This window comes from Dermacentor variabilis, chromosome 9 (assembly GCF_050947875.1).
Source record: "Dermacentor variabilis isolate Ectoservices chromosome 9, ASM5094787v1, whole genome shotgun sequence".
Classification (NCBI taxonomy): Eukaryota; Metazoa; Arthropoda; class Arachnida; order Ixodida; family Ixodidae; genus Dermacentor; species Dermacentor variabilis.
The window spans coordinates 139,632,963-139,705,051 of NC_134576.1; positions in this window are offsets into that span (position 1 = coordinate 139,632,963).

Consider the following 72,089-nt stretch of genomic DNA (forward strand, 5'->3'; position numbering starts at 1 on the left):
GAAATTCGAAACGTGTTCCACAAGCGAACATTAATGCTATGTGCTCAGTGAGGGCGTAATCAGAGGACTAACTACTTAGCTATCCCCAATGTAAGTGTGCTATCTTTACCGTAATTACGGTAATTATGTCTTCAATCCGTGCAGCGGTGGCGTAGAGGTAGAGCATCCGCTTCGCGTGCAAGAGCACCGTGGTTAGAATCCCGCGTTGATAAAATTGCATAAAACCGCCTAGAGTGCGGTTTTATGCAATCATTCTCCCAGCGCTTGCAACGTGCCGACAAGTGCCCAGATACCGATGGTGCCTCGACAAGCAGCTCGCGCTCCATTCTTCGAACGAAGCGCTGTGAGAACGATTGCATGCCGCTCTTTGATAAGACTCAAATGATTACCTCTAGCACAGATCAGAGAGAGCGTGAAATACTCGAGGCCTTTTTTATTCATAAGCAAAAACGAAAAACAGCAAACGGAATAAAACTCTTGCACAATAAGGTGCCAGTGCGCATGCGCATGCGCTTGAGCGTGTAGCACGTATCTTATTGCACATATATTTGTGTCCTCCTGAGAATAAAGCCATTGACGTCTAGTGTTTGGTGCGTCTTTTTCATGTTCCTGTCTGTGTCCTTTTTTACGTGCTAGTGCGATGTCCCCTTATACGAACAACCACCAAGCAGCCCAGCTTTCTGCCTTAAATGCATTACTTTCTAGTACATTGGGCCCTGTTCTCCCCCTGCTTTATTATTTAAACCTTCCTGCTACTTTGATCAATCTCATCGCTGTGACAACGTGCCATGCAAAGACCCCCAGTTTTTCACTGAATAATGGCCTCATCACCCCCCCCCCCCCCCCGAAATCCAAGGGCTGTTCTCACTGTGCGTCCCCTCTCACGGCACGCTAAGAGGATCAACAGGATCTCGCGTTCGGAGCTTTGGAGGCAAGTTCGCCACCTGCAGTTGAGCCTGCGTGTTCTTGCGGTGACTTCGTCCGCGACACCGGAATGCTGCGATGCTTTGTTTCGAACCTGAACCCGGCAAGTTTTGTGGATCACTGATTTCCTTTGGCATGCTTTTTTACCGAAGCTGTGTGCCTGGAAGAAATCAGTTGAAAAGAGGAACAACGGACGCGGGGAAGTTAAGTGCCTTGGTGGGTGTGTTCTGCCCCAAAATATTGAGCATGTATTGAGTCGGGGACCTAATTTCTGCACTGAGCCAAGAAAGACGGCACCTGCACTTGTTGCGATGGTCAAAAAGATTGCCAGCTCTGCAGATGAAGAGGAGAAAAGTCGGTGTTCGCCGGAAGGCGTGGATTGTCTCTTAAGGGATAATTTCTGTTCTGGGAAGTCCAAGCTCAGTGTAAAAGCCAGTGTTGACTATTTAATTTCCAATGATCTTACTTTACTCGTGTCGGACGAGGAGGGCGGGTTTATAGTGATGCCAAAGCAACTGTTCCAAAAGATGGCACGGGAGGTTATATGGAAGAATTTCGTGCAAACGCATTCAACCGCGGCACAGTTCAAAATGCACGCAATATTCCTTAGTAAAAAGTTAAATCTGGCTATTCTTCAGAAAAGGATAGAAGGGGCAGATAGAAATGGCTTGACTGTATTCTTCTCGGCCAAAGCCCACAAACCGGAGGTTCCCCTACGTTCGATAGTCACTGAAGCAGGTTCTTGGCAGGGTATTCTTTCCAAATTCTCCCAAAAAAGTTTGAACCGCCTTCTAATTGATGACCCGTTCAGAGTGTGTTATTCAAAGGTTATTATTGATTGTTTCTCTCACGAAGGAAGGCAATTGAAAGCTGACTTTGCTTTTTCGATTGACATTGCAGACCTGTGTTATTCCATTCCTCAAAGGGATATTTTAGTGTCAGTGAAGGACAGTATTGAATTGTCGGAAATTGTGGGCTTCCAAAACGATGCGGGTATCTCTATGAAAAAAAAAATTACGCTTTTAATGTTTTATCTTTCTGCTACTTTTGTAAATTCTGAGCGCGGTAGATTCATCCAGCGCAAGGGAGTGTGCATAGGTTCATGCATCGCCCCCATGCTGAGGGAATTGTTTTAGCTAGTTTGGACAGACGTATTCAAGCGTGCCTTGAAGACAACCAAATTTTAAAAATTTTTAGGTACGTAGATGTAGATGACTTTCTGATTGTAGCGCACATTCGTCAAGGTGTTTAAATGAAGCTATAGTCCGAAGGACGATAGCTGTTTTTAATTCATGCACTCAACGTCTGACCTTCACCCATGAGCTTAACAACGAGTGTAGCTTACAGTTCTTGGGCGTTCGTTTTTTCTTCGGCGACTCGCGCGTTTGTTATATGTACCAGCCATGGTCGAAAAAAGTATACTTAATTTTGATTCGGCCCACTCGAAATTATTAAAGAGAGGGATCGCCAAGACATGCTTACGGACTGCCCTGGACAAGGCCTGATCACACAAGGTTCATGAAAGTGTATATTTACAGGCAGTTCGCCTCACAAAGGCAGGGTCCCCTAGGGAACTTGTGGCGTCTCTGGCTGAAAGCCTGACAAAAGTGGTTAAAGCTGGTGATCAGTCGTTGACGATTGAGCGACAAGCTCATGAGCGGGCCACATGCGTGGCACTGCCCTATATTCATCAGCTGACACACCGCCTTAAAAAGGTGGCGGAGAAAGGCAATGTCCGAGTCGTGCTCACGGAACCGGATAAACTCGGGAAACTGCAAAGTTGCCAGTGGCGCCACTTGCAGGAAACCACCCTGCCCTATTAAACATGAACTGTCTTATGTGGAGTGCAGGACAAATGTGGTGTATACAGAATTCCGCTGTCATGCGGAAGTTGCTACATCGGCCAAACTGGCCGGGGTATCAACGTTCGGCTAATGGAGCACCAGCTGCGTGTCGAGGAACCATCGGGATCTGGGCACTTGTCGGCACGTTGCAAGCGCTGTGAGAATGAATGCATGCCACTCTTTGATAAGACTCAAGTGATTACTTCTAGCACAGATCAGAGAGAACGTGAAATACTCGAGGCCTTCCATATTCATCGGCAAAAATACGCTTGCGTTAGCAAACCTAACGTATCTTTGACGGCAAAAGAAATAAAATTCTTGTACAATAAGGTGCCATTGCGCATGCGCTTTAGGGATTAATCATGTAGCACGTGTCTTTTTGCATATATATTTGTGCCCTCCTGAAAATAAAGCCAGTTGATGTCTGTCGTTTGGTGTGTCTTTTTCATGTTCCTGTCCGTGTCCTTTTTTTACGCGCTAGTGCAATGTCCCCTTATACACACGACTAACTACGGGCTAGCAAGATCACGATAACATGCAAAAGACATTTTTATATAGCGTCAATAATAAATTATCGATGCACTTTACGGTCTCAGTCACAATATCTACGTATGCGTCTCAAATATAAAGCAACCTGTCTGAGCTTAAAGGAATCTCACATTCCTGCGTCTCGCTTTGTATCACAGCACACTCCCATCGAGTTCTCCTGTGGCTCTTATATTTTAGCGTTAATCTCGACTGTATGACCGGCGTATATACACAAATAAAGTGAGAACACACTTCTCGCGTCGCGACATGCTCCACCAGCTATGCAAGCATTATAAGAGTTGCAATACCACTCTCACATACCAATTTGTGTCACTCTTAAGTGAACTGAAGCACGAAAACTCCCGAATAACCATTGCTCACTGGCAAAAGCGCCTCCCGACCTCTTCATAAGGTTAATGGTAGAGGAGGGATGTGACTTGGGGAGATAAAGAGTAAAGGAGGTGATGTCTTCATAGTAGAGTTTTAAACAAACAACCCCCAGAGGAAACTCCGGCGCGATGTCGTTAAGCTTCTATTGGAGGGATGGCTTGAAATACTTTTGTGACGGTATTTATTGCGCTCAGTCGTTCTAAATCTTCAGTCACTCAGTTTTTAGGATACAGCAAGACAATTAGTTTTTGTGCAAGTGTGTAATTATTCAAATCGTCGCACTTGTAACGCAATATTTTGTTTAAAATTATCCATTTTGCAAAAGACACAAAGTTATTTGCAACCATGGAGAAAGACAAAATTTAGGCAAATTCATGAATTGCCCTTCATTCTCACGCTGGCTGAACTGCCATGCTTACAGCTACCGGCGTGCACACTATATAGTGCCAGGATACCTGCTAGCAATTTTTACGGAACACTCTATGGTCTTTATATTCTTCGCTGAATAGTTTAAAGCGTTAAAAGCGCCTTTATATCGCAAGATATCTGTCCACTGAGCACACGCAAGCAGCGACTCAGAACAACAGAAACGACGTTATATTTTTCTGTTCGCCGGCGATTTTGCGTTTGCTTCTCCGACCGTTCCCTACATCTTTTCATTATTCTGGTGCCATCCCTCCCTAGTGTCATCTTATTTTTCCTGACAGCAAGCAACGCCTTCGTTGTGCAACTTAGCGCATTGTGCACTTGATGTGATGATGAAGAACTTGAGTGGCAGATTTTCCTGAAATAAATCAGCTGAGAGTTCATGCTTGTGTACTGTGTTCTTTTATTAGCACCCGTCTTGTTGCGCAGTTATATGAATCAGTACTTCTGCTACTTAGCACCATGCACAAAAAGCGCAGAACGATAAATTATTGGTCGACGTTTGGAATAGTAATCACCGTCTTTTTCCTATGTGTGGCGATTTCAATAAACATTTGTTTAATTGTTTTGAACGACCATCACACCTTCTCGTGCGAAGTCTAAATCTCGCAGCATGCAGATCGGAAGCATAAGCATGCCGAAAGATGGACACGCTATTTAGCGTGTAGATTTCTTCGCCCGGGTCTCGACATAAACATCAAAATAGGCGCTGAGCTCGTTTGTTTTAAAGTAACTTACGCAGTTGGGGGCATGAGATGGCTTCCTACTCAGTTAAAATTCGGCAACATTCGGCACATCGCACGACGTTACGGTGACATAGCGCGTATCTATGAAGCCGCAGCTGCTGTTCCAATAAAACCAATAGTGAGAATGCGTGCGTATATAAAGCCACAGATGATGTTTCAATAAAGCGGAATTTGAATGCACACCGCACCTTCTGGTGTGTTCTGTGTCTATGCGTTTTGTCGTTTCTGTGCCATATAATTCCAGCTTGAATTTTTTTACCGCTACGGAGGAAACCACAGTCTGTGCGTTGCAAGACGGGGACAAGTCGCAAGTTTCGTGTCGCCAAACCCCAACAAGAGGGTTTTCACGTGGAAGACAAAGTTCTGCCAAGTCTTCCGGTTCTGCTACGCGGAGTCAACAGCGTATCTTTATTTACTTGATTCGGGAAAGTGCTTCTGTTGCGAACAGCTATGGGTTCCAGTTCTGTTTTCCTGGTTTGACGGAGCGCTCCCTTGATCCAGCCCGCGTGTTCCCGTTGACTCGTGGAGAATATTTGTGCAGTCAGTATACAAGCGTGCACGTCACGCACTTGTGGCATAGAGCTGCCTTCATTATCGTTTGATGTTGTTGTTGTCGTTTCCTTCCCATACTCAGCCCGTACTACTCGGTGCCGAGCTTACATTTAATTTAATGTCATTTCATTTATTGTTTCCGGATACATTAGAGGTAAGGGCAAGGTACGAATAAAGGCTAGAAAGACTGCTTGCCAATGGCACTAACACCCATAAACCATTCAGCAGCCTGAAGATACTACAGGCTGTTCCACAGAACTTGAGCCAAGCATTAAAATATGCAAATGCGACGAAGCTAGGCAGAACGAAGGCAATGTTGTTCGCTGTCGCTTGAAAATACTGATATTTATTTTCATTTCGCCTGATTAGACCATTAGTCTTACTTAATCAACTTCTCAAATATTATAATTCGATGAAGAGTGTCAATGAGAAAATTGTAGAGCAACATGAAAAACTCCCGATACAGATTTCTGTTGCTCGATACGTGCTACTTAAAAGTGTTCTTCCGAACGTGAAAGATACCCGCGAATACATGTATAAAGTGCCTCGAGCGGCCTGTACCGCGGAAATCTTGCGTATATTTGCGGGCTTCTTTCACGCTGGGAAAAACTCTCTTATATAGCATGTATTGAGCAACTGAAAGCTGTATAGGAAGTTTTTCATGTTGCTGTACAATTTTCTCATTGACACTTTCCATCGAATTATAATATTTGAGAAGTTGGTTAATTAAGACTAATTATAATATTTGAGAAGTTGATTAATTGAGACTAATTATCTATTCAGGCAAAATTAAAATAAATATCTGAGTATCTCCAAGCCAAGGCAAACAACATTACCTTGGTTCTGTCCAGCTACGTGGTATTTGAATATTTTTAATGTTTGGCTAAAGTTACTTGGTACACCTTGCATATGAAGGATTAATCAAAAGTTTAACCAAAATCCTGCAGAAGAGATAAGTGCTGTTTGCTTTCTCGCTGAAGTATAGTGGAAGAAGGCACACGTGAATCCAAACTGTACATAAAGCTGCAAATGACTCAGCCACTTCCATCAGGGTCGTCACCACCCCAACTCGGTAGATCTATACCGCCGCGAGAACGATTGTATACAAACACTGTTTAAAGGACGAATCAAAAATTTTACGAGCGCGGACTTTTTTCGTTCCAATTAAAGAAAAAAATATCAGGAAGCCAAGAACTCGCAAAGAAGCAAGAAAAGAAGAAAATGAGCACAATGAATTATTTTAGTGCAATTGCCACCACCTAAGTCACGACACTTCCAGCCAAAGGACAGCGTAAACGCAAGTGCAAGCCACAGACATTAAAGAAGCGGGCTTCCAGCGTCAATGCAAAAAGCGCTGCACTCTTGCGCTACGATCGAGCGCTATAATTAGTTTATTGTCGTCTCGTCTCGCCGCGCTTCCTACAGCTTCTTCTATTCGACCGGCACTCTCGGCCTCAGTGTTTGACATTATTTCTGCCCTCTAATGACCTCTAAGAGCGGCCAAAAGGCCTCCGGTCAACAACGCAAGCAAAGTGGTCATGGCTATAGAAGTCTCATATATTTTTTTTTTACCTTATGTCCCGAATATTGATAGGAATGAGCAAAGGAGTTGTTATAGTCTTTTGTCTGCACTACAATACATTCACTGTACCTATGTTGTTTTATGTTGACCTTCCTCTTCCCGCTAATAGCTTTGATGAAGTTCTTGGTGACACCACAATAAAAGCACAACGATCACTTGCCCTGTTACCTTGGGTACTCCGCCAAATGACCGTTGCGATTGATCATTACGACTTAAGAACTTGCACCCAGGTCAGATATCGGCGTGAATTTAATGATGCATTCGATTGATTTCTAAAACGCTACGGCATGGTTTGAACCGATGCGAGAGCCCCTCAAGATTCGAGCCTGGGAAAACGTGCACCAGGTGAACGTTCACTTGCACCCAGAGAAATCTGAGAAGCCACCTGAATAGAAATACATCGGATCTCGGTCTCGCTCGCAGCTCGAAGCGGAGCGCGCCCCCAAGCGCTCTCAATGAACCAGTCGCGGGCACGTACCGGGGGCGAAGGCTTTCTAATCTAGCGGCATACCCCCTCTCCCTACCCGCACCACCACTCCTCACTAACATTCCTAAAACGCCGCCAAATAAAGCTCGAGACTTCACAGCTATGCGGCGGTCTATATTTTGCTGGCTTTTTCACTCCTTTTGGATGGCGGTTGTTAACGGCATCTCCATGGGGTGTGAAGGCCAGTTTTCTTATCGATGAGTGCCCGCGCGATTAACTCGAGATGCGTTCAGTTTAATATTTGGGGTTTTACGTGCCAAAACCACTTTCTGATTATGAGGCACGCCGTAGTGGAGGACTCCGGAAATTTTGACCACCTGGGGTTCTTTAACGTGCACCTAAATCTAAGCACACGGGTGTTTTCGCATTTCGCCCCCATCGAAATGCGGCCGCCGTATGCGTTCAGTTGTCACCATCTATTGCAATGGTCACGCGCATCGCTGTTGCTTTGTTAGTTCCACCTTTGTTTTGACTGATCCAGGGACCAGGAAAGGAATTCAATTCGCAGTCAGCTGCTCTGTATGCTCGTGGAACGAGTAGCGGCCGGAGAAAACGCCAGTCGCGTTTAACTTTTCCTTTTGCTTCATTACTTGCTCGAGTGACGCCTCGCCGCGACGCTAGCATATCCTCGGAACCATGTACATATGATATGGGTTAGATAAGGCGGGAAATAAAATCATGCTAAGCAGGGTCCATGATCAAGCCCTGCAATAACTGTTAAACACATAAGGAATATGAATGTTACCCATTATCTCGGATGGTTTTTTTCCTAATTGTAAAGCACTTTTCATGCAGGAAACAGGAGTCGCAAGAAGCCCGGAAATTAAGCGATCTATTAAAGGAGTGAGCCGCAGGAACATCCAAACAGGAAGGAAAAACAAAAATTAACAAAATTTAACCGTTTCTTGTGAAACTTTTTATGGATCAACATGTTTTTATTTAAAAAGAAAGTAGACGAAACGCTGGCAAAAGTGGAGAAGGATTCCGTGTGCTTTGAATGACACTTCTACCATTATCAGTCTAACCACCTGGTGTAGCCAGTTCTCTGCTATGCTTATGCGGGTGTTCTTTTAACCTTCCATGGTGGGTGCTATACGTCTATAACCGCAGCGTCCTGCGCTCTACACGGTTTTACGGGACTGGCAGCCACGCATCGTTAAGCAACTTCTTAAATAACAATACTAGTCGGTTTTGGCGCTTTACTTGGTAGAGCAGTAAACGAGGGATACAAAAGATCTGCGATTGTTCCGCAAATATATATTTCTCTGTATTTCTTCCAGAGCTAATTAAAAATAACGCTACTAGAACTTTTTTAACTACTTTATTTCTGCATTTAACAGGCGAAGCCTTGCGGCAGAAAAGGGGTGCGCTATGACGGAGGGGGATGGGGAGAGGTGCTCGCTTCTTGGCAATGTTCTACCTGCTCTTTTTTCCGGCGCGAGTTGACTTCATATGGTTCCTTCTTTGTCAAGTAAAGGAGAGGTCTATCTCACAGGCGTATACCTGTGAGATACACCTTATCCATTTCCCTTTTGCGGATTTGCGCGTTCTTATGGCGAACGGTGGGCATTATTCACATTTACACTAGTAAAGGTAGCCTCCCCCCCTCATTTGCACAGAAAACTTAGCTTGGGTTTTCTTGATCAGAATTTATCTTTCCTAAAACTTGGTACAACATTCGTAAAATTGTACAAGGAGCCGGAATTCGTAGACATGAAAAATTCGGGAGAGTTGGGAGATATGAACGGAACATCACCGATACTGATCGAGACAGAATTACATGAAAAAAGTAAGACATTAGCTTTTGTTGTGGCAAGCGAAAGTACGAAAAACAAATGGGCGGCAAAAAAAAAAAAAAAGAAGGTGAGCCAGAAGCAGACATTCTGATCTCTAACAAATTCATTTGAAAAACTACTCGAACAGCAGTGCTAACTCTGCTGTGTGGGTAATCGGAGGAACTTGCAAACTCTATGCCAACTGAATCTGGCTGCGCATTGACATTGGGGATGAATAGGAAGGAAAAAAATGAGGTAGAAGGTAAAATGTAGCCCTCTAAGAATACGGGCAAATATTCTAATTGAATTTCGTCACTAATGCTCTATTGACAAGTCGTCAGGTCTATTTCTTGGATAAGATAGCAATAGTTTTCACCAGCTGGGGGAAAAGGGGAGGGCTGTGTTAGTAGGGGGTTGACCTCGAAAGACAAATTAAGATTAAAAAAAACAAGCTGCAAGATGTTTCGGCGTAGGCTGGTGGACACGGCATTTATAAAAACAACTTGTACTGTGTAAAATACACGCGTATAGGCCACTTTCATATGTAAGGACGTGTCGGATGTAGCAGGGGGAACGTGCGCCTTCACACCAAAATGAAAGGCCAGCGTACACAAGTGTGACACGCTGACCCATCAGCACAACTCTCGAAGCCAGGAAAAAAAACGACCGAAAAGATTTATTGTTTGGTCCCGTCCAGCTGCCTGACATGCGGGAAAGGTACGGTCTCCAGAGATAGACCGAGTAAGCAATCTTCTCTGTAGACGGAGAATATATATAATTCTCCCTTGTTTACGCCCTTTTTCACTGTGACCTACCCTATCTGCTCCCTTCTGTGTGCAGTCCTATGTTGCCGCGCTCTTCTCTACTTTCGCCCCTCCCTTCTCCCGCTGCTAGGTCTCGGTCATCGTCTCTATTTTCAGGTCACGATGCGCGCGGTTGTTGATGTTACCTTCGACATGGCACGTGCAGCTCAGAGCTCCTCTTCTTTCTATGATAAGTTTACTTCAAAATGCTTATACATAGCCTATCATCGGTGCTAACGTCAACTTTCCACAAACTCTTCACGAAAACCTACCTGAGGAAACAATGAGAACTACGCTTACAGATTAGCCCTTGCCACCATGACACTCTCGGGTGTTTTGGCACTAGATAACGGATGAGCGAAATGCAGCACAGACGCGTTAGTGTGAGCAAATCTGCGACGCACGCATCAGTGCGCTATCCATCGTGCACCTACGCGTGTTCCAACGGTATCTGCGCAAGAACGCGCTTCGCCAAGAGCCTGTGCCGCATAAAAGCTACACGTAAGGACGTAAGTGGGCTTTACCACATGACCAGAAAAGTAACCTGGCTACATCGTATTGCGCTACAATGACGTCATATGCATGGTCTAGTTGCGTATTTACTCGACTTGGATGCGGTGAAAGTTTACTGTATGCGCGGTGATTAGGGCTCTTCACCAGCTATAGAAAAATAAATTGTAATTCTTTTCTCATTATTAAACTTTCACTCTGCATGCTTTCGCTATAATTTTGCCCAAGGAAACTTTTGTTATTTTTCTACCAGCCATTAAAAATCGGCGCATGCTTTACTTTTGACAAATTAATGCTGACGTCGTTTTCTTCGCCAAACGTGCAGATTCATTTACTTTTATCTCAGGTTTTTATCCATATTCGAGACAGCATTAGTTTCAAACACACCGAAAAAATATAGGCTGACAGATAAAAAGACAACTACCGAAAGAAAGAATGCAATTATAGTCGCAGTCTTTTAACATCCGGTACATGTTTTCTTCTTTTTGTTTTTATTGTATTTTTTTTTTTGCTGACGCAAGACGGCAAATGTCAAACAATGAACGGTATGGTATAAAAGCCGCCTAACGCACCTTTATATTTCCCGCACCGAGGTGTGCTTTAAAATATTATTGTAAAAAATGTGAGCCGACAAAGCTCTCCCACAATAAATCACGATGTTTAACCTTCCATATTTGCGACACAACAGCTATAAAAAAAGATGCAGGGACCAAAAGGCCATCCGTGAAATTGGTTATGTTTTTGTCGCAGTTAGACCTCTAAAAAAGCTACACAGAAACTCCTTTGGAAGTTGTCTAAGTATGCGTCAGCATGGTGCCACTTACTCATCTCCATGCAGCCCGCTGTCAATATCAATGTTATCAAATTTGATCTGAGCAGTATAAACGATCGCGATCGCAGTATAAACAAAGCGATCGCATAGATGAGATGAATACATATATATAGAAAAGCATCAGTCGTAGCTCTCGAAGTATAATATAATATAATATAGAATAGCTCTCGAAGATAGCTATTCCGGCGGCTAGCTTCCCACGCTATGCGTGCCGTCCTCGCACCTGTTAAAGCTTTTCCTAGACGCTAGAACTATACTATTCCTACGCAACCTTGAGCGATCGGAAAGCGCGTTTTCCACGCCTGGCCGGCGGAGAGGGGAGGCTTCGTTCCGGCCGCGAAGCTCTCCACATCCCCGTAAGGAGCCTGGTGGTGGTCTCGCGCTGACGATGCCCTCTCGGTGAGCGCATATTTCCCCCCTCATCTTTTAAGAGATTCAATACATACAAGCATTTGTCTCGCAAGACAGATTTATTTCAAAGGAATTTTCCACGTCTCAATTATTTCTCTCGTCATATTCGAGTGCTCATTGCCGTGTTATAGTTTGTTAACGAAGCTTCCCCTCAAGTCTAAATATTGTAAGGCAGTTTGTCGTGTGCGTATCATGGCCACGCATGCTTATATCGCCTTTCCGTTTCTCTACCACGGTTGCGCTTTAAAACCACGGCGCTGCAAGTTCGCTTTCTTTTCCTTCCCTCTTCTCCGCCCTTAAACTGGCTCTCTTAACTACTACACGCAGAGGCAAGAAACAGTGCGCGCTTTAGATCCTATAGATGAGATGAATATTTACAATTACTATTAGGGTTATAATTATATTCGAGTGCTGATTGCCGTGTTATAGTTTGTTAACGAAACTACCCCTCAATTCTAAATATCGTAAGGCAGTTTCTCGTGTGCGTATCATGGCCACGCATGCTTATATCGCCTTCCCGTTTCTCTACCACGGCTGCGCTTTAAAACCACGGCGCTGCAAGTTTGCTTTCCTTTCCTTCCCTCTTCTGCGCCCTTAAACTGGCTCTCTTAACTACTACACGCAGAGACAAAGAAACAGCACGCGCATGCGATCGCATAGATGAGATGAATACATATATATAGAAAAGCATCAGTCATAGCTCTCGAAGTATAATATAATATAATATAGAATAGCTCTCGAAGATAGCTATTCCGGCGGCTAGCTTCCCACGCTATGCGTGCCGTCCTCGCACCTGTTAAAGCTTTTCCTAGACGCTAGAACTATACTATTCCTACGCAACCTTGAGCGATCGGAAAGCGCGTTTTCCACGCCTGGCCGGCGGAGAGGGGAGGCTTCGTTCCGGCCGCGAAGCTCTCCACATCCCCGTAAGGAGCCTGGTGGTGGTCTCGCGCTGACGATGCCCTCTCGGTGAGCGCATATTTCCCCCCTCATCTTTTAAGAGATTCAATACATACAAGCATTTGTCTCGCAAACCAGATTTATTTCAAAGGAATTTTCCACGTCTCAATTATTTCTCTCGTCATATTCGAGTGCTCATTGCCGTGTTATAGTTTGTTAACGAAGCTTCCCCTCAAGTCTAAATATTGTAAGGCAGTTTGTCGTGTGCGTATCATGGCCACGCATGCTTATATCGCCTTTCCGTTTCTCTACCACGGTTGCGCTTTAAAACCACGGCGCTGCAAGTTCGCTTTCTTTTCCTTCCCTCTTCTCCGCCCTTAAACTGGCTCTCTTAACTACTACACGCAGAGGCAAGAAACAGCGCGCGCTTTAGATCCTATAGATGAGATGAATATTTACAATTACTATTAGGGTTATAATTATATTCGAGTGCTGATTGCCGTGTTATAGTTTGTTAACGAAGCTTCCCCTCAAGTCTAAATACTTTAAGGCAGTTTTCCTAGTCTCTAAAGCCGCTCGAGTTCACGCTGCTCCTCTGGCGGCCATTTTTCCAAGAAATTATGCCTTCCAACCACTCAGACTGTCGACTGTCAATCGACTGTCGCGGACAACACCAGCCCCTTTCCACATAAGTATGAGGCTCGGAGCAGGAGCTATAGCGCTTGAAAGTAACCGCTTGCTTGACGAACCAACCGACTGAGCTACCTTTCCGGGCAACATTCAAGGATCACGAGTTCAAATCACAAGTTATGTTCCTTTTTTTTCCCCTTTCTTTTTTTTCTTTTTTTAAATGTCTTTTCCTTCATTTTATCACTGTACGGAAACCCTCCTAAAAGAAAAAATTATATATCCTCAATTATGTGTGGCCACACATGTGCAGGTCATAAATACCAGGTTCTCTAGCCGAGTGCCATCCATGCGGTATAACCGAGCTCAGATTGGCCCACCTTGACTGATCAAATTGGGCACCACTGTAGGTTAAATGAGGCGTACAACTCCTGCGGGACCCGCCGTGGTTGCTCAGTGGTCATGGTGTTAGACTGCTGAGCACGAGGTCGCGGGATCGGACCCCGGCCACGGCGGCCGCATTTCGATGGGGGCGAAATGCGAAAACACCCGTGTACTTAGAATTCGGTGCACGTTAAAGAACCCCAGGTGGTCGAAATTTTCGGAGTCCTCCACTAAGGCGTGCATAATCAGAAAGTGGTTTTGTCACGCAAATCCCCCATTCTCCAATTTTTAATTTAACTGCTGCGGGGACGGTAGAGTATCCGTCTCCAGTGCAAAAGGACCGTGATTCAAATCCCGGTGCAGCGCAATTCTCCATCGGAAAATACAAAATAAAAAACGTGTGTTGAGAAAATTGCACGAAGAGGCCTGGAGTGCGGCCTGATCCCGGTGACCAGAACCGGTAACGCACTCTCTCACCAGAGCAGGATTGGCCACCCTGGTGCAGTACTGGGCCACAACCTCCTATATGAATACAACATTCAAACCCCGGCCCTCAGTCCCCAGCAGCCGCGAAGCAACTGACCACGGCGGCGATCAGATCTGTGACGCTGCAGAGGGTGCTAAGAATACCTGGCTCCGGACAGGCCGCCATTGGAATCTGAACCTGGCAACGTTTAACGTTAGAACGCTATCTAGCGAGGCGAGTCCAGCAGTGTTATTGGAGGAATTAGAGGGTAGTAAATGGGATATAATAGGGCTCAGTGAGGTTAGGAGGACAAAAGAAGCATATACAGTGCTAAAAAGCGGGCATGTACTGTGTTACCGGGGCTTAGCAGAGAGACGAGAACTAGGAGTCGGATTCCTGATTAATAAGGAAATAGCTGGTAACATACGGGAATTCTATAGCATTAACGAGAGGGTGGCAGGTCTTGTTGTGAAGCTTAATAAGAGGTACATATTGAAGGTGGTACAAGTCTATGCCCCTACATGCAGTCATGATGACCAGGAAGTCGAAAGCTTTTATGAAGACGTGGAATCGGCGATGGGTAAAGTCAAAACAAAATACACTATACTGATGGGCGACTTCAATGCCAGGGTAGGCAAGAAGCAGGCTGGAGACAAGTCAGTGGGGGAATATGGCATAGGTTCTAGGAATAGCAGAGGAGAATTATTAGTAGAGTTTGCAGAACAGAATAATATGCGGATAATGAACACCTTTTTCCGCAAGCGGGTTAGTCGAAAGTGGACGTGGAGGAGCCCGAATGGTGAGACTAGAAATGAAATCGACTTCATACTCTGCGCGAACCCTGGCATCATACAAGATGTAGACGTGCTCGGCAAGGTACGCTGCAGTGACCATAGAATGGTAAGAACTCGAATTAGCCTAGACTTGAGGAGGGAACGGAAGAAACTGGTACACAAGAAGCCAATCAATGAGTTAGCGGTAAGAGGGAAACTAGAGGAATTCCGGATCAAGCTACAGAACAGGTACTCGGCTTTAACTCAGGAAGAGGACCTTAGTGTTGCAGCAATGCACGACAATCTCATGGGCATCATTAAGGAGTGCGCAATAGAAGTCGGTGGTAACGCCGTTATACAGGAAACCAGTATGCTATCGCAGGAGACGAAAGATCTGATCAAGAAACGCCAATGTATGAAAGCCTCTAACCCTACAGCTAGAATAGAACTGGCAGAACTTTCTAAGTTAATCAACAAGCGTAAGACAGCGGACATCAGAAACTATAATATGGATAGAATTGAACAGGCTCTCAGGAACGGAGGAAGCCTAAAAACAGTGAAGAAGAAACTAGGAATAGGCAAGAATCAGACGTGTGCGTTAAGAGACAAAGCCGGCAATATCGTTACCAATATGGATGAGATAGTTCAAGTGGCTGAGGAGTTCTATAGAGATTTATACAGTACCAGTGGTACCCACGACGATAGTGGAAGAGAGAATAGCCTACAGGAATTCTAAATCCCACAGGTAACGCCAGAAGAAGTAAAGAAAGCCTTAGGAGCTATGCAAAGGGGGAAGGCAGCTGGGGAGGATCAGGTAACAGCAGATTTGTTGAAGGATGGCGGTCAGATTGTTCTAGAGAAACTGGCCACCCTGTATACGCAATGCCTCATAACCTCGAGCGTACCGGAATCTTGGAAGAACGCTAACATAATCCTAATCCATAAGAAAGGGGACGCCAAAGACTTGAAAAATTATAGACCGATCAGCTTACTGTCCGTTGCCTACAAAGTATTTACTAAGGTAATCGCAAATAGAATCAGGAACACCTTAGACTTCTGTCAACCAAAGGACCAGGCAGGATTCCGTAAAGACTACTCAACAATAGACCATATTCACACTGTCAATCAAGTGATAGAGAATTGTGCAGAATATAACCAACCCTTATATATAGCTTTCATTGATTACGAGAAAGCGTTTGATTCAGTCGAAACCTCAGCAGTCATGGAGGCATTACGGAATCAGGGTGTAGATGAGCCATATGTAAAAATACTGGAAGATATCTATAGCGGCTCCACAGCCACCGTAGTCCTCCACAAAGAAAGTAACAAAATCCCTATAAAGAAAGGCGTCAGACAGGGTGATACGATATCTCCAATGCTATTCACAGCATGTTTACAGGAGGTATTCAGAGGCCTGGAGTGGGAAGAATTGGGGATAAAAGTTGATGGAGAATACCTTAGCAACTTGCGATTCGCTGATGATATTGCCTTGCTTAGTAACTCAGGAGACCAATTGCAATGCATGCTCACTGACCTGGAGAGGCAAAGCAGAAGGGTGGGTCTGAAAATTAATTTGCAGAAAACTAAAGTATTTTTTAACAGTCTCGGAAGAGAACAGCAGTTTACGATAGGTAGCGAAGCACTGGAAGTGGTAAGGGAATACATCTACTTAGGGCAGGTAGTGACCACGGATCCGGATCATGAGACTGAAATAACCAGAAGAATAAGAATGGGCTGGGGTGCGTTTGGCAGGCACTCTCAAATCATGAACAGCAGGTTGCCACTATCCCTCAAAAGGAAAGTGTATAACAGCTGTGTGTTACCAGTACTCACATATGGGGCAGAAACCTGGAGGCTTACGAAAAGGGTTCTGCTGAAATTGAGGACGACGCAACGAGCTATGGAAAGAAGAATGATGGGTGTAACGTCAAGGGATAAGAAAAGAGCAGATTGGGTGAGGCAACAAACGCGGGTAAACGACATCTTAGTTGAAATCAAGAAAAAGAAATGGGCATGGGCAGGACATGTAATGAGGAGGGAAGATAACCGATGGTCATTAAGGGTTACGGACTGGATTCCAAGGGAAGGGAAGCGTAGCAGGGGGCGGCAGAAAGTTAGGTGGGCGGATGAAATTAAGATGTTTGCAGGGACAACATGGCCACAATTAGTCCATGACCGGGGTAGTTGGAGAAGTATGGGAGAGGCCTTTGCCCTGCAGTGGGCGTAACTAGGCTGATGATGATGATGATGATGATGAGTATAAACGACAGTTCTGCGGCGACATGAACGGCTGTGAACGGCGGCGCAAGTTGAATTGATGACGCAAGCAAACTACTGCAGGCGGCGGCGCCTGGTGGCCTCAGCACGTTCCGAAGGTCGTAAGCCGTTATCGCCCTTTAGCGCTTTATCCATGGGCGTCGAGCCATTGTCAACCTTTATCAACTATATTCCAGCAGCGGCTGCGTATGGAGCGGGCGCGCGAGCCCTATCTTGAAAGCGATCTCCGATGTGGAAAGACTGTACCGAGTGCTGATAGCTTTGTGTGCACTGTGTTCCCGCCGCTTAGATTGCGTTGAAGAGAGTGGCAGCATGAAGGTAGATTCGCTCGCTGCTCCGGACCCTATCTTGAAAGCGGTCGTCTTACGTGATTGACAGACGAACGGACGGATAGACGGGTTTTCTCGTTGGGTATATATGCATGAAAATGCTTACGCATTTAAAACACTAAACACGATTCATCTGGTTGATGCCTGCTGACATAACCTGCTAGCGTGAACTTGGTTCCTGGGTTGTTTTATATGTGTATTTGCCCATTCCATCATTTGTAAGCTGAGCAAGAACATTTCTGTGCAATGATTTTCTTTATGCCGTAACTGCAGGCGCTAAGCAATCATGGACTTCCTCAGCGCAAGTATGGAAATGTCTGGGATAAGAAAATAGTGAAAACAGAGCGACTGAGAGCTTTGCGGTCTCGCCCATTTCAGTGGGCCGAATGCACAAACACAATATGACACTCCTGTTGAAAAAAATTCAGGGCCTTTCCACTTTGAACAGGTATGACCAGCGAAGCTGCACTGTGTGGTAACCATATTGATCGAACAAAGACACATAACATAACTTCGGTCTTGTTATCGTCTTTTATTTCTCTCACTGTATCCCCATGGTGACCATTGCTTTGTTGTCAATGAGATATACTGCAATTTGTTGCACTTGCGCACTAGCCACGTTCTTGCCAAATGTCAGATCGATACGTGACCGGTGTCACGTGGTCGGCACATTAACTTCAGTGTAACACTTCACTCCAAACTTTTCAAAAATTAAGGTGATTAACTACTTTTCAGCGGGTCTGATTAGCTCTACGTTGAAATCTACAATGACGACGGATGTGGTGCCATCGAAAGGAACCCAACTAAACAAGTCCGCCAGGAGCGTTTCGATGTCGCTCTTGGACGTAGCGGGAGGGATTAATGGTCGATACCATAGAGCCATCTTCCGTCCTGTCGGCACGAACGTCGGCACAATCGGAGACGGTGGCTTCGTTCATGACGGGCACTGTGTAAGGTGCGAGGCCTGCGTAGTCATTCTTCACGTAAATCGCGAGGCCGCCGCCTCGGGATTCCACACTCTCCGATTCTGTTCTCGCTGCCGCTCCTTGAGGTCACTTTCTTCTTCAGAGAGATTGATACGAGTCTTGCCCATAGCATGGCCAGAACGCAACTGCTGATAATGTCGCTATGTGATGTTGACGTCACAGTAAAGAGCCGGACACATAACGTCAAACAATAAATGCCCCTGTAGCGCTTATTGTCCGACATTATCGGCGCGCGGGCGAGCATCAGTCAACGCCGGGCGCCTCGGAGACGGACAGATATCCTATGAGGAGAATTCTCGTCTTCATGGTCGGGTGTTTTGGTAACTATGTAAGGGTCGTGTGTGGTTTGGCAGATGGAATGTTCTGTGTTGCAGCGTCCATGGCAGTTGGTTTATTTATATTACTACGGAAGGATAAAAGAAGGGAAAGTAAAAAAAGATGTCAAGACGCTAGCTGCTGCTTCTTGTTGCTGGTCAGCCATCTTAACCCCATTGACTCTGCTTGTACATATATTTTAAATACAGTCTGTCTATACTCCCGACATCCTCGTAACATATTTGTAGCAGGTGCTGCGTACGACGGCTGGAAAACGAGCTCCGTAGTGGACGTCACATCACCGTCCTCACCATTAATGACGGTGAGCACGCGGGATCAATGTTGTTGCCGCCTCCAACGTCACCGTCGCCAGCTACGTCGCTGTCCCCTTCGGTTGTCGTTGTACAACCCAAGGATCCCGTAACTTCCTGTGGGACTGATGGCGCCGATGATGAAGACTGTGTGGCTGTGTACGAACACGTGAGTGGAATCAACAGATGGGACCCTGCGCTTATGCTAGCTAACCCGTTGTTCTACCTAAGAGGCATGGCATAAATGTGGTACTAAAACCACGAAGAGTAGCTAACCAGCTGAGACCAATGCAAAGAGAAGTTAGGAGAGTTGTTTGGCAGACCAGCCGGTGTAAAATTGCCGCAAAGCAGGAACCGGCCTCCCGTGCCCAATCCCCCACGGAGTCCTATGTCTCGTACATTCAGGACGTGCTGGCGCTTTGTCATAAAGCCGATCACGACTTGACGGAAGCTGAGAAGGTGGGGCACGTGCTCAACGGAATTGCCGACGACGCCTTTATTCCGCTCATGTGCAAACGCTGCTCTACAGTTGATGCTATTATCAAAAAGTGCCAACAATTCGAGCAGGCCAAAAGCCGGTGCGTCCTGCAACCATTCGCCAGACTTCCCAATACTGCCGTAACGTCGACGTCTGAAGATCGATCAGCCCACGCAGCAGCATGCGTCGTCATCAGAGGACGTGGTGCAAGTCGTTCGACGTGAACTGGGCGCGATGGCGCGCGCAGCTTTCTGTGCGCCTAGCCCTAATGCTACTCATTTTTCAGTTCTCCTCGTTCAAGCCATCATTCGCCCGGAACTTGGAAACCTAGGTATACATTCTGTCTGTGCTGTCGCCAACCCTACAGCCAACGAACGCCCTTCTACTATGTTCGAGCCACCCCGACACTTCAGTCCGCGTTATCGCAACCTGACTGAGGGTAGAACTGCGGACGACTGTTTCACCTGTCGCCGCATTGGTCATGTCATCCGACACTTTCGGAACTCGCGGGCCTAAACACTTCACACGCCGACCAACCTGAGCCGTTTTGATGGAAATACCTGCAATGTTTCGGCCACCGCCAAGGCTAACAGCGCCGACCACTCTGGTAGGAACACATGGCACAGTCGCTCGCCATCGCCGCTCGGACGCAAGTCTCGTTCACTGCAAACACGTCGCCCATCTTCCCGTTCACCGCAGCCACGTCACCTTTCGTCCCCCGTGGCTATCGGCCGCACTCTTTCGGAAAACTAAGAAATGCAGCCCTCGGAGGTGGTGCTGCATTGCCTACTTCTGCAGCAACACTAGGCTAACGCTATCTGATGAGTGCTAGCCTACGTAAACGTCTAAAGATGGTCCTTACCCCAGCAGTTGCACAAGTGCTTCATGTGGCCGACGGCGCCGTGCTCATTGTTCTTGGAATGTGTACTGTGCGTTTAAGTATAGCCGGTCGCTCTACTTCTGTTCTCTTCGCTGTGATTGACAACTGCCCCCAAAGACCAATCCTTGGATTGGACTTTTTATCCAATCATTATGCTCTCATAGACTGCGCAACCGGCGTTCTTCAGTTGGAACTGCCTCAAATCGCCGACACTCCGAGCACCGCCCCACCGCACTTGTGCCCGCTTCAACATGTGCATCTGTAACCCGAGGCAGTCACTTGCGTCGCTTTAACCGCACAGCCACAGGTTACTAATAACGACGTCGTTTTTCCACTTCTGAATTTCAGCCTGTGCCCTCAAGGGCTACCAGCCGTCATGTTTTCGGCCAGCGTTTCTAGTACTTCCGAATTTCTCATTGAGAGTCTGCATTCCGAGTGTGGCTTCTCAGCACCAATTGCAGCTCACAGCTCTGGTTCCTTAACCGATCGCTTCGCGAAGATGATTGCGCCTGACCTCACCTCTGTACAGGCCACGGACATACGTCTCCGGCTCTAATCGTACAGGGACATCTTTTATTTCGGCGACAGACCTTTAGGCCAAGCATCTGTTGTTCACCACCTTATAAACACTGGAGACGCAAATCCTATTCATCGGCGTCCCTATCCTGTATCGCATGCTTAATGCAGAGTAATCCAATCAGAAGTGGACAAAATGCTCCACAACGGGGTCATCGAACCATCAGCCAGCCCTTGCGCTTCGCCTGTCGGCCTTGTAAAAAGAAATGGTACCTGGCGTTTTTGCGTCGATTATCGCCATTTAAACAAGATCACGCGAAAAGAGGTCTACCCACCACGCATCAATGACGCCTTGGACAGCTTGCACGGAGCTAAATACTTCTCGTCCATTGATCTTCGACCCAGCTACTGGCAGATCTTAATTGATAAAATGAACCGAGAAAAGACGGCCTTCATCATGCCGGATGGTTTATATCAGTTTAATGCCATTCCCTTTGGCCTAACCAATGCTTCTGCGACATTTGAACATGCAATGGACTCTTCTGCGAGGCTACACATGGACCACCTGTCTTTGTTATCTTGACAACGTTTTTGTTTTTGCTCCCAGGTTCCGCAGCCCCCTTACCCTACTCGCTGCAATTCTTGCGGTCTTCCGAAAAGCCGGCCTCCAACTGAACTGCACGAAATCTCAATTCGGGCGCCGTCAGATTACGGTGTTGGGACACCTCGTTGACGCATCCGGTGTACCACCAGATCCGGAAAAAATTCGCGCTGTTCGCAGTTTCCCTGCGCCACGTTCTGCTTCTGACAAGCGCTGCTTCGTCGGCCTGTGTTCTTACTTTCGCCATTTCGTCAAAAACTTCGCCAACGTTGCTCGACCTTTGACAGATCTTGTAACGAAGAACATGCCATTCTCATGGGGCCCGCAGCAGGCTTCCGCGTTCGCCGCTCTCATCCGGTTTCAGACCACCCCTCCCATACTTGACCACTTTGATCCATCTTCACCGACCGAAGTCCACACTGACGCAAGCGGCCACGGCATCGGCGCAGTTGTCCCCAACAGCAGAATGGTACCGAGTGCGCCATACCTTACGCCAGCCACCAGCTGTCACCTCCCGAGAGAAATTACTCCATCACGTAGCGGCAGCGCTTGGCTTTAGTTTGGGCTGTCGCCAACTTCCGCCCATATTTGTACGGCCGCACGTTTTGGGTTGTTACAGACCACCACGCCCTCTGTTGGCTATCTTCCCTCCGGGACCCGACAGCACGGCTTGGTCGCTGGCTTTACGGCTCCAGGAATTTTCATTTCTTGTCAGCTACAAGGCTGAACATCTGCACAAGGACGCTGACTGCTTCTCTCGTCAGCCCCTGGATCCTCCTGGTCATGTTGCATGATCCGATGACATGCATGATGACTTTTACTGACATGACCAATATCCTCGCTGAACAACAACGCGACGAATCCTTACAGCTCATCATCGCCGGAGTGCAATGCGGCAGCACCGACGGCATGTGCCGCATGTTCGTGCTGCACGATGGCATCCTCTACCCCCTCAATATCAACCCTGACGGCACAGAATTGCTACTTATCCTTCGTCGTCATCAGCGATGCGCAGTCCTCGAACACCTTCACGATCCACCGACGGGGGGACACTTTGGAGTTTTGCGTACATACGACCACGTACGACGCCTGTTATTTTGTCAGGGTTTCTACCGCTCTTTGCGTCGTTATGTCGCAACTTGCAAATTGTGTCAGCGCCGGAATAAACCTCCCCTGCCGCCTGTCGGACGACTCCATCCAATTGAAGTACCCTTTGAACCTTTCTTTCGCGTAGGCCTTGACCGGCTTGGCCCTTTTCGGACGACAACTGGAGGAAATAAATGAATCGCTCTCGTTGCTGATTACGCGACACGCTACGCGATAACAAAGGCGTTGCCGACTAGTTGCGCAACTGATGTCACCGATTTTCTCCTCCACAAGGTCATTCTCCACAACGGTGCACCTCGACAGTTACTTACAGACCGCGGCCGCTCGTTCTTGTCTCGAGTTGTCAACGACCTCCTCCGCTCTTCTGCCACTGAGCACAAGCTGTCCACCACCTACCACCCACAAACGAACGGTCTTATGGAATGTCCCAACCGAACACTCATAGAGATGCTCTCGATGTACGTCTCCAACGATACCCGCGACTGGGACAGCACGCTGGCCTACGTGACATTCGCGTATAACTCGTCCCGACATGACACCACCGGATATTCACCCTTTTATCTTTTGTATGGTCGCGACCACACACTGCCATTTGACACCATCCTACCTTGTGTGCCACGTGTTGCAACTGAGTACGTTCATGGAGTCATCGATCGCGCTCACATGGTGCGTCAAGTCACCCGATCTCGTTTATTAGCTTCGCAGCATATGGAAAAAGAGCGTTACGACCAGTGCCATCGCGATGTAAAGTTCGCCACAGGTGCTTGGGTGCTCCTTTGGTCACCATGTCGTCGGGTCGGCCTCTTCGAGAAGCTTCTCTCTCGCTACACAGGGCCTTATGAAGTCCTATGTTAAGTTAAGGACGTCAATTACGATATCTCGCCGTTACACATTAATCCATCACCAAGTCCGACGCATGTTGACATCGCGTACGTTTCACGGCTGAAGCCATACTATGCACGCACTTCTTCGGTTAACATGCGCCGAGACGGGGCTTCAGCACCCGGGGGTCCTGTTGCGTAAGGATAAAAGAAGAGAAAGGAAGAAGAAGATTGCGAGACACTGGCTGCTGCATGTTGCTGGTCAACCATCTTAACCACATTCACTCTGTTGAATATATATTGTAAATACAGTCTGTCTACACTCCCAAGAGACCCGTAACAATATAACAATTTCTAACTGTGTAGGATAAGCCTGATACTGCTTTAACTGTCCTCTCCGGTGAATTGGAAGCATATATATATATATATATATATATATATATATAGTGGGGGGTTTGCGCCGGTCTGGTGAATTGGTGAATTGCTTGGGCGAGCCTGTTGGCGGTTCTGCTGAACAAAGGCGTTTGTGTTACGAGAAATCGGAAGGACATCCATCCGCAAAATCACCTCCCATGGTAGGTGGAAGATCGCCGATTTCGTACACAAGTGAGCTTGAATGCCCCCGCCCCAAATAAAATAAGATAGCGAGTCGGTGATGCTGCACTTGGCAATGCAGCCATTTGCATATGCCACATTCATCGTTCTCACGTGCACATTACGATGATCCTCATCAGCAGCCTATTTTATGTCCACTGTAGGGCGAAGGCCACTCCCTGCGATCTCCAATTACCCCTGTCCTGAGGTAACAGATTCCAACTAGTGCCTGCGAATTTCTTTATTTCATCACAACACCTATTCTTCTGCCGTCCTCTACTGTGCTCCCCTTCTCTTGGCACCCATTCTGTAACCTTCACGGTCCACCGGTTACCTAACTACGCATTACATGACCTTCCCAGCTCCATTTCTTTCTCTTAATGTCAATTAGAATATTTGCTATCCCCATTTGCTCTGTGATCCACACCGCTCTCTTCCCGTCTCTGAATGTTACGCCTAACATTCTTCGCTCCATCACTCTTTGCGCGGGCCTTAACTTGTTTTCGAGCTTCTTTGTAAGTCTCGAAGTTCCTGCCTCATATGTTAACATCAGTAGAATGTATTAATTGTACACTTTTCTTTTCAATGATAATGGTAAGTTTCCAGTCAGTACGTGACAATGTCTGCCGTATGCACTCCAACCCATTCTTATTCTTCTGTACATTACCTTCTCATGATCAGGGTCCCCTGTGAGCAGGTGACCTTGGTAAAAGCACCCCTTCAATGACTCTAGAGGAGTACTGCGAACCTGAACGCTTGTTCCCTAGCCAGGCTATTGATCATTTTCTTTGCCCGCTGCATATTAATTTTCAAGCCAACTCTTTCACTCTCTCTGTTAAGGTCCTCAATCGTATGTTCCAATTCGTTCCCAGTGTTGCTGAAAAGGACAACCAGGTCATCTGCAAAGTGAAGGTTGATGAGATATCCGCTGTTGATCTTTACTCCTAAGCGCTCCCAGTTTAATAGCTTGAGTACAGCTTCCAAGCATGCAGTGAGTAGCATCGGAGAGATTATGGCTCGTTGTCTTACCCTTCTTTTTATAGGTATCTTTCTACTGTTCTTGTGGATAATTAAGGAAGCTGTGGAATCTCTGCTGATAGCTTAGAAGACATTTAGGTACGGTTCCTGTACTCCTTGTTTACGTAAAGCCTCAATGACGGCTGGTATCGCTACTGAATCGAATTCTTTTTCATAATCTATAAAAGCCATATAAAGAGGCTGACTGTACTCTGCCTATTTCTCTCGATTACCTGATTGATGTCATGGATGTCATCCGTTGTACCAATATGCCATCCTAAAGCAACCTGTTCTCTTGGTTGACGGTTGCCATATTCAGAAGTTCAAGCCACTGAGTTTCTTTTTTTTTTTTGAAATCTGGAGGTGGTAAGCTCGAATTCACCTCCTCCAGTACACTTCATCTCCTGGCTTGAAGTGGCACCTGACACCGGCAAGAATGCCGAGAGCCAGCTGGGCTGTGCTAATCCAATTAGGGCGACCTATTAAGCTTCAACAAAAGACAGTCCCTCACCAGAACAGGAATTGGCCTCCCTGGTGCAGTAGTTGGCCACTCCCTCCCGAATGACTCATTCGATCAACCGATGGCCCTCAGTCCACAGCAGATGTTTGAGCAACTGACGAAGGTGGCGGTCAGATCTTTAACGCAGCAGAGAGGGAGATGAAGATGAAAGGCATCAAGGTTAACCCGGTTAACCAGACTCCGGTTTGCTACGCTACACTGGGATTTGGAGATAGATGTTAGAAAGAGGAGAGAGAGGAAAAGGTAAAAAAACGCAGCAGAGTGTGCTAAGATTCTTTGGACCCAGACAGGGCGCCAATGGAAATGGACCCTGGCAACATTTAACCCCCGAACACTTTCGAGCGAAGCTAGCTTAACAGGCCTCTTTGACGAACTCTCAGGCATTGTTTGGGATATCATTGGCCTTAGTGAGGTTAGAACTGATGGCGCTTATATAGTGCTGGCTAATTGCAACGTCCTCTGCTATAGAGCACCTCCAAATAGGAAGCAGTCGGAGTAGGATTCCTAATCCATGAGGACACACCGGGAATTATTGATGAATTTTACAGCAATAATGAAAAGGTAGCAATAGTCGTAATAAAGCTTAATAAGAGGTATAGATTAAAGGTAGTACAAGCCTACGCTCCAACCTCCAATAATGATGATCTTAAAGTAGATCAGTTTTATGAAGATGTGGAATTAGCCATGAGAAAAGTGAAAACACAGTCTCCCGTAGTAATGGCCGACTTCAATGCAAAAGTGTGGAAAAAGCAGGCTCGTGAACAAGCAATTGGCAACTACGGCGTCGATTCTATAACCACTAGAATTCTAGGAGAGCAATAAGCTGCGAATAATGAGCACCTCCTTCAAGAAACGCAGCAACAAAATGTGGACCTGAAAAAGCCCTAATGATGAAAGAAGAAATTAAATTGATTTCATACTTTCGGCCAATCCTAGCATAGTGCAGGCTTTAAAAGTGTTAGGTAGAGCAAAGTGCAGTAATCATAGGTTAGTGAAGTCAAGGATTCACCTCAGTTTGGAGAGAGAAACAGTAAAATATGTGAAGAATAAACAGGCCTACCTAGATGCAGTAAGGGTAAAAACAGGTCAATTTAGGCTGGTGCTTGGAAACAAATATGCATCCTTAGAAAGAGAGATGAAGACGACATAGAAGTAATGAATGAAACCGTAACTAGGCCGTCTTCAGAAGCAGCAATCAAAGGGGGAGGTAAGTCACCAAGGCAACCAATACGTAAGCTCTCTCAAGTAACAAAGGACCTAATAGAGAAACGATAAAGAATGAAACTGTCCAACAGAAGAGATCAGATAGAATTCGCGGAATAGTCAAAACTGATCGACAAGTAGAAAATAACGGACATTTGACATTATAACGTGAGAAAGACTGAGGAAGCATTAACAAATGAATGCAGCCTGAGATCAGTGCGAAGAAAACTTGGCATCGGACAAGCCATAGAAGTATGCACCGAAAGATAAGCAGGGTAATATCAGCAATCTCGAAGATGTAGTAAAAGCTGCGGAAGAATTCTATACTGACCTGTACAGTACCCAAAGCAGCCGGGATACGTCCATTTGAAGCAGTAATGAACAGGTTACACAGGCTCCTCCTATGACTAGCGATAAAGTAAGAAGGGCCTTGCAAGGCATGAAACGAAGAATTGCGGCAGGAGAAGATGGAATGGCAATCGATTTAATGTAATATGAAGAAGACATTATGCTTGAAAAGCTTGCGGCCCTTCATGCAAAGTCTCTCACAACTTCAAGGGTCTCAGAGAACTAACTGTGAGAATGCCAACATATACTAATCCACAAAAACAGAGACGTTAAAGAATTGAAAAATTATGGGCCCATTAGCTTGCTTCCAGTATTGTATAAAATATTCACCAAGATAGTTGCCAACAGAATTAGGGAAACACTTCACATTACGATACATATATAAAAATCTATAACTAAGAAAACACGGCAAATAGGACATATGCTAATGCATGCACAGGCTACAATATCTCGTTAAGAGGAAACTATGGCGATGTAGCGGCGGGCCACACACTGACAGGAAAACATTCGAGGCCACGATGAATATGCAAATGAAACACTAACGTGCTTTTGTACGCAGTGGAACGCCTAACTGTGTAACATGATAATGGGCGGGAGGCCCGGCTGCTTTTCGCTTAGCCTCGAAACTTGGGAAGCATCGATTGTAGTCCTCATATGGCTTCTTGAAGAAATGTTTTCTTTTCTCTCCCTTTCTATCTCTCGCTTTAGAGCTGAGCTCATGTTGCATTGTGAGCGGTGCACTGTGCCCAAACGCACCCGCCGTGAAAGATTAGGTGTCTTTTGCAAGAAGAAACACGGTGTGTCCACGCAGCCTAAGATTTTCTGGTGAGAATGAAAAACAAAGATAAAATTATAGAAATATTAAAACACTAGTACCGCTTACCTGGAGAATTTTCTTTTTCCTTTCAGATTGTGTACTCAGAATAGCACGCAAACGGACAAACGCATGCCAGCGAGACCCTAGCTTTTTCCAAACAGAGCTCCTCTCTCCCTGTGATTAGCATGATAATGAGCATTTCCATGCTGTAATAAAGGCACTGTATTGCGACGACGCAGGAAGCTTGAGCTAGCCACTAAGGTTTTAATGCGCATGCGAAGAAACAAAGACCTGGAACGTCACGTTTGCTTTTTCATCGTGTCCGCCTATTCATTCCGTTGTGCCATTTGCAATACTCCTCATGCTCCTCAGATCTTACGAAATTGCGAACACAGCGTGCTATCGGCGTCAAAACGCGAACAGCGGAGCTCGCGCCCCGAGCATAGCTTAAGGTACAAAGCACGCTGTCGGCCGGTCATGGTCAGAGACAGGCGCGTACACCCAGTTTGTCTGCAATGGGCAAGGATTCTCACCTTACTGCGAGCATATTGCTTCTCCTTTATTTTTTTACTTAGAAGAGATATATACATGCATCCTCCCGCATGCTAAACATGGCTTCTGTGATAAGCATGTGGAAGAATGTTACAGATAATAGTTACAGGTCGGTAGAAAAATGTTCCAGATAACAGTTGTTATATCACTTGACTTAGTTCCACATACTTAATATGCGAAATTGAAAAATAAAAAGTTGAAATATGTGTAACGACATTCACCGTATTTTGCGATTTTCTGGTCAACGCCTTTCCACATAGCTGTGTGGAAAATATTTGCAACACTTTGCACTTGTTGCTGCAACCTAAATGGGCCAAGAATAAACGTGCACGAACCATGCGCAGATAAGCTGTGTACAGCAAACGGGGTGTGATGCTTGCTCGGTACCCCTTCACAATGTTCACTCCGCAAGCCTCCTATGTTTGATGATGCAGTTTACTCAGTTAACAGAAAGTAGCATGGTGTGTGGATGCCCTTTTGTAAAGACAGCAGCCACCGTTACAGATATGCAGATATTCAGATATCCAGAAAAATTCAGATAGGCCTAAAGTTCAAGTGCCTTAATGTTCGTAATCCACAGCCTGTAGTCGGTTTCCCGGAAGCATTGTCGCGTGGTCATCGGGGTGTGCCAACTCGGGAGTTTCGCAAACACGGATACGAACGCGCAGTATCACGGCTAATTTTTAGCCACCAGGGGCCGAATTCCCAAACACGGCCGATCAGTTCTGTAAAATCCCGCAATGTGAAGAAAGGTATATGAATGGGCGAATCATCACCCACTCAATTACCTTACGAAGCTACAAAGGAAACCACTGGGAATATTCTGTAAGAGTCCACCTAGTGGACTTTGCATTTCGGCCGTACGTTCCTGATTGGCTAGTGCGGTTTGTCTCCTCATCACTCGTAAAGCTGCATCCAATCAGCAGCGGCCGAAATGAACAGTCCACTAGATGGACCTTTACAGAATACCCCCCAAGTACGGGTTTCTCAGAAATAGAGTTGGCAGTTGGGAAAAAATTTGTCCTGGTTCGGTCGACCTTTTCTTTAATGTCAAAATATGTTCCTTCGTTAGTGATCTCTGCCATTGGGTGGATGCCTTGGCTAGTATGTCTGCCATCAGGATTTGGCCGGAATTTGCTCTTAAGAAGAATTTTAGCGTAAGGAGTTTTTTTCTAAATACGGGTGCCACACAAGCGTAGTAGTTTGACGTAACCGCACGCAATTGTTTCTTAACTTTCATGCCATACGCAAGAATAATATGGTGTTTGATAAAGGGGCAGGAGTACATTTTTGTGGAGATCCCAGCTGCCACCCGCATTTGACCGACACCTAAACTACGCCGCGGCAAACGAAGGGCGGTCAAGACGGTGAAGCGGGCGAGTTGGTGGCTAGAGCTTGCATTTGTATTTGTAGCCCAGTACTGGCGACACACGTACACGCAGAAAAAAACGAAGTACACGGTACAGCACTCGTCCAGTCTACTTTGTTTCTTTCCGTGTTTGTGTGTGCTGCCAATTTCGAGCCGCAAACGTGAATGGGAGTGAGTAGCCATCAACACTTTGCACGAACGAGCGTTAATGACAAGACGGCAATTTTTGACGATGATTCTAGTGGCAACCTGGCGAGAACCGGTGTATTCAGCAAGACAAGGCTAATAATCGTTCATGCGTACGGCTTCACCCGTAATTTTAGGAAGCGTTCAGTGGGCTATTTCCAGAGGTTTGCTGAACGCCCGTTTTAGTGCCCACGGTAAGGTAACTAGTCCGGCGTCATTTCCTCGCGTTATCACGCTGTTAGGAACGGTACTTCGTGCACAGACGACGTACTGCAGTTAAGCACAAGGCGCTATAGTTTTTAAGATCGACTGCCCTTCATTATCGTATATGAGCACCTGATGTTTTCCTTATGCGTGCATGTATACAGGTGATTTTGTTTTACTATCCCTTCTATCCTTATAAGTCTTCCTCTCCCTTCCTTACTTAGTCCTCTCTCGTAATATTCTTTCTTCTTCAAGACCGTTTTCTGAAGCGAATATGCTTGGAACATGGCCATGCGTGCTACCGGCACAGAAAGCAATGAGGACGTTGTTACAGCTACTCAAGTGAACAGATTTCTCAGACCATTTATATGCTTGCTGCATACCGCATGTGCGCGTGCGTAACTAGTGTTCTTTGTCACTAGTACTTCTCTCTCTTTTTCCGTTTTTGCTCTCTTAATTCCTCTGTGCAGGATAGCAAGTGTATCTGTTTAACGTCCCTGCCTTTCCTTGCTTCTCTTTCGCTCCCTCTCCCCCTCTCCGTTTCAACCCCTCGAGCAGTAGACAGTCGAGACGTGCTTGCGCCTTTGGCGCCGCAGTCGCCATCGTGCTGTCAATATATGAATTACGCATGCGCAGGCCGCACACGGAGGACTAAAAGGGCTCCAGTAATGCTCGGTGCATTTGGTTGCAAAAAGGACGAAGCCAAGGCGACGCATCTTCACGCTACGCTCGATCGGCTCTGCAGAAGCCATGGCAGCATTCTGCCTCCCAATGCTGACATGTGCGTTGTGCGCGCACAGATTAGCGTTCCTGCTCACCAGCTGTGTGCTGCTCTGCCACGCTGCGTACCTACATCAAGGCAACGGTCGCTCCACTTTCCCCCTCGTTCCTCTGAAGTGGTTGCGCTTGTGCTGAGCTTCAAATGGCCACTGACAACCTTGACATCGAAAACACGTCGGCAGGATAGTTGGTTTGAATGCGTGTTAGAGTGTGTAAGCGTGACTGAACGAGGATGTAGAAAGAAACAGACACACAGATACGCTGTCTCTGTGTACCTTTCACACACTCTGTCACACTCGATAAGCACCCGTTCTGCCTCGTTCCTGCCGACGATAGATCGCCAAAGGGAGTTAAGGCGCAGCCGGCCCATTGTTAGGAGAGTGAGAGTCGCCACCAGCCACCCCGTCGATCTGGTGCGCTCTGGCCGCCCCTTGTACACTATTTTCTGCTATATCTGTACATAGTGTACACATCTTTTTGTTTCCTCTTCGTCTGCTGCAAGAGTCCGTCTTTCGTCCTCCACCCCGAAGTCGCAATAGTACATACTACACCGTGCTGCATACACTGGTATGGGTGGAACAGACGCTAACGTAAATTCAAATGATCTTTGTGCTCTGACCAACGCTGGTGGCTTTCTTCGGCCTCAGCTGGGGATCACCGATGTGCGACACCTGCAACGCCACGGGCGACGCTCCTCACCGCGGTAGCGCTTTCGGACGCCTGGCAAGGGTGCTGTTCCCGCGTCGCCGCAACCGCTGTCTTGCGGGCTGGGTCACGCCTACATCTCCCGTGCGCGTATATCGCTAGAACCTATGGTTAGAACACCAGCCGAAGAGCTCAAGTGCAATGCTAGACCTTGTTATCTCGTTCAGCGCTTCGTCTTTCAGAGGAAACTGGCCAATATTTATGACACCCCTGACTAGTGCCCTTAACTGAGTCTCAGCACGCGCTGTGGCGACGCTTCGATCATGGCGCGATGTCTTAGTAGACGCTCGTGCTGACCCCGTTCAGGTGAGTGTCTTAGGGTGAAGAAAACATTTAGCTTCGTTTTCGAAGACAAGGGCCATACATGTGCAAGTCACGCAATCGTCGAGCAGCATTTAAAATGCAGCACCCTAAAGGACCCTAAAGTGAAAAATGATTTCTTCTGCATCAGTAAATTACCGTTCTACAACACCAAAAACACCACTCTTACAAATATAAGACGTTTGGTAAGCCAGAAGGAACGCAAGAGCGAAATACGGGTGGCGACGCCTACTTATGTTCCCGCACCTGGGGGCTGTGACGTCATGGATTTTGATGGCATCTTCTAGGGCCTACTAATTATATATAGGGGTACAGATTGACTACATTGTCTCCTAAAGGAACCAAATATTAAACATGGCAAGTTTCGGGAACATTTATTCAGCCAACGCGGCCCAAATAAGAAAACGTACTTTGGGATCCCTGACGTCCTGCTGACGTACCGGCGCTGGGGTTTCGACGCCAAATTCAAATACTGATACTTGGACCTTCATTTTCTCATCTAATAATCAAACTATATTTTTTGAAATGACTGCCTGCAGGGTTCTCAAACAATACTTCATTAGTCTAAAGTGATTTAGTGTTTCGCTTTAGTGTCCCTTTAACGAGAAGAAGGGATGAGCCTAGCCTCGTTGCAATAGCAAGTAATACTCGAAGCAATGACCCTTTTATCCGCAACTAACTAGGTTAAACTTGCCAGTGCATTAATCCGCAGAGGCCGTCGAACGGCGTTAAGCCAAGCTTGGCTTTCGAGCCGTCTAAGAGCTGCCTATTGCATCCCCATAAACGCCAACTATACATAGCCCGAGAACCATGACAAACTCGAACCCGGTGCGAGCTTTTCACCCACGGGCCAATTAGGAATTAATGTTGCAACTGTTCTTTTCTCAAGGATGCGGTCACCTTTCATTGTCAAGAAAAAAGGCATACAAAAACAGTACCGCAAAAAACGATGTCGAGTGGTATGTAATATCTGGAGTGGGTCCTAAAGAACCTGCTCACGAATTAGCTGAATTATTTAGTAGTGAATAGTTTTGGACATTTCAAGTAATTTAATGGCAATAAAAATTAAATGAATCAGCTCAGTGAACCGAGTGCAGTAAATTACGCTCTCCCATCACGGTCTCAGAGTATAGGTATTTCCATGTTAACCTTAACGAAATAATTTTACCACACAGTGGCGCGATTAGCTCTCATATGTCGTCTATTGATTGTGGTACTATTTATTAATTCCTACTCTGTACTTATGGGGAAGGGCAGGAGTTCCGAACATCAAGACTGCGGCTGTATAGCGACAATTGCCCACCATGCTTGTAAATGTTTTTGATTGAATACCCAAAGAATAGCTCTATGCAACATGCTTGACAAGCTTAACAACCGTCCCCATATGTAAAGAATTCTTTGACTCTAGTTCCAGCCCATGACCCGAGTTCATTTAGAAGCACTTGTTTATGTTTATTTAAAGCATCTGAAGTGCATAGAAGACTAATAGTTACCATGCCTCTCCTTCGTGCTTAATTGTGCGGACAGATTCTCTTAAGGTCTTTTCGGCTTTTTCGTCATCTTTTCTACCTTTTCAGCCAATGTAGGGTAGGCAACAAGAGAGCTACCCTGGTTAACTTCTCTGCGTTTCATCGTTCTCCCTCTCTCCCTCTCTTTCCCTCAGCTCTACAGCGTTTTTCCCGATGTTTAAATGCTACGCGGATAAAATTAGCGGTATTTAAAAGCAGTTATGATAAGGGGAGCAACTCTTGATCAAAGCACTGCATGAAGCTGAATAAAACCAAATACGGTTCTTCACCACAGGAGTAGCCGTTTTGGAAAAAGAAACTTCGGAGTCTACCTCAAAAACCAAGGACAGCTGCAGCACAGAGCCTTTTATAAATTGACTTAGCATGCACATTCAGGACAGCGTACACGGGTGTTAAGAGAATTCGCTCGCGCACTAGTCTTATGCTCAGGAAACAGGTCATATGACGTTGTATCACGCCAAGGACACGTGGGCCTCCTGTTTCTGATCAAAAGTTAGCGATTGCTTTTACTAATACTTCATAACTCATGTGCGTAGTTTAGAGGGTGGAAGTAGCCCGGAATTCTCAATGGTGTACGTCAAGGACGCTGCAATCACGAACATTTAAGGACAACTAAACAATAAAAAAATGTGCTCTATTTCACTTTCTTGGAAGAAGAAAAATATCGCATCCTCTTAAAACTAGCTCCAAGCCCCAATGTAAATTCATGCGGGTTTCTCGGAAAGAAAGCTTCGCACGAGAAGAAAAATGCGTCCTGGTCCAACGGACAAACCCGCAACAACCACCCTCAGCTAACAATCTTAGCTAACCATTTTAGCTAACTACTCATGTAATCTAATCAGGATGCTAGCAGAGCGCAAAGCGAGGCTGAATTAACCGACAGTTCGATAGCTGGATATATAGGAATACTGAATATGGCACGTCAAAGCTATGGAAATCCCTAGGGTGACCAAGGCAACAAAAATAACTGCCTTTCTTTTTTTTGACAAGCCAGTATGAGTTTTATTTGTATATCATCGTGCTAATCTTAGGTGTTTCTTCACGTTCATAACTATTTCTTTACGTTGGAGAGTTCCGCATAACAAATTTGGCACATACCATTCTCACTTTTCATAAAGGGAATAGAAACGTTTAAAGGTTATCGAGCTGTATGCCTCTGGGAGTTGCCAGCAAATTAAAGTAGTATTTGAATGTCCTGGAAGTAACATGATATATATTTATAAAGGCAACCAGACATATCGAGTACACGCCTTTCTGTTCTGTATGCCATGCGACACACTACGCCGTCTAGGAATGGCTTCTCTCGTGGTTTAGTGTCATGGTCGTAAGAGGTGCGTTGCGACGAGGGCATTTGCAAAAATTTTTGTGCAATACTTAGATTAAAGACTACGTTTCCGAAAGCACAGATGTTCCACATTATTGCCAGTTCTCCCGCCGCGGCCTCCCTTTCAACCTAGGTGTTTGCTTTGTGTAGTTACGCCCCACCATTTGTTGTTAACATTCGTTCGCATTCGCAGACGAAGTGTCTGCGAGCCAGGATGCTACTTCTCTAGCTCAGCTGTTCTTTCCTTATTTCTGCGTAGATCTTTGGAGAGCCGGCATGGTTCGTGGCGTGGATGCAAGTTGACGTCCCCTAGCCTCTGCCGGGAATGGCGACTTCAGCAGCGGCTGCGTCTGGGAAGCGGACCGGACTCCAAAGCGACACCGACGGCGATGACACCAGCGTCTACTCGCTCAGCAGTGAGGATTTCTCTGATGACGCCTTCGAGCTTGCGCAGAGCCGCAAGGCGAAACGAAGACACGCCACCAGGGAATCCATGCCTTCGATGGTAGGGCCAATTCAGAATACCGCAGTCAGTGCGATTCTATTTGTATAAGAACTCGCTACCGACAACCTGAGACGACTCAACAGTGCCGGTGCATCTTGAAGCGGGGGCGCCAAATCAGATAAGAGACGTCAGAGTCAACACACGAAAAAATGTGTTGGCGATCGACGTCACACATGAGACAGCACTGAGAAATTTTACTCAAGTTACAGAACTAGGTTGCGTTAAGCTCCGCTCGTACATCCCGCTGAACAGTGGTTCAACTACTGGTGTAATCTACAACGTGGACGTCTCCACCTCCAGTGCTGACTCGCCGATTCTAGTGAAGCCAGCCGATGATGGCGTCGCCATAACACATGTGTATCGCCTCGGCACATCCCGCTGTGTGAAAATTATTATCAAGGGCGAGACTCTCCGTTCGCACGTAAAGGTGGGCCACTTTAGACATTCTGTGCGACCATTCATCCCAAGGCCAGTGCAATGCCGCAATTGTATGAGGCTGGGACACGTGAGCGCCGTGTGCGAGAACACGAGAGTTTGCTCACGCTGTAGCGAGCCCCACGCGGCAGACTCTTGTGAAGCCACGATTCTCAAAAGCACCAATTGCCTTGGGTCCCATGATGCTTCCTCGAAGGACAGCCCCGAAATGAAGAACGAAAAGGCTATCTCGAAGCAGATGGCGAGTGACCATTCGTCTCGTCGGGAAGCTGTTGCGGGCGTTAGAAAGCGACGCTCCCGACGCCGACGCACTTCAAGGAACGCTGATGCCTCTATGAAGAGTACGCCCCATCCGACAACACCTCCTCCTCTGCCCCCAGGCCTGGGGCAATTCAATCTAAATCTGACAAGGTCATGGCGGAGAACAATACAACTTTGTCCTCACTACTAAAGCAACAGCCGAAGCCAGAACAACAGCGGAAGTCACAACCGAAGCCACAGCTGATGCCTCAAAGTCGGTGGCACAGCCGATGCCCCAGCCGATGCCACAGCCGGAGGCGAAGCCACGCCAAGTGATGCAGCTGCGCACGGCTGTCGAGCGAACAGCGCGGGTTCCTGACAAACTGTCCGAAGAAGACCGGCAAGTGGTTATGATGATCCGGTCTCTGATGAATACCTTTCGAATGCTCTTAAATAACCTGCACACTCCGTCAGCGCGAAGTGTAATGCAAGTGCTGGATTCTCTCAATTCAGTACTTGCAACTCTTGAGTAAGCATCATGGCTCCTCTTAATCGTTACACGTAGTAGCACTGAAGACAGAACGGCTGGGGTTTGGCTTAAAAGTACACTGCCACGCACTGCAACGTACTGCTAACGCCCACTGGCTCCTTGGTCTTCCCTGGTGACTTCAACGCGCATCACCAGCTAGGAAGCAGCAAGATTAGCTTCAGATAGCAGAATGACGGCAGCCTAATGTATCGACGGAGCACTTGCTTTGACTTGAGTGATTTCGAGGCGGTTTGCTGCATGCACAGTGTTCCTGCTCTCCCGCTTTCCTCTTTCTGTTTCCCCTTTCCCTTCCCCCAGTGTAGGGTAGCAAACCAGATGCTCGTCTGGTTGACCTCCCTGCGTTTCCTTTCTTTGCTATCTCTCTCTCTTCATTATCTGCGTGAATAAAAACCTTCAGTCTAGTGGCTCACAGGCTTGTTCACAATGCGCGCCTTTTGAGTGTTTCTCGATATCTAACGCCATTACGAATAAGACAATTTCTCGTCAGGGGATCAAGTCATAACTGCTACGGCCGCACAATTTTAATAAGCACCCTCCATAAAGTTAACATAGTGGGCATATAATGTTATAAATTGAGCCTGTACATACGCTATGACAATATCGCGTTACATTTTATGCAGTGTTTTAAGTACAACATACTTAGCTGTATACATAAAGGAGCGAGCAATAAAAACTATAAACTCACTGAATGTTCTTTATATAGGTACTGCGGGCAAGGCAGTCACAATAAGCCATCAAAAGAATGAAGCTACATCTGTTCATCAGCTTAATTAACCAGCAAGTTTAGCAATAATCAGGATAGTAGGTTAGGCGACTTGGTCGAAGTTCACGACGAAAGAGCACGCCTTAGCGCCGAATTGCAGGCCAATTCCAAACATTTCCAGTACACCACGCATCGCTTGCGTTAATACTTCCTTTCTCTAACCACACATTCCTCTTCGCGAAATCTGGTGCTTCGCACGGCTCTTACGTCACAGACTAAAACAAATTTTATCGATCAAGGATGAATATGTCGATCGGGAACTCTCCTATGAAATCATCTGCAAGCTTCTTCGCTCTACCAGAAATTCTTCAAAGGTGTGCATTTTAGTTTGAGTGATCAATGTTTCGAATTCAGAAACGATCCGAAAATTATTTCAGCGATTCAGCCGTGACGCATGCGCTATGCACACAAGGAGAAAGAGAAACGAAGCATGTGTATTTTCCTAGATCCTCAGCACTTGTTACAGAAACAAATAATTGGAATAGGAAAAAATTTGAATAAGCTTGTCGCAGGAAATCTTCATTCTTTTCTGATACCCAAATATAAGTCATGAAATACGCCTTGAATTTGTCCAGTGGAGATAATTGCGCCAACGTTCTTAGGGCCAGACAACGAAGCCTAATCTTCGTAGTTGACTTGTTTTTCAGCGCTGAAAGGCCGTTAAATAGCGCGCGGAGAGTTGCGAAAACGGCGAGCGATGCAAGGCGTCAAAACGCACTAATAAAGCGTAAATAAGTTGATCTGATCTGCAGAAAATACAAACGGTGATCAATTTTAAGCTTCTAAAGGAGACAGTAATCCGAGTGCCTAAATGTGAACACGTCCGTGCCAGCATACGACTGACTACATGTGAGTGTGCAACAAACGAAACTATCACACACACACATACACACAAACAAACACAAACATGTACACGTACAGTAGCCCAGAAAAGCTTACCTGACACGGAACTCGTGAAAAAGCAGAATTTTCCTAGAAACAAGGACATAGAGCCCCGAATTCAAAGTTCCAACTTGCAGTAGATTCTTCTAGCACACTGTGACCCATTAAAATAGAAGCGCCATGCTACAGCAACGAATCACATTCGTCGTGAAACTCATGTCTCTTAAACCTTTGTTACCGACTATACTTGTATGCTTGCACAGACGTACGCGCGCATGCGTACTTTCATGCAGTTGCGCAGACATATACACGCGTGCTTTTACACACAGGCATCGTGCGGCGAGAAAACATGCCCCCTCTGAAGACCAACAATTGCTTTTCATAACCAACAATATCATACGTGATTTCACATGCTGCTCTTTACTTGACATTGAATAAATAAATTAAGACGTTTTTGATTCCTGAAGTGATCTTCCTTAATTTTTTTTATCAGTTACTGTTGCGTTAGTGCCGCGGGTTGGGTAACGTGTGAGATGAGTTGTCTCCCCCGAAAGCCACTTAAATTTGCGTTCGCTCATGGAAAGTAGTTTCACAAGCTGGTTCTCAAATTTATGCATAAGACTATTCAGCAGCTCTTCTGTCTCATGATACTGTAGTTTGGCCGCAACAGCTCATAAGAAATAAGGCGTGAAAGTAAGCACAACGAGATTGCGAGAAACTTGTAGTGAAAGAAAAGGGGATGATTCGGTCTGTCTTCTTTAGTTACTTTCTTTTTATGGTTAGATTATCAGAGTAGATGCAAGTTGTGTTAACGAGGGCCGCAGAGAGAAACTTGAACCGAATTATTGTGATTATCAAGTCCAAACCTGACACCATGGCATCCTACCTCTTTTCGTGTTTTCATCGTTTCTGGTTTAGAAACTAATTTGCCTTTCTCAAACTACACAATCCGCTAAAATGCGCTCATGAAGCGAGTGACAGTGAAGAATACCGCATTGCTACTGGCTTTTAAAGGTTTTAAAATAAGTGCTCATTTCGAATAAACCGCCTTTTCTTTATCTAGACAACTCTATTGATCCTCGCTACCGAGATATCGAAATTTTCGGTAATAATGCTGACCGCAATCAGTCAGGTTGAAGTACCAAGCTCATGACTGAAGTTACAGCTTCACATTTTCTGCATGTTAAGGCAGTAGAAGAAGTAGTTCACGCTCGACCTGTCAATGTGTTTCTTGGTATAGTAGTTGGCGCTTGTTATGTCGATGTGTGTTTCTTAGTATGGCAATTGGTGCGTCGCCCATCCATGTGTCTGCTACTTCGTAGACAGTCGAATGACTCTACAACAAACACCTCTACCTCGAAAAGACTTCTGTAGCGAAGGTGTTATTGTGCCCCGGCTGAATTCCTATCTTCCATGTATTATTGTGAATGTCTTTACAACGAAAAGCTCTACGACCTCTGCAAGGAAGAACTTTGTCGATTTGTTGCTTTACAACGAAAGCCACTCAGTAGTGCCGCCACTGCTTATCGCAGACGTCACAAAGGTGCTCGCATTGATGGCTGCGACGGCGACGCACTCGAGCGCTGCGCTACCCCGCTGCGCCGCTACACAAATCGCTGAACTCGTGCACCACTCGTTGTTGAGCATCAGCGGGTTCGACGGCTGACGAATGCGTCTCAGTTGATGATGACGGGTTGACGTCTACGCACCTGACTAGCGACGACGTCATCAAAACCAGCCAGGGCGGAAAAATACGCGAATATCAATGACCGCAACCTGGACGAAGATTTTCTAAACGAACCAAGGATTTCGATGGTAAGGGAGACGATAGCGGCATTTGACAATATGTAGCTTTATTTTGCTAGCTACTGTGTTTCACCGCGGAGCATGCCGCCAATCGACTGCAATGGGGTTATCTGCAGACGAACATTCTGTCAGATAAACTGTGCGCAAGAAAATGGCGACTTACTTCAGTAAGTCTTTCTCAAATTTATGTTATCTCTGTCGTTACCGCGCCTACAGTTTCATCAGTTTCGATCAGTTTGATCGACAGCTTCTCTACGTGTTGCTAAGCATTTTCGTTGCAGTACTTCTACTAGTAACATCGTGCACCGTGCGTAATGACGATTTCGCTTTAGCTGTTTGTAAGATTTTACAATTTCCGTCCGAATACGGAGCCTAGAAAAATGAAGCTTCGACTAGAAGTATGGTCGAAAGTAACATCCAATGCTCGTAGCACTTCTTCAACAAAAAGAAGCAGTATTAGCGCTTCGGTTGATATGTCAACCTAATGACAACTTAACTTAAATGCCATTAGCAGTCACGACACAGAAGCCTATTTTGCGCCATCAGTTTTCCGATCCGACGTAAACTTGGTTTAGCGATGTCGCAAACAACGGTAGATGCTGATGAGTGAGCGCTATTTTGATAACTGTGTTCGGCTAATATCAAGTGCAACATTATTTCCCCCGCCATGGGTTGCTTTTGTCCATCAGCGCTTCGACAGCGTATGCCCACATTATTACGAGCAATCCTTCCCGTCAGGTAGGGTTTTTCATTTACACAAGAACACGAAGCCGATTTTAAACCGACCTTTGATTGAAGTTTGACTAGCAGCCTGATCACTTACATATTGAACACCAAATACGCAAGTGTCCTTATTCATTACTGCGAAACATTCCGCAACAATCAACATTACTGTTGAGTACTGTACAGCGGTTTAACAAAGCATGTGGAGACTCCAGCGCCATTAGAACGCAAATTACACCAGCTCGCTTGCACAGAAAAACTGACTGAACGCAATAATCAAGCTTCAGGACTCTTCAACACGCTCGCTGACCTAGTAACCATTTCTTCTCGAGCCTAAACAATGCAGTAAAGAGAAACCAAGTACCTGCTGCAATGAGCAAAAACAAATTCTCCCTCCACAACAGGAACTTGCACGTTTTCACATTTGAGACACTACCGCTTGGAGTAAGTAGTTTTATGCACTACATAAAGATTCATGAGCATCACAATGCCTAGTATATTGACGCTAGCTGCACTCCACCATCTTCTTTTGCTAAGCTTTGCTTTTACTAAAGTTTACTACAAATTATGTATCGCAGTATACGTTATTACTACGTCTTGGTCTGATATGTTACAGCATGATAGCGCCGAAAATGAGCACATCTATTACGGTAAAGGAAGAGTTAAATAAGAATCTATTTTGAACGTGCTTAGTCTGCTCTAGTGTGAGCGGCACGATGCGCGATGTTTACAACAAAGTAACCTTTATAGGAAAAATTTTCAAACTCACAAGCACACTATTGTAAAGGCGCTTGACTGCACCTGTGATGTCCGTGTTAGTGTGCGTGTGTGCATGCGCATGTTTTAGTATAGAAGATGACGCTTGCTTTGTCCATATGTGTTTTTTTCGTTTGAGTCCTGCGTGTAATACTGCTTGTTACAAGAGACACAGAAATAACATGGAAGCATTGCGACGGGAGACCGCCTTCTCTGGCTTAAAGACGGCTGAAACTAACCTGATTAGAATCGTTTCTGCATGTTCAGCACCATGTCCTTTATCCTGCATAGAAATAACGCAATTTCATGCAGTAGATTTCCCGTTTTAAGTTATTTGCGCTACTCTTTCACCACATATTCACGTGATGTCATCAAAACATGTGCCACTGACTTGCGTTTAAAAGTGAACGAGAAACAGGTCGCTTAACAGAACTCGTACTTCTGCCAGCCTTCGAAACACTGTTTGTATGTGAAAAGTAAATGTGCATAATGGTATGTCGGCTGAACAGAATTGGGCAACTTCACCGCACCTCCAAGCTGGAGGTTCTCTTGAATTGGCATCATGCAATATCATTGAGGTCTGTAAAATGAAAGTATTTAGACGAAATTCGAAGTTTCCTACATGCAGACTCGTTCGGGCATTGAATAAGGCAAGTTTTCGGTTGTACAATTTACCTAAGCTCGATAAATTAATAACCGGACTGATTCACCACAATGCATGAGAAAAAGTGAACTGATTACTGCCATACACTGTTATTGGAGACAGCGAAGTGGGACGATTAGAAATATGCGTGGGCGGCATGAAATAAGTGAGGGACTGGAAGTCTGTCCTTCGAAATTCTATAGAATGATTTGTCACGAATACAATGTAAATCGCACAAAACGCCGTCTGGAAAAGGACGCGACTTTGGCAAATTTGTAGTGTCATCTTTCCTCTACAGCGTCGATGGCCGCTATCTGTAACCATCGAATTCAGGATTTCAACCGAAAAGAAAGAGTACGAACTCGTAGACACAACGGGCTTTAAGTGAGAAGCTGAATGATGAGACGATAATTTGACATTTATGTCAAATTATCGGCTATATTCATGGTAATATGATAAAGAAAACCTCTCGGCATGTGCCCTGCTGCGAGAAAAAGGAGACGATAAGGAACCAGAAGAGAAATTTGCAGCAAAATCATCCAAGCAACCAAAAGCAACGTAATTAGAAGCCAGGAAGCAAGCATTGGAAAGAAAGCTATACAGGAAACAGAGAAGCAATGCAACTTCAGTTCTACCAGTAAATCACATTAGCAGAATACAAAAGAAAGAAAGAGAAATAAAGACTCTCCCAATGAGCACAGGCATGATAAGCCAGACGAGATGCAAAAACAAAAGGCAGGTGGCGACGCAGCTTTGAAGTTCCCGTGCCAGCCACTTGCGACATCACGGATTTTATTGGCATCAGTGCGGGCATCACTTTTAAAGCGAAGCTTTCTTCGCCTCTTCCTATGGGTTTGGTGTTCGTCGTTTTCTGGCAGTACACACACACACACACACACACACACCCACACCCACACCCACACACACACACACACACACACACACACACACACACACACACACACACACTGCGAGCAGCTGCGTTTATGCGTACGCGTGCATTGTTAGTGAGGAATTTAGTTGTGTGCTCCTGTCATGGAACCGAAGCGCATTTCAACTGCCGAGGAAGCATACGACAAAAGGAGGCGTCTTGCTCAACAAGGACGTAAAAGTTATGCCTCGAAACGCAAAAGTATACCTGCTCACAAGTGAGGCCAGTGAGCCACCTTTGGAAGTAAGGAACATGATGCACGTGTTATCGTGAAAGTTAACTGTTTGGGTATGGCAATTCCTCTGTGGGCAAGATAATCGATGGTTGACTTACGCTTGTGCGGCTGCTATTAATATATGCCCAGCCTTGTTCTCAAGACGAATTCATTCGCTACTATGTCTAGACAAAACCTTACCGTCCCCAAGTGTTGGAGTAAACTTAAATCGATTTAATGTTTAAATTGACTTAGTGGCTTTCATAAGTGTCCCTTTAAGAAGCAAACAAGCGCTGGGTTAATGACGAACGGCGCGAAGTTGACCAGCGCTGCTTCGCCTTTCAACGCTAGCACCTCCTACTTGTCGTCCATATTGGTATCGCATAAGGTCACGATCACCCAGGTCCCAAAAGTTGCAGCAGTTATTCCCGTCGCACAAGCCTTCAGCTATACAAGTGGCAGATGATTTGCGTTGTGACGGCGCTTCGGATCCGGCGGAGCGTCAATTTGTTAATCTTCTGAAAAACCTCAAAACAGCCTGTGAGACGAGCTCAAGTATATCTTAGGGCTTACTTCCCATTCGACCCACAACAGAAAAACAAGCACAAACACAGCAGCAGCATCGCGAGTGGAAGACCTCGAGGCGAACAGGCGATCGATCTGCGCTGTGCTTGAAAACATCAGCCAAGGCTTCCGCTCCGATTCAAGACCCTAGTAACCAACACGGAGGGTCGCAAGGAAGGCAAAATGAAAGACACAACGGTGAACCCTGACGTTAAGGATGATGAGGCAATTGGGATACTCCCTCACGAACTATCTTTGCTCCCGATGGCGTCTTTGTGCGTCCTGTGTGCTGGCCTCAATTGGCTTGCTCAATCGGGGTGGCATGCTTTCTGCTCACTGATGTGATCGGAAATTCGTTTATTCCCACACAAGACTCGTTAGGTTAGAGAATAGTACGTGCGTGCGTGCAGCTGGGCACGCCAATGTAAAGTTTATTGTTATTAATCGCGCGTGCATAAACAGGCATACATACCCTACAGATCATCAGACCCGAAAGTGGAAGCTGTCAGGTGGATCTCCTAATTCTAGTCATTACCAATGTATTCATACGATTATTACTGGAGCAAGCAGTAATAATAGGAACAATAAAATACAAAATACAAACAGGAGAAAACGAAACCCATTAAATAACAGGCGCTAATATTCTCTTGTTTCCACACAGCCTTCGAGGTCGGGATGAGGCACCCTGGCCTCGATTGTCTGATTCCAGACACGTACGCTTCTAGATATAAAATACTAAACATGCAATCAATCAATCAATCAATATGTTTATTACAGAGCCCAGCAACGTACACTAGTCTTGGGGCGAACGCACTTAGCGCGATGCGTCAGAATACATAGATTGGCAACAAAGCTCTTTTGCAGGGCTCAAAACGGTAAAACACATACGATATATTTTCATCCCATAGAATATGTACCGCTATGCGCAGAGGGGTCAAAATAACGGGGATCTGCGAGTGTGAGCCAAACTGCATTCTTGCGCCCTCAGAGTAAGCAAGCACCAGGTGTCGAGAAAAGACATTGCGCATGCACGTCCTTTCATGCTTGTGCCGAAGTAGCGGGACAGCACGAAATTGACGGAATACAAGATGAAGGAAGGACCAACATGGCTCCGGCAATCTTGCGCTGTCTCCCATACTTACGCACCAAGAACCAACTAGCCCAAGCCACAATCCTAGCAAGCTTCATGCTCCTGTGTCCGTCAATACGACGACTTTCGGCCAGCCTGCTATCGGAGTACCGATGATTTCTCAATATTACGATATCAGAGCGGTCTCTGTTTCCGCCAGTGGAGAGAGTGATGCATTTCCACACGACACAGCGGAAGAAACAGACACCGCTCTCCTAATGCAATAAAGTGAAATGATTGCGATTCCGAGCGCAGGCTGGCCAAAAGTGGTATAGGAACAGCATGCGCACACGCATGAAAGGACGCTCACGCGTAATATGTCTCGACACCAGGCGCTTGCTTCGTCAGAGAGCGCGAGAATGCAGCTGTGCATAAAGCCCGGCCCTTGATAAAGTTATCAAGGCACTTTAGTTTGGCGCATCCTCGCTTGTCTACCATTATTTTGTTCCCGTGTGAACAAGATATGTAAAGAAAATGAGGTTTCGTATATAAATGATATAGAAGACACTGTTGCGAGCGGAAACATAAGCACATAAGAAGATACATTTGGGGTATGACTAACAGATAACGTATAATTGTACTACTACTACTAATAATCAATCAATCAATCAATCAATCAATCAATCAATCAATCAATCAATCAATCAAATGCTTATTATAGTTCCCAGTAACAGCTACGGAGCCTTCGCACTGGTGCAGTTAAAATGTAATACGCGAGACAAAATATGCAGAGAAGACAAATGTGGTAGGCAAAATTATGTGAGTAGGTGGGCGCGAAAGCGATTTAATCATACAACTTTATTAACTACATTAAATAAAATAATAATAATAATAATAATAATAATAATAATAATAATAATAGCGCCTGGCCACCTTCATCTCTGCTTGAGCAAGCGAACGATATGCAGAGCTCCCTACTATAGCAGAGTGTGGGTGTAGGCCATTTGGTGATTCATGACTTTGGAAAGTTACCGCAAGGAACACACGAGACTTGAAGAAAGGGACAACACGAACCGGTAGACACAGAGCGACCTTCAACAGGGGTCTGGTACAAACACTAAGATAAAAGTTGAATACTACTGAAGCACCGAACACGTGTGTATCACATGGAAAAAAACATACTTTATTGCTGAGAAACAGCAACTGAGGGCGAGCTAGCGCACTCACCATCCTTAAAGCGTCGCCACGGCCACTGCCTCTACAATCTCTCTTTCCAGCTGGCCATTTGTTCTGCCGATAATTTCTAATAATAATATTTGGGGTTTTACGTGCCAAAACCACTTTCTGATTATGAGGCACGCCGTAGTGGAGGACTCAGGAAATTTTGACCACCTGGGGTTCTTTTACGTGCACCTAAATCTAAGCACACGGGTGTTTTCGCATTTCGCCCCCATCGAAATGCGGCCGCCGTGGCCGGGATCTGCCGATAATTTCTGTCTAAAAGCAAAGGAGAGCAGCCCAAGCAACTACGGCAACGAATAGCCGAGTTCGACCTTTCAGCAGCACGCAGGGAACGCTCATGCTCACGCGAGGGAATGCACCTACCGGTTTGTCCAATATACTAGCTGACACACTTTAGTGGAATCTTCTAAAGGACACGTGTCGTGCAAGGCACATGCGAATTTGTATGCATCATTTCACAGGAGGCCGAGCCCATGGTTCCCATTGCCACCATGCTGCACAACTTTGAAAGTTTGCAAGTTGCTGAGAGGACAATATCAACCACATATTTGGCAGAAATCTTTTTAAGATTATCGCAATATTTATGTATGTAGGGAAGTGCTGTAAAATTATTCCTACTGGCCTCTTCAGTAGAAATTAATGGTTCTTTGTGCTTTTTCTGAAGCCTGACAAGCAATGATTCGGCAACTGAAAGCAAGAGAGAACTCGGAAAACCCGCCTTTTCTAGACGCCCCACTTTAAGCTGAAAACTAGGAAGCTGATTGAGGTGACATGATTTTAAAAGCGCTGATCTGAAACATGAAAAATGAAGTTATAATCGCTTTATAAACATTGAATGAGATGAATCGAAAGGCTGAAGTGCTTTTTTGGACTTGGGCTCGAAGGCCCAGCAAGCATTGTCAGCGTAATAAAAATCTTACTTTAAATCCGAAAATTGGATCGACCCATTATGCAGAAGCTCGTGAATGAATTTCAATTGACTTGACCAACTCGAAAAGACTGACAAAATCTCAAGAGTTACTTCTGAAAGGTCACCATCTGGTGAAGGTTTTAGTATGATTAAAAATCGTCTAGGCATCTTACTTTTAAATTTAAAGTTAGACTTCTTATCCGCTGACCATGCTTGCTGTCATTTATAAGACTACGTCATTTATAATATTCCACTAAAGTGCGGCAGATACTATATTGGACAAACCGGTAGGTGCATTAACATTCGCTTGCGTGAGCATGAGAATTCCCTGGGGGCTCTTGGAAGGTCGAACTTGGCTATTCATTGCCGTAGTTTCTTGGGCTGCTCTCCTTTGCTTTCAAAGGCATAAATTATCGGCAAGAAAGATGGTGGCGAGCTGGAAAGAGAGATTGTAGAGACAGTGGCCGTGCGACGCTTTAAGGATGGTGAGTGCGTTAGCTCGCCGTCAGTTGCTGTTTCTCAGAAATACCATTTGTTTCTTTCCACGCGACACACAGGTGTTCGGTGCTTCAGTTGTTTGTCAGCGTTTATCTTAGTATTTGTTTAAAGTCGCTCTGTGTTTTTATTGGTTTCTACGTTGTTTTTCGAGTACACACGTGTCTGATCTGTATAAGCTCAGCACACATGTAATCATCAGCTCTCAGTACCGCTTCGTGCTGTCCTTTTTATATATTTATTTATTTAGAATGTCTTTACAGGGCTCGTATGAGGCATTGGGTAAGGGGTGCGTTACAGAAGCATTAAAAGAGTATATAGGGCATATAACAAAACCTAATAGACATACATTATTAATAGACAGTGGAAACATGTATACATATCTCATACGACCATTAAAGTATTGTACAAAAATAACAGGGTCGGTAATGTACATATTAGAAAAAAGACAAACGATACAGCTTTTTCGATAATCAATGTAAATTTTTAAAAAATGTTGCCACTCCAGTACAAATACTAAACAATAATATATTACAAGAATAATAAGTGAAATAATGAGCTCATAACCAAGAGCACACAACTTAAAAACAGAAGAAAATGCACCAAGCACTTTATTTAAGTTAGGCGGTGGAATTGGAACTGATGAGCTGACGAAATTTATCGGGATTAGATTCAGAGATGATGACATCAGGAACAGCATTCCACAATCGAATGGCACGAGGAAGCGCCGACCAATTGAATGCATGAGTGTTCCCATAGATGCGCGTGAAGCTGAGGTGATTATATAATCTGCGAGATGTGCAAGGTGCGACTTGAAGCCGTAACGAAGATTTCCTATCCGCATGAACGTACTTGTGAAATGATATGAACGCAAAATCACGTCGAGTACTTAGTGGTTAAAGTGAAATATCAAGTTTTATTTGTGAGGTGCTTGAATGGTAGGTGTACCTACGTGAGATAAACCTGGCGGCCCAATTTTGAACTGATTCGAATAAGCTGATTAGGTTGTTATGTTGGGGTGACCAGATTGGAGAGGCAAATTCGAGCTGGGGGCGAACAAACGCCTGATAAGCTAGCTTGCGGATGTTGGAGGGCGAATTACGTAGGTTTCGGTGTAAGTACCCCGGTGATTTCGAAGCATTAGTGCATATAGTAGTAACGTGATGGGTCCAGGAAAGCCTTGGTGCGAGATTAATATCTAAGTATTCGTAAGAAGTAGCTGCAGAAATTGGCTTATTATTTAAGTTATATTGGAAATTAGAGATTGAGTGTTTGCGAGTGAAGGACATTACTTTGCATTTAGATGAATTAAGAGTCATTAGCCAAGTGGTATACCAATTAAAAATAAGCTGAAGGTCGTTTTGAAAAATGAGGTAGTCATCGGCGCTGGTTATAGGGCGGTAAGTAATGCAGTTGTCTACGAATATTCGCACTCGGGATGCTAACTTATTAGGAAGATCATTAATGTTTACTAAGAATAGTAGCGGCTCAAGAACGCTACCTTGTGGCAGGCCGCAAGTGACATAGGAAAGGGGCACAGAAAGATTGTTAACGAATGTAAACTGTCGGCGATTAGAAAGAAAGTTCCGGAAGAATAAGAGTGGGCTGGGGTGCATTTGGCAGGCATTCTCAGATCATGAACAGCAGGTTGCCATTATACCTCAAGAGAAAAGTTTATAACAGCTGTGTCTTACCAGTACTCACCTACGGGGCAGAAACGTGGAGGCTTACGAAAAGGGTTCTACTTAAATTGAGGACGACGCAACGAGCTATGGAAAGAAGAATGATAGGCGTAACGTTAAGGGATAAGAAAAGAGCAGATTGGGTGAGGGAACAAACGCGAGTTAATGATATCTTAGTTGAAATCAAGAAAAAGAAATGGGGCATGGGCAGGACAAGTAATGAGGAGGGAAGATAATCGATGGTCATTAAGAGTTACGGAATGGATTCCAAGGGAAGGGAAGCGTAGCGGAGGGCGGCAGAAAATTAGGTGGGCGGATGAGATTAAGAAGTTTGCAGGGACAATGCCCTGCAGTGGGCATAACCAGGCTGATGATGATGATGATGATGGTGATGGTGATGATGGTGGTGATGATCAAGATAAAGATAAAGATAAGATGATGATGATCCGGAGCTAAGTTAAAAAATTATGTAGTTTTACGTACCAAAACCCCGTTCTGATTATGAGGCACGCCGTAGCGGAGGACTCCGGAAATTTCGACCACCTAGGGTTCTTTAACGTGCACCTAAATCTCTAAGTACACGGGTGTTTTCCCATTTCGCCCCCATTGAAATGCGGCCGCCGTGCCCGGGATTCGATCCTGCGACCTGGTACGAGCATGTTGAACTGGGCTACACTGCAGTTAAGGCTTTCCCTAACAAAAATAAAATTCGCGCATTTTTTTTCGAGCCTATACACAAAAGAGAACAATAGAAGTCGATAGGCTTTAAGTGTAAAAGCAGCGGGAAACGCTTTTTTTATTTGCTCTGCTAGAACCGCTACAACTAATGGCGTTTTTCACTGGTCGATCTGGAGCGGCCGCCGAAATCCTCGAGCGAGCGCTCGGGTTTCACGAATCCGAATCGGCCAGCGGAGCGCAAAAACGCTCCGCGGCGGATCACACAGGAAGTCTGCGTACACGTCGCACGAACCGGTTCCGAAAACCATGCCCTACTTCCGTTCTGTACGTTTCCACGGCAACCAAACTCGCCGACCCCCGTGTGTAATTTGACCATGGCAGTCGCATAGTCCGTCATTTCCATGTCGCGCCCGCAAGGATTGTGCATGGACAACGTGCATAGAAGTCTTCGTACAGCACTTGCGTCACTTCGTAATCGCTGTCGTCCGCGCTCTCATCGCTAAACGCGAGCGCTGCAGCAGCACCGAACGCAGCCATTTTGCGAAGCAACACAATGTTGTGCGTACCAACCGGGTACCGATTTCGATTGAAAACGGAAGTGACGCGAGCTATTTCCGCCCGAATCCGCGCCTCGGCGGCGGAGCAAGTGAGAGCGATCCGGCGCGGAGCGAGTTGATCCGAAACGACCAGTGGAACGCGCGAACCCGCTCCAGATCGACCAGTGAAATTCGGATTCGTTGCCACGGAGCAAGAAATTCTGCTCCGAATCGACCAGTGAAAAACGCCATAAGAGCGCGAGGAAACAAAGCGGTTTATATAAGCAACGCCGCGTTGTCTGTTTTATCGGTGCAGCACCGAATGACAGAATCTTCCACTCTGGCTTAATTTAACAACTCTTACCCGTTCCAGAGCTTGTTTGTTTATGTTTTCTTCTACTACATTAGCTTACATTCAGCACAGGCGTACTTATCTGTCAAAAATTTTACACAGTATGAAGCACACGTTTAACTGTACCGTTTGAATCACGCAGTAGTCGCATACCACACATCCGTTTTTAGACGTCGGTGTACATCTGTCTTTAGATGTCGCTTAATTTGCTGCCAATGACCTAATGCAAAATGTTTTTAGACCCCTGAACTTATAATGTCCAATAGTATCCCTGATTACCGTAGCGGAAAACTGCGAAAAAGGGGTGCTAGGCTGTGAGACCACGTAGAATGAGACATTTAATAGATTTCGCGCACGCATCCTCAATCAACTGGTATTTGATTTAAACGTTACCACGCAATATCCATGTGATGACCCCAAGGAAAAAAGAATACTGCAGAAATTCCTTAGTGGGGTATAACAAAGAGTGCGTAACAAGTATTATTTACAGTCGCTCACGCACGCATGCAACGAATGATTGATTAAGTGGCTGGGGTTCGCGTACCGCGACTCATTGTGTTGAGGATGGGGCAATATGCTGCAAATATTGCAATGACTTGCTTAAATGACCTAATTGGGGAACCTAATTCATCGGGATAATTCTTATTAAGCGAAATTAATGCAATTGTAATTATTGTGAATTGGGATTAAGCAATAAATTATCTTCGTTGGGCTTAACGTAATCATAACTAATATCAATTCAGCCTACTTACTCCTAATGAGTTCTGATTAACTTTACTCAGTTTATTGTAAATAAATCGAACTTATACCTATTCAATTTAACCATAATTATTCTTAATAAAAACGATTACTTTAGTCTTACCTAATTTTAATTACCCTTACACTTCTTAATTGCCTAAGTTATTCGTCTTTATGTGTAAAGGGACACTATAGGCAAATATTAAGTAAAACTAAAGTGACAGATTAGTGCTCAGGAGTGTCTAAGGCATAAAAATTATCCCGAACGGAGCTTTAGCAATCGACAAATAGAGGTAAATGCACGACACGATTAGAGACTACCCCGAGACATTCAAGTACTAACCCGATCACCAAGGCACTCCTCATTATAATTCTGTCACTAGTACTCAACCAGTCCCATTAAACGATCATTGTACTGAATTATAATACGAAATGAAATGTTACTTGTCCAGTTCTATTTCCTTTTTTTTTTTTAGAAAAAAGATATCAATGACGTTACTCTCGACAAGGACGCTGGCGGTAAAAAGGTTGCGCTTTCTCCACTCAGCGCCGTCCTCGCTTTCGTGTAGTGCTGCGACGGTATTGCTGGCTCACGAAACTCACAGAAACTGCAAGTAGCACAGAATTTCACGCCCACGTAATGTTTTGGGACTCCCGAACGGCCCACGCCACTTGACCAAGAACAGCTGCAGCGGCACATCCAAAGCACTATCTTGGCTAGGTTTCTGCAAGGCCATGCGTTTCCGTTTTGCGCAGAAAACCGTAGCGCCGTCCGTCGGGCGCCGTTTTACTCACCGATGGCAGTAAATGGCGGGGATGGCACATGCAACGTCAGCACTCCCCGCAATTGTGGCCGGTTTAAATTGCACTAAAGGAATGCGGACCTATCAGGCGCAGTTTCCTTCTAAACAAAGTCTTTCTTGGAACGAAACACGCGCTGTGAAATCTGACTGCGCTGCGACATCTGGCTGCTTCCCTCGTAAATCTGACCGTCCGCCTACGAGACGGACCCTCAAGTAGCCCTACAGTGCTCACGCATTAAGAAGTCACCGCATGCGTCTAGCTAATGCATTGCGCAGCAAATTCATGTAAGCTCGTGTGACGTTCCCTGAAAACCACACAGCTGTTTCAGGTGATGTACTCGGCCTTTATCTTACCTTTTAACGAAGCTGAGGCCCATGTCGAAACGTTCTTCCGAATTTTTTACACGTGCTGTCTTCCTTTCGGGCCATATTTCAACCATATCCAAGGAACTCGTTCCTCGTTATATTATTATCATGTATAAAGCGGCAAGACCACGTTGAAGAACATCACGTGGATGATGCAGTATGACAAGCGTGTCGACTTCCGTACACACCTTGACTGACGGAGTGTCATCATTTCGACCCGAACCAAGTGGTAACGCTGTCTTTCATCACACAGACTTGCGCCGCCACTAGCGAGGTGGTTTAACCAATTTTATTCGTTGTGCCTCCAACAACCATTACCCTATAGTCTTCCAGATAGGAGCGAATGACGACGTTTCATATTCACCGGAGTCAAATTTTTCAAGGTATTCCCACCTCTCAAGCGTTGTTACCAAGCACATCCCTGAAATCCGACGCACCTACGCTCTCAAGAACGATGAAGTGGCAACCTGAACTGTGACAACTCTGTCTAGCGTTTTACTCAAAATGCTCAAGCTCTCAGACCGAATCACACAGTCGACAGAACACAGTCGAATCAGACAGTTGGGCGAATTTGTCGCCCTGCAACGACAAAACGATACACAACAGTTTAGCGTGGGAAACAACGTTGCGCTTTGACGTGACAGCCCCCCGCTTCGTGTTTATCAAGTCATCGTCCGACACTCTTTCGTCCTATTTTCCACCAACATATACTTGTATTTGCTTTAGATTTTAGTCATGACGCTTCGACGGCAAATTATTAGTGACAACTAGGCGTTGTTTACGAGATCCGTTTTTGGTTTCTTAGCCCATTAGGCTTAACAAGAGTGGGTGTGTCAGCTGGACATGGCCTCGAATATTTTACGGCGCCTGCGGCAAGCTAGGTTTACTGTTAGATCTGTACAATAAAGAGCGCCGCAGTTTTGCACGCCTGAATGCCAATTTACCATAGCGGCGCATTTGTTTACATTTGAACGTATGCGGTCACCGTTCGTCGTTAGCTTCAAGCACAGTAGAAAACAAGCAGCGCTAGCATGGGATAATGACAAAATGCTGAAAAACAAACAGATTTGCGCAAGTGAATTGCGTCGCGTCCTCCCAACACATTATGGATAAAGCTGAAAGCCTCCTTGCTCCGACGGTGACGTCACCACCGTATAGTCGGATGCTTCTCGCAGTTGGTGATATTCTGTGGTGGCTTTCTTCTTTGAGCCACGAGTGATCAGGCTGTCTTTGCATGCCCCTTTTTTTTCTTTTCTACGAGCCCAGTCATGGCGTTACCTTAGCGGTGAGCCCCGTCAGATAGGCTAATCTAATACTTGGTATACACTGAACAGGACTAGCAGCTAATGTAAATGATCGTTTCCGCGTGTATATCCGAGCGCGATTGTGCAAAACATTAGCAAGAGAATATAAAAGCTTTATAGTTCGCTGCAGCCTGGCGGCAATGAAAGGCAGGCCTCTTTATTTTCTACTTAAGCAATTTATACTTAAGGAGATAAAGCCGTGTTCCAAGAAACGACTCACGGGTGTCTGAAAACTGAACATCCGTCGGGTTGCGCGCCTAACCAATTTGAAATGGCGAGCACACAGCTGAGAAAACACGAAATAGAATTTGAGAGAACCAAAGATAAATTATTTATTCATGATCTAATAACATTACTGAGAACGTATATTTAAAATTTTTTGCAATATAATAAGTCCTAAGCTCCCTTCATTCAGTCTAGTAACGATAGCAAAAGACGGTGAACTTCTTCAGACATCTGAGGTTGCCACCGAATTGAACTCATTTTTTAGCTCCATGTTCACTCACGAAACTGCGATTCCCCACGTGTTAATGCTGCTACTATTAACGCGGTCATGAAGGAGATTCTGATTACGTAGGAAGGCATTGAGCAAGCTATTGATCGTTTGCCAAATAATTCAGTCCCCGTACGTGAGAACATATGTCCAAAACTACCGAAGCTAACTAAATCAGTGACAGCCCGTATCCATGCAATTTTTCAGCAGTCTGCTCATGCAGAAAATGTGTCTGACGCCTGAAGAATCGCTCCTTGAATACTTATATAAAATCTGGAGGTCCTTCTCCCCTTTCAAATTATAGGCCTCTCTCATTAACGAGCGTACCCTGCAAAATGCTGGAACACATAATATCACCGGCAATGATGGCGTGCCTGAATAAGCACAACTTCTTTTTTTCAAAACAAACACGGTTTCTTGCACTTTCTCTCAAAGAAACATTCTTCGCAGTATATACAATGACATGAGTTGGAGTCAATTGTGGACATTTACTTTGTGTAAATTACTACTGTGAAAAATAAAAGAAAGTGTTGCTTTTTACGTCGTGGGCACAATAATAGCTAAAATGACATTTGCAGCAGTTTCGAACATTTTTGTTTATTCACCCGAAATGAAAACCCAGCGTTAATCGTTCTACGGGAGAAAAAACGTAAATAAATTTACTTAAACTCCAAGAAGCACGCACGCCTTTCAAGCCATAACACCGCTTTTGACACTCGACAAAATCATGTGCAGCTTCCTGTAGTGTCTTTTGGAAACCTGCAGTCAGGCAGCGCCCAGAAAGGGGAAACAAGGAATTAGGTATATTTATTTATTTATTCATAATTTTGAGTTTTGACCAACTGCCGAGATAAGCAGTGTTGAGAAAAGCCGACAGCAGTGCGGATCGCGGAGAGCAGCGCGATCTTTTTTTGTAATTCATTGATGATGTTGCTAGAGAAGAGTTGTTATAAGTAGCTTACCCCTACCCTCTGTAGAGCTCATCACTTCGTTCCTTCCACGGTATTGGCCGCAATAACTTATGGCGGCGGCTTTCTTCATTCGGGTTAATAATAACACGAGTAACTGCGGCTCCTTGAGGTAGCATGCGCGGTACCTTTACACAAAGCTTAAATCGCATGGCTCCCACATATGAGAAAGCAATAGCACAACCACACAGTCCCCGCGAAATCAAGCGCCGATGTATAGCGCACTGCAAGCAGAAAATACCACGATCACAAGAGGCGTTCCCAAGCCGGCGGCTCCTCGCCTGCTGCTGGCAGGTTACGCTGGAAGTCACGAGGAAAGCCAGCAGGCTTTTATAGTGCGATAAAAATTAAAAACAAAACAGCAGTTGGCAACCCAGGCATACGGACCGTGCGGGGTTGTGTTAGTCTGCCAGCCAACCCCAGAATCAAACAAAATTGCCGTCATGTGACCTTTTCAAAATGGCGTCGTACTTGATACCTCCGGAGCATCTGCTGTGCTTGATTTTCATCGGCGGAAACGAGAAGGGGTGCAACGTACATGAAAGAAGTGTATGGAGTATGAGAATTTTGCTCTTTAAAAATCCGCGGTACAGTTCAGTTCATCAGTTCTACTCGTGAAACTTCCCTGCCGACCGAAGTGAAACTTGACAGTAAGTTGCAGCGGAGCAAGCGTTTCATTTCAGTTCATTATAGAATTAGGCTTTCGCCTTTCCATTTTAATAGACGAGTGAAAACGCACAAATTTCGGACTCATAATTTTATTTTTCCGGTTAGCGCCTTATTTAGGTAACTGGGAACGTTTGAAGTACGAACTATTTGCAGCATCGCGGAGGAACAGTGGCTGGCGGTTATGAGGGCGTGGGCGGTGCTTCACTGCAGACTTAAGTTGTATCCGACTGTAGTTATATGTAGCAGGTGTTGGTAACAGAGAGACAAGCTGATATGAGTGACCGGGCTTCGCAAGCGACCCTCATGGCCGATTTTGGGTGCAGGTTTCTTGTGCCGTGTCGACGCTCCCCGCTTCCTCTGTGTGCGCAACCAACGAAGTGAAGAGAGCTTCATTTGATATCACTTTAGCCATAACGGAACTACACCATGGCTCCACTGACAAAAATCAGCGTCGTGTCGGCCTAGTGTGGCCGGGCCTTTAGTTCATGCCCACCGGCCTTAGGTGCATGAACTTGTCCACTGAAGCTAGGCCCTTCGGCGAACCAAATCGACGCCTGCTTTATAACTCAATACCGATGGCGGGCAAAACCTGACGCTCATGCATTTTACTTTCAGAAGCACGTTCATGTTCATTTCAGGCTTTAATATGTATGCACTAAAACGCAGCTACTGGGTAATCGCATTGTCAGCCCAATTTTCTCGCTCTTCGACGACCTCTCGATGGTTGGCTGAACAATGGCCGGCAGACTCGTTTTGTCGATAACGCATTGGCTGGGAACTGAATCATTATGGCGTCGAAACGAACGTAGTTAATTTTGTGCCACCTGGAGCTCTTTAATGTGCAACCAATGCACGGTATATGAGCATTTCTGAATTCCGCCCCCGCCGAAGTGCGACCGGCACGGCCTGGATCGAAACTGCGAATTCGTGCTCATCAGCACAACGCCATATATATTATAGCAGCTGAACTTCACACATTGGGTTCAGTCTAAGTATAGACGAAGCTAAATGAACTATCGCTTTCCAGAAGCAAGTGCAGCGGCACAGAAGGCTAGACGGGCTGGCGAACAGGACAAGACAGGGCAGGTATCTCGTGTTGACACTCGCCATATTGCTCAACGATGGCGTCTGCAGCACGCACCTGCCGTGGACCAACTCAGCTTGTGGGCTTCAGAGAGTGTCTTCTGGCGAGCCCCATCGAAAATCTGTGCCATATTCATACATCCCTTTGTCATCCTAAAGACAATAGAAACCTCTACATTTCTGCCTTGACACCTAGTTATCGACAATTATAACAAAAGTTACCTCGCGCACAGCTCACACAGATAGACAAGATCTCTCTCGCGCGGTTTTTCTTAGTCAGTAATACATCATTTTTGTTTCTCACAACGTGTTTTACCACGTCCATGTTAGAGGCCAGCTAGAATATTGTAGGACTACGTCGGCAAAAACTGATGGCGTTACCCCGCAACGGCGCTGGCATAGTAGCCTCGAAGTGGCCGTGCGAGCAGGGCGTCGTCATGTGAGGACAAAGGCGGCGGCGGCGGTAATGAATAATCAGTGAGCATCTTCGATTTGTCGTCCCGGACTGTCGTGTATAACTTCATATACTATTTGCTAGAGTGAACTATGGCGCCGCGATCGTTCCACTACTATGGGAATGATAGTTAATGCACGAATTCCTCAGAGCTCCGTGCTAGTAGCTTAAAATATTCCTGCGGCAGTGTCTATTTATTTATTTCAAAATACTGCAGGCAGAAATGCTGCCCTAGCAGGAGAGGGCTGCATCAAGTGAAATGACAAAGATTTCACAGAGGAATCTACATTTGCACAGTCAACAACAGACGCTGGCAGACAATTCCACTCTTCAATTGAGAGCGGGAAAAAAAAGACTTCTGAAACATTTTCGTCCTTGCAAAGTACGGGCGAATAACATTCGAGTGATTAATTCTAGAAGACCTGTGTTGTGAGCGGGCAAGATAATTTTCGCGCGGGAGACCGATATTGTTCTGATATATCAAATGAAGCATTTTTAGTCTCGCAATCTTTCGGCGTACACGGAGGGGTTCCAGATTCAGTCGCTGCAACATGTCAGTAGCAGATGAAGAAGACCGACAGTCAGACAGAATAAATCGGGCAACCCTTAATCTGCCTTTATTGACCCTAACTTTCAGAGCATTCTATACTTCTCCAAATGGAGAAGGCAATAAGAGTCCACGAAAGTGCATAATCCCTGCTTAGTGCTGTGATTACCCTTGTCGAGGTAGCAAATCGAATTGCGCCGAGCATCTCCACGCACTGGCTTTCCCTCGGGAAATTTTGTTCCATGCCACTCGACGACATATGTGTACGTGGGGTGCCGCTTCCAATATTGGGCTTCTGTGCTAGATGTCCTTTGTCCAACCCAGCCGTCAAACAATTTCATTATTGTTTATTGATTGATATTTTTATAACTTCGTACTTTGTTGAAAACACTCAGTTTACAAAGTCACGAAGCCATTTAAAGTCTGAAGGAGAAATTTTAGGCAAATTCATGCACTAACCATCATTCACACGGCGGCTAAAGTGCCACGCTTGCAGCTCCAGTAGAAAATAGCGCCACAATGCCCTCTAGTAATTATTGTAGGAAGCTCTGTGCCCTCCAGGACAACCTGAGACTCCGAGACGCTGCATGCGCAACGCTTATTGGCTTAAAGCACTGGCTCAGGCAGGCCGGGACTGTCAGGGACAGATGGTCGAAGAGGCTCACTAAGAACAGCCAACAAAGAGACGCAGTTTGGTATTCATCATCGCGTTGGATATACCCATGATGCCTGGTAGCCTCCGTGGTTCTATTTGCGCTATGCAGCAGCGCAGGCCTCGCTTGATTGCTACAGCTGACATTGTTTCGCCCTTCGAGGGAAACCGTAATTATGAAAGAACTGTGCACGCTTCTGAACTCGTATTTGAGAAGGTGCAACAAAGCTGTCATCTGCTTCCTACAATACACGTCTAGCTTTATTGTTACGTAATATTGCTCTGAAATATGGATCAACCATATTTCCTCTTTACCCGCCGCGGCAGCCCAGTGTATATAGTTTCATGCAATATTTTCTAGAAAGTAGTGCTAGCCTCCGTGAACTGCTAGTGTCCAACAAATTGTCCATGCACTGTGAGAATTCTGTACGCGCTCTTCCGGTTCAACGCACGTAGGTATTTGTTTTGAGTCTTTTGGCGTGATGGCGCGATTCTCCGCTGGTGAAGTTTCTAAATGAGTAAATTTGGCTTGACACTAATACTTCTTACAAATACTATGAGATAAGTTCGAAACTGGTTTCAGTAAACAGAGAAATCAAACTAATTAGTAATAAGCATTACTGACAGGCTAAATGTGCTCACTCAAAAGCGCATGCGTAGGTCTGCTGTTTCAATTTGTAATTGTAAATCAGCCTCGCACTTCGACGTATGCGTGCGAGTTTGTTAATTTTTCACGCATGAGTTTGAATCCCGGATACACAGTGCCAAAACCGTTGCAATAACAAGTGTTATAATAACCATGCCTTCGAGGAATCTTACTACATAATCTAATAGGATTCGTTAGTTTCGAGTTTTCCTGTTGCCATCACTTGGTCCTCTACAGTTACTGTTGTAGCCTCCGAAATACGTGCACACACGCCACCACTATCGAAGTCTGCTTGGAGTACAGCACCTTGCACAAAGTATGGCAGGGGGATCGGCAATCGAGCAGGGATTATAGTGCGTCTCGGGCTGAAGTGCGCATCGCCATAGAGATATGAGTTGTGATTGGTTGATTGATTGATTGATTCATTGATTGATTGATTGATTGATTGATTGATTGATTGATTCTTGTGGTATAACGTTCCAAAACACTAGGCTTCTGAGAGACGCCGTAAAGAAGAGATCCGAATTATATCTGACCCCCTGGGCTTGTTAAGCGTGCGCGTAAATCTGAGTACACGGGCATTTTTTTTTTATTTTGTCCTCATCGAAACGTGGCCGCCATGGCCGCAAATCAAACATGCGACTTCATGCACAGCAGCAGAATGCCATGGCCGCCGCTGGGCCACCGCAGCGGGCACGAGTTCAAATCAAAGCGGGAGTAGCGCGCGGGCAGACTCTTGTCTTAAGGAGCAAGGACTTATTTCACCAACCTCCGCGCTTTTTGCTGATGTTTGCATGTAACGTTTGCTAATGCTGAAATGATGTAGCCGTAGAATATCACGCGCTTTTGTGTTAGCAATTCCGCGTGTTTCGTAAGCACCTATAAGGCAACACATATTCAAAATCAGTTTATTATTAAATAGTCAGTAATGTTACAGAGAGAGAGAAAGAGAGAAGCAAAGGAAAGACGAAAAGTTAACCAAAGAATATATCCAGTTGGCTATCCTGTACACCCGGGGGAGGGGTAAAGGGATGCGATAGATGAGAAAATAAATGAATATGGAAAGAAATGAAAAAAATAACACACATACAGACACACAATGCAGAACTATTTCTGTGGGCGCTGTCACACAGTCTCCGGAGGCGTTACATCATGTCATACTGTGTCAGCGTCCCATTAATACATTCTACGTAAAACAGTGCACAGTCACAACTTTGCACAAGTTGTTATGCAGTCCGGTGTCTTAAATAACGCAGCAGTGCTTTCATAGCAGCTCGCGCTGGTGTTTGTGTAGGGCAGTTTCCAAGAATGTTGTTTGCTGCTAGTGGGCGCTTGTCCAGTTGGTTTAGTGCGGCTAAAAGGGCTGTTCTTTGCCTGTTGAAACCAGGGCACTCGCAAAGAAGGTGCGCGATCGTTTCACTGCATTTGCAGAATATTAGTCATTAGAAACGAGTACGCATTTCAAGGTCCGCACTTTCCGCGAAGAAATTTGAGGAGGTGTGTTATTGTCGTTAACCTCCTCTTTAGGTACGAAACGTACGGGCTCCATGATAGGTGGCGGTCGGTAATTACCCCTCAGAAGAGGTGTTTGCGTGCATGTGCAATTGCCTGCCCATTGACACAGAGTAAGGCCTCATTGCCTTCCATGTGAATGCAACAAGTCAGCATTTCTCTGACGACAGCTCCAAATTCTGTCTTCCCAAGTACAACGACGTTAACGAAGCTACCTTTTCTGGCCCTGCTCGTACCTGCAGTTTCGTTACAGGAGGCTCCCAGATGCAAATGTCCTCAGCATAGATTGGTACTTGAACTGTGTTGGACGAGCATCGGAAAAGGCCAAAGAGCACTAATCTGAATGAGCACCAGCCCGTTTGTTGACGGCTGTGACTGAAACAGCGTTTAATAAGATGAAGAAAAAAGAAGAGGTATGGAGCGAATAACGTAGCCGTTGTCCCAGAAGCGTTCATCACAAGGGTGATGGCATATTGGCACGTGTACTTATCTTTATCGGGCGACCACGTTTGGCCGCCTAACAAATGTTATCGCGCAGCGCAGAACGCGCTTGCATGTAAAAGAAGGTTCTGGAATGTTATCGATGGTTCCGTCCATTGTCTTTCACCGCAACTTGTGTAATCTGATTGCATGTATGCGCGACGCGAATAGTGTAGAACTTTGTGGAAGACACGCGGGTCCCATCGGTTAATCTGGAACATTCGACGACTGATCTATAAAAGCCGACGCGCTTGACCCGCTGATCAGATTTTCGACGATCGCCGACCGTGTTCGCCGCTATCATTGTGCTATAAGTGTAGCCTGCTTTTGTGGGCACAGGTTCGCCCAATAAAAGCTAGTTTTGTATTCCACCGTATTGCTGCTTTCTTCACCGTCACTATCACGTGACAATATATGCATGGCATTTTTCAGACTCGGGAAGGTTGCCGCAAGGAATTGCGTCAAGAGTGGTTCTATCTGCGACGTGCCAGCTCTCTAGGCTTTCCAAGTGCATAGCACCAAACGAGGCCCTAGCAGCGCCTGTGGAAAGAGGCACCTGAACATGTACACAAATTGCTCGGTTTTCGTCTTGCACCGAATACCTGTGTCATGTGGCTGAGTCTACATCGGTCAGACCTGCCGATGTATGAATTACAGGCTGCGCGAACACCGCAATCTACTTCGCACAGGGACTGGTGGCAACTTACCTTTGCACTGCAACAGTTAATTGCATGCCCGATTTCAAATCAGTGAGAATTGTTGGAAAAGGAAAGTGAAAGAATGAACAGGAAATTTGTGAACCGTTTGAAATCAAGAAACAGGGCAAAAGTTAATGCTTGAGTAATCATTCAGTATTCCTCACAGATAAAGAGGTCTCGTTTTTATATTGTCGGCTCACATTGTCCTAATCACGTAAATGATTCACTAGCTTACTATGTGAGCTTGCTTGCTTTGTTCCGGGTCAGATTGTTGAAGTTTGCGCATGCGTTGCTGGTTCGTTGTCGGGACTACCATTTTCATTGAACTTTCAGTTGTAAGTCCACAGCTTCTATTGTATATAGTTTCTTGTTCTCGCATTTTCCCGCTGGTTTCTTTCACCCACTAAAAAGAAAGGTGTTTAGAGGAACTACTACCTATTTATTATCAGTCTTACTGAAGATGCGCCAGCGAAAATGCTGCCCGGAGGCATTCATTGCATGATGCTGCTGCGTGAGAGTCATGAAAGTAAGCAGCTCTGTGGCGCATGGTGACATCTTTCTTGGAGCGCTCGTAAAACAAACAGTGGAAACATCACTGCCTATAATTGCGCATGCGCGAACAATATTAACAATATGAATTTGAGACATTCTTTTTTTAAGATTACGACTGACAGCTTGCCTCGTGTCGTTATCCTCTTCTTTTCATCTGTGCGTAACTTCAGTTATGAGTAAGCGATTCGTCTTGTCCACTCTCCCCGTTTCTCGTCTCTGTGCGCTTTTACAGTTTCAAGATCCTCTTCTTTGTCGCCCAGTTTTCAGCGATCTTATGTTAAGAACAGGCTAGCGCAGGAACAACGCGGACAAAGGGTAGAAACAAAGAAACATGTGTGTAGCACCCACAAATATACAGCCCGTTAGCATTACGTGTGTCTTCGTCTCTAGCCTTTGTCCTTATGTTCCGCGAGCTACTCACCCAAGAAATAAGCTGCAAGAGCTCTTCCGAACTTCGCAATTAACATACGCGTTGCTCCCTGGATCACTTACGAATTGTTTGTACAATACATACAGCAGAAAGGAGAGAGGAAGGAAATGCAACCCGATAGGTTACAAATGACGAAGCATAGGTAACAATTAAGGTATGCAGGTTTTGTAAACGCTAAGACTATTGCATTAGGCATGAACCGATTAGCGCAAGAACAATTTCTGGCAAGTTCTCGATGCTTTATCACATCGTAATAAACACACGTCTTTCTCATTTCCCTTAGGCCTTAGGATGCATGATGTGACACTGTGGCCGTTGATTGCGATAATGGATAGCCTCTTGCCAACATGCGAAGGGAGTGCCTAACATATGACACTCATCGAGCAACAAGGCTTGCTCCGCGGGAAATCATTATCGTCTCTCCAGCTATTTCGCGTCAAGGCGCTTCCGTGTTGTTCCTGCTAATCCGCCGCTGCTTAATCCTATATAGCGCCCGAAGGGTAAACAATGCCACCGGTTCGCATATTTAGCAGCGCCGTCACCAGTGCCCCGGTCTGGGGCGATATAAGAGCGGAACAGAGCATAAATGTAATTAGCGCTCATCACAAGCGCCCCTGGGTAACGAAGTTAATCTGAGGCTTTACATGGAAGCCGACCGTTTAGGAAAGTGCCCAAATGGCTTTCAGGGGGCCGCTGAGCGCAGGCATGTTGTTACTGTTTTGTAATTAACCGATTCTAATCTTTAACTAGTGCAGCAATCGTGGTGTGAAAATCTTTTTCACTAGATGAACACAGGAAATATGAAACGATGACAATGAACCTTTTCTCCTTTCTTTTTTTTTTTTTTGTTGCTGCTTTGAAAATTTTTTTATGGCCTCACTGCCATAGCGACTGCCAATGACCACCCGCTTCGTTGAACTGAATAACAAAACACTCTCTACCACTGTAACTTTCTTTATTTCTGTTCTCCTCCATTGCTATAGAGCTTAAACGGATACACTCAGAAGTTGTGTTGAGATGTTAAGGGGCTATATCAAAAGCTTATGCCGAGGTTTATGTAAAAGTCAATTTACCTTATTTATTGTTATATATACCCTCAAACGCAGAAGCATTGTAGGGGCGAGTAGGTTACATATTATTGAACAACAATGGCAAGAACATGGCAAGTTATACAATAGAAACATCAGTGAGAGCAATATAATCCATACAAAACTTACCAAACAGCGAAATGCAACGAGAAAAAGAATTACAATCATAAAACAATAAATATACTAAGAAAAAATGTACCCATAACGATAGCATAAGGAAGACATAGTCATGTGATAGGTTAATTTCAATGTGAAAACGTGAACGAAATATTGGAGGACGCTTAACCTTCACCTTCAAGAGTGGAACGCCATAGCGTTATCGCACCCCGTTCCCACCGCCCACTCATTCGCTCGGCATGCTCTTGAGTCACACAGAGACGAAACGTGCGCCTGAGCAAGCGGAATGAACCAAAGAACACGGTGTCTCGGAGGGAGGAACGATCTACGCTAGCCAAACGTCGTGATCGGCACGGACAGCCGGGCCGCGACGCGCCATGAAGGCGGACGCGATCACGAGGCTTACGCCTCGATGGGATAGTCCTCTATCTCGCTTTGGAGCACCACGCAGACGCATGACTCCACGCCAGCAGCACGGCACATATCGCAGGCGACGCTTTCCCACCAGACACGCTATGGCGCAGCGATCACGTCAGAGGCGCCCCGCATCGGACACTGCACCTAGGCATAGCGCTGTGAGCGAAAAGAGGAGCCGCGTCGCGCGGGCGAGTGACGCGCCACCTGTCGGGGCAGCGCCGTACATTGCAAGGAGGGGGTCTTCTGTATTTGCCGCAGGATGGCTCTGCGTGCCTGCCAAGCGCAGAAGAAATGTAGCGGAAACGTACTTCGCTACGCGTTTAACTGCGACTTCTGTAATTTGCATGCACACAATTACCTATATACACCGCAGTATAACTTTCTACAGCAAGTTTCTTAGGCAACACCGCATACATAGATACACTTTTGTCCCGCTTTCAAGCATCGAACATACAGCTGAGTGGTAGCATCTCCGTCCCACGCTCCGGAGACCCTCGTTCGATCCCCACCCAGCCCATCTTGTAAGTTGTTTTCATTTATGAATTGCCTTCCAACATTTTTCGCCCACGGCCAACGCCGCCGACGACACCGGCTTTTCTGCGACGCGAGTTCCTTAAACTTATCAAGTTAAAATTGTCTGAGCAAAGCCATAATCCATGATAGAAGCAACGTTAGTTGACAGGCGTTTCCAGTCACGCGACGTGTGCTGAATGTAAAGACGAGTTTATGAGACAGGACCCACCCTCAACTTTGTTAGCGTGGTCAACTCGCGATGACTGGTATGTAAGTGCAAAGATGAAATCCGTGTTTTAAACATTCATAGAGAAGACCTCATGAAACATGCATAAACGAAAAAAATTCTCTGCGCAGTGATCAACGAGACAATGATAAACTAGATTTCATCAATGTTATGCTGGCTGTGCGACAATAATTAGCTACTACAAAACGAGTGGCATTATTCTAAAACGGTTCCAGACCATTACTTAGGTTATCGTGGTTAGGACCCCAAATAGCAGCGGCGTGTTCTCATTCAGAACTGACAAGTGTTTCGTATAGAAGCAATTTTAACGCCATTGGGAATTTACTAAATTATCGATGAAGGTATCTGGTATGCTCAGGCTTATGTTTGGAGGTTAAGGTTACTAGAAGTATATTTGAGGCTCAAATCAAACTGGTTGAAATGTCAAGCTGCTTGTCAAAGTACCATTTATTGCTGCCGATCATTGTTGTTTTAAAAGAAAAGGAAGAAATGTGTCCAAAATCAATTGAAGGGAAAATTAAGGTATGGAATGTGACTTTTCTACGATTCGCCAAAGCGTTGAAGGCATTGTCCCTTTATTGTTCTTTGGTTCTTCTCAAGCCTCACAGGGATACTTTGGAGCAACAATGGTAGTTTATAGAATGTGTGAATACTGAATACTAGATTACAAATCAAATATCAAATCCAGAATATCAGAAACTTTAACACAGAGAGCTATACTTACAAATTTTATGCAAAAAAGAAACTAAGAAACATGCATATACAGGGGAGTTTATTCACAACAAGAATATTGCTAACTATATGTAACGTAGGTATGTCGGAATAGCGTAGTATATTATAGTCTACTCTTAATGAATCGAACGTTAAGTTGGTATACCAGCACTGACAACTATCGAGTTCATTTATGAAGGTCTGTAAAATATTTTTTATCGATAGAATGTCCGCTGAATAAAATCAAGTGCGGAAAAATTGTGAAGGTAGGTTTTCATGAACACCAATGAGGTTTTCGGTTTAATAGTCAGTCATATCATGCCTAATGGCAATCATCTATTACATAGAAAGTTTCGCTTTCGAATTTTCGTCCAGGATACAAAAAGCTTTTTCCTATTTTCACAGTAGGTGGTTTCTGTGTGTTATCGTCAGCTTGCTAAGGCCACTTTGTGCAAAGAACAAACGCGGCGCGAACCAAGCATCGCGTGATTTGGCACCGCTATGCGCTGCCATCGGCGCAGCACTGGTCTGCCGCGGTAGGTGCTGACGGAAAAGAACAGCAGCCTTTGCACTGTCGAGTTCGACATTGTTCTCTGTTTTTGGTAGGGTTCTCTAATCGGGAGGCCCATGGCAAGTGCCTCCTTCCCTTCCCACCTCCATCCCTGTCCACCTACCATCCGTGTAAATGCGTCTACAGCGGGGCGCATCGAAATGTGCGCCACCAAAACAAATGCTGATTTATTTTCGACCATTGAAATTTATTGCCAAGAACATCTCAAGTGGCTGCTCGCTTTTCTCCTTTAAGATACAGGCATTCCTAAACGAGAAGAAAGGGGGTTAACCGAGGGGCCCGATTTTTGTTAGTCATATCATAAGAAGACAACAAACACTGACACCAAGGACTACATAGGGGAAATTACTCGCGCTTAATAAATGAAATAAAGAAACGATAAATTAATGGAAATGAAAGTGGATGAAAATACAACTTGCCGCAGGTAGGCAACGATCCCACAACCTTCTCATTTCACGTGCGATGCTCTACCAATTCAGCTATTCAGCTACGGCGGCGCCATTTCCCCATCCACTTTCTTGGGTATTTAGTTTCCTAGTATAACCCTGGGAGTCTTAGTCAACAGCACCACTCACAGACCTTGGCGGCGGATGTGGAACATCCTTTCTACCACAGGCGTCTCGAGAACGTGGTCTTTTTGGGTGAAGGCAACCGGTCACTAAACCCACACATGCTACCTGAATGCATCAATTTTGCTGGATTCGAGACCCTCGTTATGTAATAAATGAGAAGAAAGGGGGTCTCGAATCCGGCCACATTTATGCCTTCAGGTATCCCTAATGTAGTTTGGAGGACAAGAGCTCTGCTTCTACAGAGAGCGAAGATAGTGATTTTTGCACTGAGTAGCTCAAGGCGAACACACATATAAGGACATACAAGCGCACAAGGTGCTTGTGTCTCTGCTGACGCTTCGCTACTCAGTACAGTTTTGTACATGCACAAAAAAGCCCATACATTGACCATAGGTAGCGTAAAAACATGAGCGCTTGTTTTGAGTTCAAGAGGTTTTTGCCATTCTCTGTTCTTAGGAGGCGCACCCGCTCAATGTTTAGTTTCTTCAACTTGTTGTTTTATCCTTGTTTTTTTTTTTAGCAGGACCATCCAAAGTTTGTACTTCAATATCTTAGGTGTCAAGCTGCGCCTCTATGACAAGCCCTGCTATACGAATTCATCAATCGGTATCAATGGTTCTCAAAGCCGCATAAATGTGTCTGCAAACCTCAAGTGAATATAATACCCGAAGAGCGAGAGCTAAGAAATCTGTAAATATCCAAACATATGGTGCATTATCTTCTTGCATGGGCTCAGTGTATGCAAAATTGGAGGACTCGATAGCCTGCCCCATCGGGAGATCCTGAATGGCATCCCACCTGGCATAATAGATGTACCTGCAGCGCACATTTAGTTACATTCAACAAGAACTATTGTGTGCCAAGATGCAACAGTCGCATGGATTTACGGTAAGCCTCCGACGTTTCGTAAATGAGTGCGTCGTATAAAAATGCGTTTATCTAGTTGCGATAAAGTCGCCCTTTAAGTTTAACACTTTTTGAAAGCGCAAGTATACACTTCATAAATCTCTATGGTAGGTGCCGCATGAGACATGATGCACATGTGATAAATGTGGTACTTTCCCAGTTATTGCAATTTTTAAGAAATAAAAGACATTTTACTGCAATGTTGTTTGGGCTGCGTGAACACATTGGCCGGGAGCACTAATGTTCTCCTCTACCAATGTTAAAAGTACTACGTGTATTTGAAGATCAAGGGGAGCACATGCACTCAAAATAAATCATTGGAAACATTGTTGAAAATCTGGACAACAGAGACAATCTGTACTTTTCCGGTACACCCAGCACATATTCGGGACATCGGGACAACAAAGATGCTCAAAACCAGGTGCAAGCAGCTTGGAAGACGGATATTTACGCAGCTGACAACAACATCGTGATATTTTTCGAAAGTGGGACACTTCCCGGGAATCCAACTGTACTTTAATCACATGGCATTTTTGAGCCCGCCATGTAAATCTAAAGCCTTTTTTTTTTTTTTGCGGTGGGTTGCTCGAAGCTACGAGAAGTGCGTCTACGAAAGAAGGTCGGAACGAGGTGCAGCAGTACGCTGTTTCGGGGCGAATATAGCTGCCGTGAATAACGGTAATCTCATACACTCGCTTTTGTGGACGAGCAGCCTGTCGGCTTTCTAAGCGTCATGCGACCACAGTAAATATATCTGCCGTTTATTCGGCACCAAGCCATAAGTTTAGTCGCCGGCACCCGACAACGCAGCTCCAGTTAGGACTAACATTCTTGACCAGTGCGGTGGCGACAAAATTCCATGTTAGCCTTTGTGATAACGGGCCGAAGTGCTCCCGGAAAGCTTCTCACTGTGTTTCTACGGCTGGATCATCGGCGATAGGTCGCGAGATTTCGCGTACGGCTCAAACCAGAGCCTCTTAGATATAACTGAAAGCCTGCTTGCTCCGACGGTGACGTCACCCACCGTAGTCTATCGCTTCTCGCCGTTGGCCATAATTCGTGGCAGCTTCCTTCTTCGAGCTGAGACCGCTTATTCTCTTCCTGCCTATTCTTTTTTTCTTTTCTACGTGCCAGTCACAACGTGCCCTTGGCAATGAGCCCCGTTGGACTGACTAAACTTATGCCCTGTATGAATTGAACAGGACTTACTGCAAATCCAACTAATAGTGCCAGCGCGTGCTCCCGAGTGAAACTGTGCTATCAAGCACGAAATAATATAAAAGGTTTAATTTCCGTTATCGGCCGACATTTAAAGGCAGGCTTTTTAGTCAATACTTAGGTCAGCGCATTGCAGCAAGAAATGACTGGGGTGAGTCTGAACAGCGGTCGTCTGAAGGGTCTTACGCCTGAAGAACTCCTTGAAAGTACGAACACATACCTGAGAATACATAAAATTATCAGCCGGGAGTTTTATAAGCATGTATGCTGCAGTCGTGGAAATTTCGAAGAAACATGGCTTGCAGTACATAGCACGACACGAGCTAGAATCAATTGGGAACTGAAATTTTGTGGGTATAAATTACGCTGCATTGAAATGGTTAGAATTGTACGTTCTGCGTCGCCGACACACGAACGGCTACATTGATGTTTACAGTGGTTTTGGAGACTTGTCTATTTGCCCTTGTGAAAACCTGGACTTCGATGTTCGACAAGAAGCGTAAATACATTCAACTAAATTTATTCAAGCAACCACATATGCCTTTCAAGTCGTGATACCCCTATCGCTGCTCGACAAAACAATGCATAGTTCTCGTCGATAGCGTCTTTTGGAACGCTGCAGCCAGGCAGTGCCAAGAAAGGTGAAGCAGATAAACGCCTACCTTTTTTTTGTTTGTGTGCCACAGAAACTTCCAAGAGAAACCCTGTCGACAAAAGCTCACGAGGGTGCGGTTTGTGGACGGCAGCGTGATCCTTTCTTGTTTATTTTTAGTCAATTGATGCTGCATTTATCGAAGAATTGTCAGAAATAGCTTCACCTACCTGTGTAGAGATCACTTCGTATTCTTTCCACGGTGCTACGTGTAACAACTCGTTACGGCGGCGTTGCATGCTTCGGAAGAAGAGCACTGATTTCTGCGGCTTGTTGGACGAGTTCGCATGGCACCTTTCAACACAACGCTTAAATGACATGACCGGTGTCCTCTCTTACGTTTCACAAAAAAGCGGCAGAATGACACAGTAACCACAACATTGAGCAAACAAATAACACGGCAAGGTACACCGCCGGCACGACATGCCACGATCACAAGAAATATGCATTCCGAAGCCCATGGATTGTCGCCTACTGCTGGCAGACTACGAAAAGGGGGGCGCGTGACGTCACACAGAAAGCTTATATCTAGGAAGTGTTGTTTAGTCCCCGGCTAGGTTAGCTGGCGTTACAGGACGCTTGCCTTGCCATCCAGTGTATCACTCGGAAACCAAAAAAGCTGACTGTATCTACGTTATGTTCATCTCAGGCTTCTTCCACAATGGAGACGAATAGCGACTTGATCAGGCTCTACCCTCCGTCATAGATCGTTTAAGTTCTGCATACCCTGATAGTTCACTTCACCGGTTCACTTTGCTCTGTGGAACCGTACACAGAGGGAATTTGCCTCCAGATTTACCACGGCGCCAAATTGCTCTTGGTCATTCCCGTTCATATTCAGTACCACTATCCTCAAGTATTTCAACCAGGCACCGACCGCCAATGTGTCGGAACGTAACGGTATTTTTGAGCGGAATGAAAACGTACCCGAAACGTCACTTATTATTTTGTTTCGAAGCGAAACAAATATTTTTGTTGGTTTTTGGCTCAAGGCGAAAGACGGCCAAGCGAAACAACCGACGTCAGGCAACGTCAGCATCAGTGCGTATTTCAGGCAGGAATAGTGCGAGAGATAGCCGGTCCAAAGCTCCACTAACCTAAGGCTGTCGCTTGGTGCACTATCGTATCGGCGTCGTAGCAAAAACCAGGACTTGCGCGCTTAGGAGCGTATAATTTCATTTTCTACGGTTACAACGCTTAGTTACCGAAGTTTGGTCGTTCGTTTATGTTCGTTTAAGTTCATTTTATCAGAACAGCTGTCTCGCGTTTTGGCCAGTACGCTCAATTAGGTGCGGCTTTTGAGATCATGTCCAGTGCCTTCAGACAAGGCACGGAGCATTCTCTCTGAATTCATAATTCACCTACTGGGAAAAATAAATACTGTATCTTTATCAATACTTTGCTTCGAAATTTTTTTAATCCAAACGAAAACTGTTATGAACGGTTGTGGTTCATTCTTTATTTCGTTTCGGAGCAGAACTGGAATGGAACTTTTTTTCTATGGAACGAAACTATAACTGGAACGAAAAACATTTCGTTCCAACAACGTGCCGACCGCTGGGCGGCCTCCGCACATACGAACCGAGTCTGTTGCCTGGGCTGGCCTTTGCCGATGTGTACACTGATATGCCACCACTTGCGGTCTGTAATAACCGC